Source organism: Amblyomma maculatum, chromosome 8 (genome assembly GCF_055883805.1).
Source record: "Amblyomma maculatum isolate TAMU_Amacu chromosome 8, ASM5588380v1, whole genome shotgun sequence".
NCBI lineage: Eukaryota > Metazoa > Arthropoda > Arachnida > Ixodida > Ixodidae > Amblyomma > Amblyomma maculatum.
This window is the reverse complement of record NC_139351.1, coordinates 22,105,653-22,166,600: the sequence shown is the minus strand read 5'-3', so window position 1 is coordinate 22,166,600 and position 60,948 is coordinate 22,105,653. Positions and strand designations below refer to the sequence as shown.

Here is a 60,948-nt window from a genome sequence, read left to right as displayed (position 1 = left end):
TCCTGCGTCTGCCAGCGTGGATTATTCTTTACCACTCTACCCTGTGTGGATCACAAGCTTCATGGCGGTTCTGACGGTACCTCTTTCCGATACTCGCCTCTAATTTTGTGGTCCTGAATGCTCGTGAAATCTACAGGCAAAACTTCTACCTTGCCTTAACACATTCCTTGTAAGTGTTCTACGTTACCAATAGCAATAATGATAAATTTGCGAACTTCTGTGTGCGCTATGTGAACCCTCATCAACATCATCAGCGGCGCGTGGAGCTCATTGCGCTCACATGGCTATGTTGTGAACACTCTTTCAATGGTCGGCCATTTTGGGACCTTTCCTCCACACTCTATTTCGTGTGCCCGCTCCTTCGCTTAACCAGGCAATAACTGTGAAGAGCTGAATGACGCGAACCAGCTTTCACGAAGGCAGCATAGTGTCTTGCGTTGAGTTACTTAAACTAATCAGTTTTCAGGCACGCAGAATCTGTCTGTCCTGCGCACAAGCATTATAAACAGCGAATTCGCTCACTTGGCTTCGGAAGACTGCCTGCTGATTCAGTTGAGTGTTTGCTTGCATGCAATGACACATGTTCGCTTGTTACGTTATGACCACATACGGGTGGTGCATATATCATTGAGCATACTAAGCAAAAACGCTGGAGAGATATTCTGCGGAACAAAGAAGAATTTCATGCAGTGATGAATATGTTCGCTTTTTTGATGCTTTTAGAACATACTGTTACATTGTGAAGACATGCGGGAGACACAAAGAGCCATGAGCATGCATGAGCATAAGAGAGGTTCTGTGGAAGAAAGAAATGCAACCTAGTGCTATATTTACTGGCATCAATATATATCTGCTTGCTCACGAGCACTGTGCTCAAATCGCTGTGCTCTGCAGCTGCTGTTGAATACTTTTGGATTTTGCTTGCTCCGAACATTACCGCACTCGTCCCCAAGGCTACAGTGCTGCTGATAGCTCCATTACAGTCGTGAATGACTCAAACGCGCCATCAAACCGTTTAGCATTGAATGTTTCTTAAGCACAATTTCGGGCGTTATACTTACATCACGCCTAACAATCAAGTTGAGATACTTTGAGTGTGCTTCTTCTGTAAATATAAAAAATTCTAATATTACTATAAAAATGCATTACTACGAAAATTTGTCACAACAGGCGCATGATCAAAAGCGAACAAAACTGCTATTGTGAGAACAGAAAATTTTCAGTAGACCTTTTTCAGTGTGATAGGATTTGTGCACAATGTCGTGTGACTTCGAAGAAATGCTGTGCCTTTCTTTTTTCTAGTGCAGCTAAATAGACTGATTATGCCGAATACGCAGATGCTTAGTGTCATCTATTCCCGAGATGCGTTCGCGACTCAGACTACATAATAGAAACATTCGAATGAATAATACTTTTTCTTAACCTAATGAATTCCCAGAAATCGGATCCGTCATTTGGTAAGACCGATATGTCATTAGATACAAAACTATGAATAACTGATACGGACCATCTAAGGATTTGGAATACTTTACAAAGGTCACAATAAGAGATCAAGTGCATATATAATCCCGCCTCTTTTCAAAGCGCGTCAGATTTTACAATGAGCACCATGAAGTTAGTAGCGTTCGCTCTGATGCTTTTCGCCCCACTCAGCGAAGGAAACCCTGATATACCGGTGGTAGACGATAGCGACAAGCTTGACATTCAGAAGGTGCGGTAACAGTTTCTTTTGCGATTTCAATGCTAACGCCATTAGCTATGAATTGTTATTGCAGGAGATCTTCTATGTGACCACTACTTTAACCTGCTCAAGATGTATCATAGAACTTCCCTCCGATCAGTGCCAACTTTTTTTTTATTTCATCGAGTGAAGTATTTATTATGAGTGTCTAACATGGTGTCATATAATTTGCCGACAGCACTCAAGGATAACTATGTGGCTTCTGTAGTAACTACGTTCTACTGCAAAGTTGGCGAGTTGTTTCGTTTTGATTCATTTTCAGAGAGAGAAACTTCCCCATAGTCAAATTATGACTGCTTCTTTCCAGGGACAACATTGTAGCAAATTACTTTTTTTTTTTCATTTCAGCCAAATACGGCTTGCCATTGTTTAATCGAACAGTGCCATGACACAATGCTAATGTGCTTTCCTAAGTTGTTTAGCAGCAATATCTGAGCAATTCGCTTTGAAATGATGTTTTGTGGCTTTACGGAAACAGAAAAGTTCAAAGTTTGTTATGAGCGTAAATTATATTGCTGTCCACCTTTATATAAAATCTTTACATACGCGTTGAGCAATTTTAGACTAGCAAGTACTAAAACATTCTGCACGTAATTTGTCAACCATAGGCATATATAACCTACATTTGGTTTAGCGATGTGAGCCATTATATTTTGCTCATGCTTCCTCACATTATGTTTGCTCTTAAGTGTGCACTTCACACTCGTTTATAGCAGCCACACTTCGAAAAATACTTTAGCAACACCGAAGAAAAGTATAAAGAGCATACAAAAGCACTGCCAGCAAGTAAAAGTCTGTAACAGGCATGTGCCGAAAGCTGCGCATCTCAGTCACCTTTCCATATTCGGCAATGAAGAAAATTATTTGGAAATTGTGCTTTTTACAATTTCTCACATTTAACTGTAGTACCGGATGTTTACAGTTGGTCGGAAAACTGTATATGCAGGCAGAACAAGGGGACAACACAGGCGCTACTCGTGTCACTTATAGTATAATAATGATCATCAAATACCAACATGATCCCATCTATAAATTTGAAGCCTGACATTTTTCGCAACAGGGCCTAAAATATGAAGTGAAGTATGTCGTACTGCAAAAATCAATATAAAACCGCGCATCGTTGGTTTACATGCTAGTTTTATAGTATCAGCGCAAGTGTCGACATGTCGAGGTTGAAACCAAATTTATTTTCAATCGGTTCCTTCAGCGTTTTTTGTCCTTATTGAAAGAAACTAACCTCGGTAGTGGCGTCGCGGACATGGACTCAACGACTAGCATCTGGCGATTAACATTCATCATACTTAGGCTCTTAATCATCACCTAATTACAATCTATTTTTATCACTACTCAAATTTCAGACATGCCTGCAGGTTGGCAAACCTGTGTTTTTTTTATCCCAGTGTTTGTTTCATCTAGGTAAACGTGCTCTAGTTTTGTTCTGCACTGGTCAGGTGTCTTGACATGTTAATTACCTACGTTTATCATTTCCTGCTGTATAGGTGGAGACTTACATAACTGGCTGCGGACTCATTGAGTTCCATGCTAGCAGCATTTTGTTTCATTACCTCCCAATCATAGAATACGTGGAGAAAATAAAGATTTGGTGCAATGTTGACGCAACAGCTTGAAAGGCCCCAAAAGACAAGACTTTGTGAGCGCCAATACCGAGGGGGATGCACAAGGAATCAGCATTTAAGAACAAAACGCGGCATTGTTGACGGGTTCTATCCGCTGACCTGAGACTGAGACAATCACTAATGCCTAACTTCTTGTCTGTAGTATCAGACGCACATAGTCAACATGCAGTCGAAAGCTACCACTTTGTGTGAAAGATCCCTAGACGCAGACATAACGCCCTGCTCCCCCAAACAGTGCAAAGTTGTCTGCATGGCCCAGGGATAGCATGCTTAACACGGAATCCAGAGACCCCGAATTCTCCTCACTCTTCCGTCCTAAAGAGCAAGAAAAAGTTACCAACTCAACTCCTGTGAAATCGACCACCTCATGTTGAGCGGGACATCGCACACTCCAAAACACCAATCAGAGACCCGCCACATTGGCTGCCATTGCCACGTCCATGAGCCGTAGTCGTGATTTTTCTCTCACAACGCCTTAAACGCCTACGCCGACTTTCTGGCGGAAGCTGCTTGCAATCCTATGACTCTAATATTGCGGCCGTATGCCTGGGAAAGATAGTATTTCGCAGACATCTCGTGGCTACGGTTGTTCTCACATTAGTAAACGTCATGAGATTATATAACATGGCCGACTGGAAAAGAAATGCAAACTCAGGTAAGTCGTTTGAGATGGGAAGGAGTCACTGAATCGAACCCACCGTTACCCTTGGATCCCGAGACATATTTGCTACCTCTGGGAAATGCAGGCATCCTAGTAGTGCTTGGTGAAAGCGCACCTTTCTTTCGTTACTGGTGGTCATTCACATAATGTTGTATCCTATGGTTATGCTAATGAGCATGTAGGAGACCATCAAGGCACAATTATCAGTTTTGTGTTTAAGCGAGGAACAAAGTACATGCATGTTATACTAAAGGCAGAGCTTGAGTTTCTATCAATTTCTTTTCCGGATTCTCGAGATGGCAGGGGGCAGACTAGCGAGCCTACATCCATACTACCTAGGGGGAATCGCTGCAAAATACTCCTTATAAATGGTGGACTAATTTCAGTTAGTCTTTATTTTGGCACCTTTTTTTAACTCCCGCGATATTCACTGTCGCTCAAAAAGCTAATTTTAAAAACACTTTTTGCAAGTTGTCTTATGTCGTCTTTAAAACACCTTGTGCATCGACGCCGCGTATGTTTTGATAATAGTTTTAGCTTCACGGTTAAACACAATTGCAGGCATGCCGGAACACACTCTTGCAAACTCCTCCCGAAACAAACTCATTTCGTTTTCCGCAACCATGCATACACTTTTTCTGCCATGCTGCAGTTCTTTCAAACAGGCGAATTTGCATTCTTCGTATCAACCCCATAAAGTGATGGCGTTTTGAAGTGTCCCTTGTGTTATACCATGACATCAGCATTTATCCCCTATGCGTCCTGAGTAAACGTTTCGCTGATGTTTTTGTCTGGTTGTGTGAATGGCTCTTCATAAATGCTTTTTAGCATACGACAAACTTCTGAGCCTGTGTGCACGACAGTGCACTCGCATGGGAGTCCTTTAAATGCTCATTTTCACTCTACAGCCCCTGTTTCCGCTTGATACGCATAATATGAAGTTTGCGTGGTGAGCTTTTGTTCAAACATCGTGGCTAGACTACGTGCTGCGTCTGTGTGCCCGTGCAAAGGAATGGGTGTCTCTTCGATGATTACAGAATGCGGAAAGCTTTAATTTCTCCTGGTGTGTCCAATACAAAGTTGTACATACTGAAGTTGTAAAATATTGATTGGATTCCTAGATGCAGTTTATCGAGCACTTTTACTTGCATTGCACACCTTTCACACATGTGCACGCTCTGCGCACTCTAAATTTTGCGCTTGGATGCCCGCCTCTATTGAGAACAGTCCGTTCCGCGTATCGATAACAAAAGCTGTTTCATATCGTCGAGCTGTCCCCTTTTTTTGCCTGTTACATATTTCATTTTTTTATTTTATTTTGACTAGCTTCGAGTTAGAATTGCTCAATCCCATCTTCTATGCAGAGCTTCTTCAACTGTCGGACTCCTAGCTCTTTTTCTAGAACAATTTTAGCGCTCTTAAATGTCTTGAGTTTGTAGCTAAAAAACACTTTAGTCTGTTCACCACTGAAACCTGCTACGCGGCGGTTTCTCAACACATCACTTCGGGTGTTTCAATCAGAAATCTCAAGCGCTGTTTCGGAGCACTCTTGAAATCCGCAGAAAATGTTAGATGTCCAAGGACACTGGCGTTCATAGAGTCGCAATTCTTCACATACGTCTCTATTGTAAATATTTCTCTCTTTTTTTTCAATCCAGTTGTTTCATGCTGGTATACAATACGGAGTACATTTTCAAAACGTCTATATTGACGAGACTAAACTCGCCGATAAATGCCTTCTTGCTCAACGTCAGAGACCTAGTAAGACAAACAAGATAAAATTCAGTTTCTGGAATGGCCAAGAGGGGTGAGTACACATACCAGCACACTGACACTGGTAGTCAAGCATTTCGTATGAAATAATTATTATACTATTAGATGGTTACACGACTCAATTTCTGTTCCCCATGGCGCCATTCATCGCGCTGAGTCGAATAAGTCCATGTGTTGACATCGCAGATGCACACACGTATAATAAAAAGCTAGTTACCACACAGACAACTCATTTTAAATTTAGTTATAGGAAATGAAACTTCAGATAGGTTTTTAAACTTAATTGCTAGACAGCACTTCTCTAGCTCTCTTACTTCCTCTGGCAATTATTTATCACCGCTTGCACTCATATCAAATCTTCCCTGATCGAAAATGATTTATTCACGAATGTTCACAATTCAATATTTTATGTGACGTTTTAAAAGCAAAAACTTATAGTTCGCCTTGAAACCGATCATTACAGTAAGAATTTAGCTCCCTCGCCACAGCGATCGTCTGCGGTAAAGGCCTCCCAGGCACTGCTCCGCGTAGTGAAAAGCACAGGCCTAATCGAAACACAATGAGTTTGCTGTTATGTTAAGTGATATGACTGTGACGTCATGTGATGTGACATGTCTGTGAAGTGACTGTACTAACTTCAATCATCCCACTCTCAAACTTTTATATCCACTCACCCCATTCCCCCAGTGCAGGGTAGCAAACCGGTTGCTTTTACGAGTTAACCTCCCTGCATTTCCTCCTCATCTTCTTCCTCCTCCTCCTCACTCTTGCAATTGTTTTGAAACCAAAAATACCATTGTTAAAGTCGTTTCCAAGTGAAAATACCAATTTTATAATCTGTATATTATTACAGAAGAGGAAGAAGCGCTCAGGGGTATAAGCAGGAGTTTATGACTGTTCGGCTTGCTCTTTAAAAAATTGTGATCGGAACGAAAGTTCTCCGACTTTTCTGCACGGGTTTCGTTCGCAGGGCTCTATATATCTGACTCTGCGCACTCGCGACCTGGTGCCTGATGTGGTGTGGCCCACTGATATTCAGAAGCGCAGAAGTGGTCATCCCATAGTGGTAAATCGTCCTAGCTTGAGACATCAGGGTGCCCGTCGTAAATCCAAACTCGCCGATTGGGAAGCTTTTTGTCAAAACATAACTCGTCTTTTTGGACGTTAGTATGGACGTCAGCGCTATGTAAGCACGGTGGTCGAAATTACTCCTCAGCCCTCCACCCCTATGCACCTCTTTCTCGCTTTTCACTTTCCCTCCCACCTTCCTTCCGGTCCTTACCCTGAGCCCTGAACCGCGCCTGAACCGCGCCGGTTCAGGTGTCCACAGAAACAAGTGTGGCGAATACTATGAATTGCTATGAATCAACTATTATTGGTTTGGTTTGGTTTGTGGGGTTTAACGTCCCAAAGCGACTGAGGCTATGAGAGACGCCGTAGTGGAGGACGCCGGAAATTTCGACCACCTAGGTATCTTTAACGTGCGCTGACATCGGACAGCACACGGACGCCTCTTCGTTTCGTCTCCATCGAAACCCAGCCGCCGAGGTCGGGTTCAAACTCGGGTATTCAGGACAGTAGAATCAACTATTATTATTATTATTACTATTAGTAGTAGTAGTAGTAGTAGTAGTAGTAGTAGTAGTAGTAGTAGCAGCAGTAGTAGTAGTAGTAGTAGTAGTAGTAGTAGTAGTAGTAGTAGTAGTAGTAGTAGTAGTAGTAGTAGTAGTAGTAGTAGTAGGAGTAGTAGTAGTAGTAGTAGTAGTACTATGAACGATTTCAATTCACAATTGCAAGGTAGCCTGTGTCGGTGTACGAATAAAGTCCCATACCTGATGAGTTCACAAGCATTGAGGGAGAGTATAAGCAACTGAAGGCATTTCAAAGAAAAGCGTAATGGGTTACCGTCGAGACGGGCCTTTAGAATCGTACCGTGGGGCTAATAAAATAAATTCATCAATGCGTAAAAGTCTGCAGCAATTAGAAAATCTGGCGTGACTTCTGCAGCACCTATACCCAACACACTCCAGTACTGAGGATATGGAAGACGGTTCATTCCTAATGCAGGCCCGTTACTGAAAATAACCATTTCAGAGCTCTTGCAAAGGCACGCATAACTGTAAAAACCATCCTGGCTGGTGAGCTTTACAGCTTATTTCTCGTCCTGGCATGTCATTAATCTGCGATCGATTTAAGAACTCAGCTACATGAGCACAGAAAGAAAAATGTATTTCGTGCTTCAATGTGCAACATGCCTATATGAATTCTGTATTCACAATCGGTAACTTAAATGTTCTGTCGTGTCGGGCAGTCTAAAGTCTGCTTCTAGACCTGATGCCATTTCTTATAGAATCCTTGAAAACTGTGGGAACAAGGGCACCGCAGTACATTTGAGGATATTTAACCATGCGTTGATTGAGGAGTTCGTCCCCCCGTCATTGATGAATGCGCTTGTTTTTACTGTTTTAAATCCCTATTATAGGGATTTAAAATCCCCTTTGCTTCACGACTCCTTTCGTTTTGCTAGCCTAAGGAGCTACGTTGGCAAAAAGATGAAGATGTATAATGCCAGACTTCCGCAGTGCTGCGATATAACACGAGAATTTTCTGAGTTCATTAATGAATTTCTAAGACGTGGGTGTCCTATAGGTGCAATTATGAACCTTGTAACATGTGTAGAACATGAGCATAGCAAAAAGAATAAATACCATCGCAATATTTTTGGACATCAAGCGTCAGTTTGACAGTGTAAGTCATATTGGTGTCCTCTCAAGTTAGAACTCGGTGTGAGTGGAAGATCGCTACATTGAATTTCTCACTTTTAAATGGCAGGAAAATATTCATGTAGACGAGAGCAAAAAGAAGTGCGGAACGTTTCTTCATGCAAGGTGGGGGCTGCAGGACAGCGCGCTTAGCTATTCTTTTTAACGGCATGATGGCGGATTTGCCATTAACACTCTTTTCTCTGTAAACCTTCTGGTTTACAGTGTTCACTACATGTCGATGATGTCTGCATTCGGGTTTATGGCAAAACGACAGATTTCATCCAATCTACTTTGCAAGGTCTAGATGCCATTGACTGTTTTTGAAAAGTGAGAGGCATGATGCCCGTTCTTCCCTTTATTGGAAATAATCTAAAGTATTTTCGACTGCGCTTCAATGGTCATAATTTAACATAGGTTAGGCAACACCGTTCTTGTGGTGTAGCAACTTTCTGGGCTGTCTAAAATCAGTCAAAACCCAACTGAACACAGTTTTGAACATGCTTGACTAGCTTGTAGGTACGTCTAGCAGCGGTACTTCGTCATCGCTGCTCACAGTTGACAACGCACTAATGTATGAAAAATTGCGTACCCACTCTTCACCGATTCTTCACTGTCTGAAATGAACCCTAGAGACACGCCTCCAAAGATTGTTAGCTAGGGGTCGCTGTGTGTGTTTGAGAGTTCCTCCAGCAACTTCCTGAACTTTGGTAATTACTCGGGCAAGTCAGCCTCCATTCGCATTATTTGTTACGAATAACAGAGACCAGCAGGCATATTTTATGCCTGATCACCCAACAAGAAAGGCACCCATTAGTCTCCGCAGTTTATGAATGAGGTGGAATTCAAATACATCAATAATTAAAAAAATGCTTCTTCCAAGATATTAGTTTTGGTAAAAAGCGATATAAATTCTCCCATGGCTTTCAGTTACCACTACAGTAGTTGTCTGCACAAGGGATAGGAACGAAGCATGGAATGACGGTATTTGCTGCTCAGCTGTTAACACTTTACCAGATAAACATGCGTTATCCCAGTAATATTCATGTGCATACTGACAGTTCCAGTCCTTAAAATTCATCAGCGTCAGCATCTGTGATTCCGCATTTGAATGAGGGTTGGTCATGCAATCTAGCTCACACGACACAGTCAACGACTGCTGGTATTTACGCTATTTATTTGGCTTTCCACTTTATCATATCGGGGCGTGACCCACGTATGTGGGCAATCTTTAGGAACTCTCAGTCGGCACTGAAATCTGTTGACAGCTTTAGTTACGTACCATGGAAGGCTAAACTGGATTACAAATTTCCAAAAGAATTTTCCAAGGCTGCCTAAAAACAACATATTATAGTTTTTCAATGGATACCCTGACATTCAGTCAGTTCAGTCGTTCAGTCGTGTCCGACTCTTCGTGACCCTATGGACCATGTCACGCCACCCTTTCCGGTCTCTCACTATCTTCCTAACATCACATAACTTCATCTGCAGTGCCTTGCCGCCGCACCCACCTCTGTGGGTGCGGCGGCAAGGTTGCACGAATCACTGTCTTCATATAAATGACCGTGCAGGCACTTCACGGTGTGTATATGGTCATGAACTTGAGGATGTGGTTCATCTTTTAACGCACTTCCGGTTGATTGTAAACCTCAGGTCACGAATGAAGAGAGGGTTCAGCGCTCTTCACTTTTAAGTATACAAAGGCATTAGGCATTTGGTCGACGTATGCACTGCAGAAATGAGCACTTGTGACGTATATAACATTTCTTGGGTTATGTGGCATTCTTGGAAACTACTGATTTAGTGAATCTGGCCGAGTCATTGTTAGAGCTCCTATTCTTGCGTCGTTTGCTTTACCTTTCTGTATATAGAGCACGTGAGCTTATTTTTGTTTTGCGGTCCTTGTTTTATTCATATCTCTAATTTAGATTGTATCTTGTACTGCTCTGTACATAGTTACACATTTACACTCGACTACAGACATTTACAGAGTTTATATTGCTCATAAATGTCACTTTTCCGGACGCGTGTAGTTTCTTTTATACCTTGTGTACTGTTCTGTGTAGTGCAATATAGTAGTTTACCTGTTATGTTACGTTCAACTGCACATTGTCAGACCGTTTAATTCCTAAAACTTGGTGAAAAGAAATAACCAGAGCTGCTGTGAGGCACCAATCTCTCCTTTATTATTAATTTGAATAAAACATTGAATGAAGAGAGCAGCACTGTTTTGTAGCCTAACACGTATTCCTTCAAGTAATATTTATAAAGATCGCAGAATAATGAAGCATGCTTGATGACTCCAGCTGATTCGCGACTTATATGGTAGAAGCTTGAAATGCTAACCTCGCTAAGCCCTATGACATCCCATTTCATACCCTCTAGTTCCTCTAACAGCACTGCTAAGCTAGCCTGATTAGCTAGGGTTCTAGCATTAAACATTGCCAGGGTCAATTTCCAATGGCTGCCTGTCCAGACTGCAATCAAACAGCGGATCAAGCAGGGTTTCGGAAACGCTACTCTACTATCGATCATATCCATACCATCAATCAGGTGATAGAAAAATGCTCGGAATTTAACCAGCCCTTATACATAGCATTCATTGATTACGAAAAAGCATTTGACTCAGTTGAAACCTCGGCGGTGATGCAGGCATTGTGAAATCAGGGGGTAGACGAGCCGTACGTGAAAGTGCTGGAAGAGATATATATAGTGGCTGCACAGCAACCATTGTTCTGCATAAAGAAAGTAACAAAATTCCCATAAAGAAAGGTTTAGGTAAGGAGACACAATCTCCCCAGTACTATTCAAAGATTGCTTAGAGGAAGTATTCAGAGACTTGGAATGGGAGCAGTTAGGGATAAGGGTAGATAGAGAATACCTCAGTAATCTGCGATTTGCTGATGACATTGCCTTGCTAAGCAACTTGGGGGATGAACTGCAAATAATGATTGATGAACTAGACAGGAAAAGTAGAAAGGTAGGCTTGAAAATCAATATGCAGAAGACTAAGGTAATGTTCAACCGCCTCGGGAAGGAACAGCAGTTTACATTAGGTAGCGAAGTACTGCAAGTAGTAGGCGAATATGTCTACTTAGGACAGGTTGTATCCGCAGATCCGGACCATGAAAAGGAAATAACAAGAAGAATAAGATTGGGATGAAGCGCATTTGCAAGCACTCGCAGATTAATACTAGCAGCTTACCGGTATCGCTAAAAAGGAAAGTATACAACAGTTGCATCTTGCCTGTACTCACCTATGGGGCTGAAACGTGGAGGCTAACCAAGAGAGTTCTACTTAAGTTGAGGACAACCCAGAGGGCTATGGAACGAAAAATGGTAGGGGTAACATTAAGAGATAGGAAGCGTGCACAGTGGGTCAGAGAAATAACTCAAGTTACCGACATTCTAGTGGAAATTAAGAAGAAATGGACATGGGCAGGACATGTAGTGCGAAGAGAGGATAACCGATGGTCGCTGAGGGTAACAAACTGGATTGCAAGGAAAGGAAAGCGTAGCAGGGGCAGCAGAAAGTTAGGTGGGCGGGTGAGATTAAGTTTGCAGGGGTCAAGTGGATGCAACAAGCACAGAACCGGGTTAAGTGGAGAAATATGGGAGAGGCCTTCGCCCTGCAGTGGGTATAATCAGGCTGATGATGATGATGATGATGATGATGATGATGATGATGATGAAATGCTTCAGCGCGATAGTGGCGTGGGAGATTCAGTGCTTAACAAAACTATCTCGAGCATTACCGTCCTGAGCGCAACGAGAAAGGACGAGAACGTTTGGGGATATTCTTCAAGACCGAAACGGGGAATGTCATGAAGGCGATCATATCTCAGTGTGGACCTGCATCTGTCACAAAGGTGGCACCGAAGAACTCCTGTGTTTCTATTTTGAACCCAGCAAGGTTCTCCGCCGGTTTAGTGCAGTGGACTACGAAGTCATTCCTGGAATGTCCTCTCTTCGCATCTGTATTCCGCCCTCTCTTATAATTCCCAATAAAAGAATGAGACCGCATCACTCAGGTCAAATGCACTCTTCAGCCATTTACGCTTTCTGCTCTCTACAGCCTTTCTTTTTAGTTTTTTCTGTTCTTCCGTCCAACTATTTTGTTCTTGCTTGGGTTGACAATCGCGAGAATATTTCTGACGAAGTAATAATCTCAAATTCTCAATGGAATTGTGTCAGTTGCAAAGGAGACTATCTTTGAAGCTTCTGCGTCTTCAAGTAGACTATTCTCAAAACCACTTCTTTGTGCGCCCAGATTTCACCCGCAACAATATACGCTGCGGCACAATCTGACAGTATGCGAAAAAAAATTGAGTTGATAAGTAAAAATTATGCGCATCAAGAATACAGGTTATCACTGCTATTGCAGTGCACTGAGCCCTTCGTAAACGCGTAAACGAAACGATTTTGCTCACATTGCGTCATCTGCTTTTCGACCGGTTAATTTATACAGGATAAAGCTTCTGGAATGAAACGAAAAAATGCAGCTGAAACTGCGAAACTGACGACTTGCAACGTGTGTGCGTTACCACGACGCGTTTCATTTCGCTTTCTGTTGGAAGCTAGAGTTTTAAGTATAGACTTCTAGTAAAGATTCGGGACATCGGTGATTTGCCACTTACGTGTAAGAAATGTTTCGATATTTTCGAGGACCGCCATATGCAACTTGTTCTTAGTAGGTTATTTTGGTAAACCTAGCAAGATTTCCTTTGTAACCGAAATAATGCGAGGAAACAACAGATCATTTCAGCCATTGTGTGGAAATAGACTTATCGGAGTATAATCCGGACAACCTATTCCGGCGTTTACAGCAGGAGACTCATCCTCACCCAACATGCAATTGCCCTTACGGTTTGTGTTTCTCTGAGAACACTGCGCATGTTCTGCATTTTACCCTATCTTCACCGCGTTCTTGCAAACATAATGCATTCGTCTATTAAAGTCTACCTCAGGTACGCTGATGTATGGTACATGCGGGAAGTCGGTTGTGCTTGTATGCTTGAAGATATCTATCTGCAAGCTTTTCCCTGCATTACTTCAAACATCAAAAGTCAAGGATTGAGTGCGGTCGGCGCAGTCATTATAGACTAGTACTAATACGCAATGCTTTTCAAAAGACGCCAAGGCAAACAAACAAACACCCACTGAAATACCTAAAAAGTGATTGTCCAAGCCGGGTTAAAATAATCTACTTCAAACTGTATACCATTGGGTTGCCAATGAAAACTTGCCTCTAAAAAAAGGTGTTAACGGCGTATATGATGTAGTTTATCTTTGCCTGCATACGATGTGGGAAGACACATGACGGTAAATAACTGCGACATGAAATCCCACCCTTTCTGCACTTATTTAGCTCTTAATCCACATACGCTGCGTGATGAAATCAGCAATCAACACGTTTCAAACCAACTTTTTGTGTATGAACCGAGCCGGCCGATATCATTGCTGCACTTTCCCTAACAGCCAAAAAAAGAAAAAAATGCGGCGACAGCATTTATTCTCTTGTTCTGTGGTCAGCAAAGCTTAACGTTTCGTGGGCCGCGATTTCGAAACCCAGGCCTGTGGAATTTTAGCCATGTTTGTTTAATTCGTTCAAAACGCCTATCTTCCTGGAGCCACAAACACAGAAAGAAGTGCCCGTAGTCGGAGTGAAAGCAGTCGTGCTAAAACACTAAACTTGGATGAAGGCCTGCATTTAAATAGCGTAGAGTTCTCGTAGTTCAATCTATATGCGTACATTCACACGCTCTGTATTAGCGTCCTAATGCCTTACCTAGTGCGCCATTTAGGTTAAAAAGCACGTGGCCAAATTTTAAGGCATCCCAACTAAACTGTAACGCATCCTTTTAACAGGATTACCACACTGGCTAATGTGGCATTTTCTTCGAGCACTGCCACAGAGATAAATGACCAGATGCTCGTACAGGGTGTGGAAGATAAGAGACTTTCTTGGCTGCAAGCAGTGGGTAAGTATGCAATGATAAAAAGCAACACTTATTTTGAAACTGTAATAACCCAGACAGTTACTGCGTGTTTGAGCAAATCTGTGACTGTGACTGATAGGGCATCGAAAAAAGTTTGAATTTATTTTCACCAGCTCGCGCAATCGTTTTGAGTAGCAGACCGCCTTAGCTATAATCCCTAAACAAACACTAAATATGTCACAATTTAGCTATAAATATTGTCTTTGTTCACTGCTCAGTACACTCTTAGCCGAGACATTTAAAAAAAAAGCAGTGTTGTGCGTGCAGGAACCAAAGTGTAAGCAGATATGTTGTTGTCATGGGCTGCCTGCCACGGCGGAGAACGCAAAGGTAATTTTCGCCCACGAGTAGATGCGCCAACCTCAGCGCCACGAAGGCATTGCGGTGCAGAGAACAAATATTTTGCACAGCGGCTTTCTCATTTCAATGGCACCTTTTCCCTTCCCTTACAGCGCCGGTCAATTTACATTTTTAAGGCGGGTAAGTTTGGTGTCCGACTTTCAGTGCCCTTTTAAGCTGCGTTCGTATTCTGGCCTTCCAGCTTGCACCCCAGAGAAATGCAATTAGGATATTGGTTTCTAATTAGTGGTGGGCACTGTGGAGGAACTCCTTTGAGTAAAAGTTAGTATTTGCGTCACCATTTATTTGCGGTCACGGTGATCGTTGCTCAGCTGCTATAAAAACACAGGATGAGCCCGGAGACGCTTGTCGCAACTACACTCGACGCTGTAGTCGCAACCTACTAGTTGTGGATGTGATGTTTGTTGTTCCTGTCTACTTGCGAATTGCAGCCATGTGCGAAAGCAGGCATGACACTAGCATTGGTATGAAAAGATTAAGCTGTTTGAACATAACTGTAGTCCCCGGTTCAGCATTGCGCGGATCAAGTTCCGTTTTTATAACTCCGTCAGCGCATGTTCTCCCCCCACAAATTTTATCGCCGGGCAATCCCCAGAGCTGATAAGGTATTGCACATGGGCTACTATATCTGTGATGTATTTGTTATTTCGTGATTTGTTAATGCATGCTTTTGAGAGCTTAGGCATTTTTGGAAAAGTCGGAAGACGTAGTGGTTGACACACCCGCTCCTAAGGTATGGGCCGCAGGTTAAAAATAGTAGGCTCCTAAAAGGCGAATAAATATGGCTAGCGCTAACCTTGTGAATACACAAAATCGCACCTCCAAGAAACGCAACTTGCAATGATAAATTTTCTTGTAATACAAAATGCGTAATAAGGCTGCCCTGATATACTAAACGTTAACTATGCGTAGTTACGTGGTGAAGTGCCACGTTTATTATGAGGGACGCCGCAATTGCGAGCTCGCCAATCTTAGATTACAAGCTTCGATTACAATATCTTAGATTACAAGCTACTGCTCGTTAAGCGCTTACATTTGAAAAGACACGGACGATTTTGCATTTCACCTCCAGTCGAAATGTTGCCGCCGCATTAAGAATGCTTGCCTCATGCTCTGGCTCAGAATCCAGGTACCCTAAACCAACACAGACATTTTTCGGTTGAAAAGGCGCATAGTAACGAAATTAGTGACTGCAAATGCGAGAGACTGAAGACGATAGGGGTCGTTTTCTTGCCATGCAGGTAATTTCGCAATCTTCTATAATCTGAGTAGTCACACTATATGCACCAATAGCGCAGGAATTGATTGTGGTCGACGAACCCTTGGCCTCCATTAGTCCCTGACGTTGCCTTTCTCCACGCCACATAACCAATCCTACTGTTCAAGTCTTTAAGCTCTGAACAATATGAACAGTCACTGTGGGACACATAAACAGTGGACGCATAAGCACACATAAGCAGCAGGCGCCCCAGGAAGCAAACATCCTGTGGTACCTGCAATATATGCCCTTGTTATGTGCCTACCGTCTCTCTGCATGAAAAATCGTGTGTACCGTCTTACCGTCTTTATCACTGCGTCTATGCGAAAGCAGCACATGTGGCGCCATTTTCTGCGCTTCATTGCTATTGATTGCATACGAGATTTATACCGCTCTCGCTTAAACTACGCATGATGTTACCGATGAGGGGCGTTTGCACTGGACAACAAAGCCGTAGACTGCGTTCGTTATTGTGGCCACAAAGGCGACATTTCGATTTAGACGAACAGCGAAAAATCGTCGCTTGCTTTGAATAATACAGCGTGCTTTGAATAAACCCACCCAGGAGGCGTTACCACGAGATGGTTTGGTTTGGTTAGTTGGGTTTAACGTCCCAAAGCAACTCAGGCTATGAGAGACGCCGTAGTGGAGGACTCCGGAAATTTCGACCACCTGGGGTTCTTTAACGTGCACTGACATCGCACAGCACACGGGCGCCTTGCTTTTGGCCTCCATAGAAAAGCTGCCGCCGAGGCCGGGATTCGACGTTACCACGAGATGTCTACATGACGAGAACAAGAGCAAAAATAGTGAAATAATTGTTTTTCAGTAGAAGATGACCATGGTATATCAAAGGTTCAACTACTGCCTAACCAAAAAACATACACAAGAAGACAACAGGGTCTGGGCCCTGCCCAAGATAGTTCCACCTTTGACATGAACCACTTAGCTCATTTCCAGATCGTCCTGGTATTTACTGTATTATATGCTGAAGCTATTAATTTTATATAGCATGTCGTAGCACTCAAGTGTCTTTTCGCCTGCCACTCTTCATATAAAGGATATGAAGATGAGCATGGCGGAGTAAAGAAGCGGAGTAAACGATATTAATGTGATATGACTGGATCTTTTGTTCAGCAAATAGCAGGTATTCTGTATATTTAATATTTTGTTTGTATTCATTTGCTCGCTTTACTTTATGAGATTTATTGTGCAAAAAAGGCTACGGAAATTTCCTAGTGGAGGGCTCCGGAATATTTCGACAGGCCGGGGTTATTTCACGTGCACTAAAATCGCATAGTACAATGGTGCTTTGTGCTTCCCCCCATCGAAACATGACCGCCGCAACTGGAAACGAATTCAGGTAGCCAAGATTTCTAATCCCAAAGTTTCTGAGGCGTGGCCCAGTAATCTGTACGTGTATATATCAGTGTATATAGACAAATTGACAAACATTACCGAGTCATTGATGGTAAAAGAGTTGACCGTAGACCAAGTTTATTGACGCGCTGGTCCAGTGCTCGAACTCTCAGGAAATTCTGCGTATTGGTCAGTATTAAGTATGTCACGTCAGAGTGTTTACATCTGAGTGTAGTTCGCCAGCGCAAAATATGCTTGATAAAGTAGGGTTTCATGTCCAAGGAGTTAAAAGCATAATGTTTCAAGTGGAAATGATGTTCCTCAAGGACAAGATGTCTTGCCTCACAGATGGTGTAGACCCGCTTTTCGTGTCTCAGTAGGCCAGCAGCTTGACCGCTGAAGCAACTAGGCAGAGCAGTAAAAGTAACATGACAAAATCTCCTTTACATCTCACTAGTTTGTCATAGTAGTCTTAATCTTAGTAGTAGACAAAAAAGCATACTTTTTAAGTACATATATGCCCTTTGTGATATCTAATCAGAACATAGAGGTGCAAACCTGTCGCGGCTATGAAAGCTAAAAGCTCCCGGTGGTGTGTTCCATGTGTCGAGTTGCTTGTGTCGGGTGGTTGGCTTTGGTGGTAATCCTGACTACCAAAGTGCGAATTACCTGCCGCCCGTAGTCCAGGGCAAGTTACTAAAAAATGATTTGCCGCCGCTCCCAGAGCGAGAGAGGGGCAGAAAGGACAGATCATGATTGGGGTCTGCGCCGTCCACCAGGATTTGACTACAGGAGTAAGTGCAGCAATCTCCTCAACGCCACCTCCTTATGGCAGATGGCCGAGTACCACGTTTTCTGAAAAATTCCGCGAGATAGACGTAGCGTACTGGCAACCTCGTCTAGCAAATATTAAATCTATGGCACTGCAGATCAAGGACTGTCCTGTTCGACACCTGGGAGTCGCATTGTTCAATGCAGTAGTGAACAGACGCCCGTTCAACGAGTGCTGTTGCGCGTATTTGCAAACATCGGCATCAATATCAGTGGTTTGTGATATACCACGAAGTTGATTTTTTTTTTTCGGCTGACAGCGCTAGCTAGTCCTTATGCATAACTAAAAGGTCTTGCCCAGAGCAGTCTGAAGGCGTTATTCTTGGTGGGTAGTGACAATATTGTTACACCAGCACGCATCAGACAAAATACGCGCGGATCGTGGTATTCAGTTGTCACGCTAAACATATCAGCGCCATGTTGAATAATATTGCGAGCGCCATGGATGCTTGAAATGCGCCACTTTTACAGTGAAGTGGCGAGCCCGTCCTTCGATCCACGAGCATATGGAGTAAGAAAGATCTTTCAGGAACGAACCAAGTTGCATTATTGGGGTGGGATATGAAGCCGGGTAATTACCTCGATCACTCAGTGTCTCGCATTGTCACAGGCATAGTCAACTTAACTCTACAAATAAAATTCTTATTCCCATAACTGCACCTGCATACTAATTTGAGTCCCTTCACGGTGGTGCAGTCGTAAGACGACCGACTACTGTGCCGAAGTACCCGGCACAGTAGACATACCATGCTAAATCATGGGTTCGATCCCGACGGCCGGCGGCTGCGTTTCGATGAAGGTGAAACGAAGTGACGTCCGTGCGCTGTGCGATGTCAGTGCATGTTGAAGATCCTCAGGTAGTCAAAATTACAATACGGCACCCCTTCCTCTCTTTGCGCTTTCACTCCAACTTGCTGCCTTCCCTTACGGCGCAGTCAGGTGTCCACAGAACAAGCGTGACAGATACTGCGCGTTTCTTTTCCTGTGAAGCAATTAATATTGCGCTGAAATGCACAAGATATATGTAACCATATTGTCATTTTTCCTAACGCTCTTCTTCTACACAGGCGATCCCTATAAACTACTTTTTGCCAATGGTTTTGTATGCATGGTAATACAAGTTCCACGCAACCTAATGCCTGAAGATACCATAAAAATCAAAGAACCTGATGGCATGCCAGGTAGGTGAACATACTATCGAGTTCTACTCTTGTCGCTAGATGGCCGATTTTCAAATACGCAGCTGCTTCCGCTTGATATCCACTTCAGTTATACCCGCTATGGCAGGTGCTCGAGCACTAGTCAGGCATCGATATTAGGCAAACCTGAGCAAGAATCGACCAGCACAACTGCGCTGCAGCAAGAAGTAACTACTTTAGAGGTAACAACGGGAGTACCCCTGTACATACCAGAGAAAAAAAGTACATACTGAACCACACTGAACCATGGGATAGCTCTATGCTTTACGACGAATAGTTCTCAGACAGATGCCTTACCGACAAAAACCAATAATTAGAGGGACACTTGAATTCCGCCGTTGGACATGACGCAATAGCGAGCGGTCACGGGCGATGCTTTATCACATTTTCGGCAATTCACCAAATAATTACAATAAATTCATTATTCGCTATCGTCTATTATACCCGAATCAATTGTCCATCCCTAGAAACACAAATTTCCGTTATACAATCTTTTTACGCAGCCCCGAAGTATTTCCGACACGCAGTGCCGATTGCTCTTACTACTCGACTCCGACTGCGGTTCAGCCAAACAAGATGTATAAGCTATCGCTTAAACGTAATTTCTAATACCATGGCAATCAAACTGCCATGGCCTAAAGAAATCTACTACCTCTGTAATGAATCTCAGCAGAAACCAGAGAGATCGAATGTACAAGCAAGATGCGATGCGGTCGCAAACATACATTTGATTCACACTAAGCAAACACTATCCACCGACCCAACAGAGATGGCTCAAGCAACCAATAAAGCCTTATACCATTGCTCTTTAGGTATTGCACATTACACATAACTAAACAACCTAATCCAAGAAAAAGCAACAGACAATCAAAAAGTTCAGCAAAGTGGTTATTTGAGTGCGTTGGTGAGACATGATATAGACTTAAAGCGCACAACAAGACGAGAACGGTGAAAGGGACAAGAGACAAACGAACGCCAACTTTAAACATTTTATTGTGCACCGCGAAGCAGCATGTAAAGGCAAACGTGGCCTCTCATCACACATGCGCAGTCCGCAATCATTCAATGACGACGCAAGTACTGCAATTCCTTGCGGGGTAAAGCAATGGAGGGCTTGGACGCACATTTTCCCCGTAAACTATCTAATATAGTTTCACGCTTTAGAATTGGCAAGGACTGCTGGTGACAAAGGTGAAATCTTTGTAGAAGGGCATGCAGCTAGATTTCGAACAAGGTGCGCACTCTAGCCAGAACTGAGTACTTCACTGGGGTCAACACTTTCCTCACACCTTTTACAGTGCGCACTATTCCCTTACATTTCTGCAATGTTCATGGAGGCGGTTGCTGGCACGCCTCCCACTTTGTCCTAAATATGTCTTGCCACACGAAATTGGTAGGTTATACACGATCGATTTCACACATTTGACGAACTTGTCCCTGTGCTGACACTTGCACCCAGGCTTGTGAAAGTCAGCTAGGTTAGTCATTTAGAATATTTTTTGAAAGTGGGACAAGCCGTATATGTACGAAATCACCGCGGTCTTATAGCTCTTATAGTTGAAATATATAAAGCTTTATTTATTTAATGTTGACCGATAGTTCCTACCAAAGTCTACTTTACTTTATTTTAATCGACATTGTATACTCTTCAATTCACGGTAAACACTATTCATTTCCCATTTACTCTAACCTGCACCAGCTCCATAAGGTAACCATTTGCATAGCGATACGTGCAAGGGCTCGTGCACTTTCTGAACACTTTGGGTGAAAGAGGATACCAGCTCCAGCAATTACCCCTGACGCGACATTTCCACAAATGCCGGTGGCTATTTTAGCGACCAGAGGGGCAAATGTTGCTCGCACGCTATAGTCATTGAGGACGTTAAACATTTACAGCTTACTTATGCTGCTCGGCTAGGACGAGGAGTGTTCTTATGCATGCCGACTGTGCTGTTGGGTGATATGAGATGGCACTAATGCCGGCACACTCCAGTATTTGTATTGACAGTTTATCTGCTATGGAACATGATGAGATGGTGAATATGCTCAAAAGTATCCAGCAAAATTGTGATAAATACAATACTAGTGTTACTAGAGAAGTGAGCAGCAAGACAAAAATGAAGTGGCAGCTGTCACGTAATTTGCAAGCAATATCTCCAACAGGTTATGTAAAAAACAGCGAAACTGACGTAATAAAAGTAAACATGCAATAGTAAATATTTCAGAGAGGTAATGCATATTATGTTTAAGTGCTGTCCAGTTAACTGCATTACACACGAGATACGGACAAGAAATCACGATGAAAAACTACCTGCACGGAGCAAGCCTTTAATTGTAGCTGTGTTGAGCTCAGAACTGCATGTATCATACTGTATCGAAAAGATGGTGAGGCATAAAGTGACTGCAAACTGGTGCTAGAGAGGACTAAACAGAAATCTACAATTAGACATCTAATTTTTCGAAAGCGCTAAAACAACATGAATGGAGAAGAAACAGACAGAGACAAGCGCTACTTCCAACTGTTTGTTTCGTGAAACCTCAAGTGCTGTATTCAGTCTACAATGGCTTCAAGCACGTGGAAAAAATCAGCGCGTGCGCGATAGCAAAGTATTGCTGCCGAGACTGACGTAAACAAGGAAGACATGTACAAGATTACGTCGATACAGTAAGGAATGCAAGTTCTTTTTTCGCCAATAAAATAGAAAGTGCGCTAGCACAGGTGCTTCCCAGTGATGCTATTTTCTGGGCTTCTATAATCTCTCGGGTGAGTTGATCCCGACTACGCCGATGATGTGGCACTGATGATAACCACAGTTACGACACTTACTGCAGTGAATGGCTAGGTTAATTCCGAAAGAATTCTTAACATTATTGTTGTGCTGACGTAACTGGTGATCGAGACAACGACCAGTTTGTCCAACATATTTTTTTGCCGCAAGATAGAGGGATCCACGCTGTTCGATGTTTAATGCCCCATATTTGTTTGAATGAAGGGCAGGGCTATGTCAGCTTGCAAAGTTTGTTTAGATTATGAGGGGCCGTAAAGACAACTGCCACGTCTGCTTTCTGCGCTATCTTTTTTTTAGGTTGTGGGAAACACTGTGCATGTAAGGGAGCACGGCCACCTTTTACCTTTCTCTGGATTTCCTTTCTCTATAAACGAGCGCTAATGTTCCTAAGTATGTATTTTGGCTACCCAGACCTGAATTGAAACTGGGTAGCCCGCGGCCAATAATCGGTTCGCTTGTTTCTCGAAACTAATGGGAATTCTGTGGTGGGAAGATTTTCTCAGTGTTTCCCACAACTTAAAAATGATAGCGCAGAAAGCAGACGCACGGCCGCTCGATGGAAGCGCACTAGGTGCGGCCTGCTACGTCGCCCGAAACCGGCGGGAGGCGCCTAGTTCCCGTCGCCACCGCCGCGGCGCCACCGTTCGGGGATAGCAGCGCGCGGAGAGGTGCGCTTGGCTGCGCATTCAGGGAGGCGTCGGCGTGGTAGAAGCCTTTTATTTTAAAGATATAACAGCTCCACTTCACACAATTTGGCAACACAAATTGGTATATACTGTCATGTCTAGTGGGACCATGTCAACATTTAGCGCTTGCTCGGCAACGATGTATACTGGAGTGTACCCCGAAAGACCTAATGTGACGGTGGATCAAGGCCACTCGATTGAAGACCTCGCATTACCGTGATGTTGAATTCGGATGAAGTTGTTTGTCACATGAAAATGTCACCTGGCTGCTATAAACAATTCGATCCTGTTCAGGTGCCATGGTAGCCAAATGCATAACCACTTAATTAACTATGTCGCTAATTTCGTGTGTCATTTTCATACCATTTACACCTTCCTGCATACAGCTTTTATACACAAATTGATTTCAACCTGTTCCAAGCTGCCAGCGCTGTCCAGTAAAAAAAAATGTACTATGAGCAACCTCTGTGAAATTGCGACATGTAACCAATCTTTCTATCTCATTCTGACAAATGTTACGGTGGCAATATGAAGATAATTATAAGATTAAGTCTAGATGATAACATGAGATCTTCCACTCAGTTGGAGACCTTAAACTTTGTACACCGGAACGCTATCCGTCATGGATTCCCGCATTTTGCATGACCGGACAAACTAAGCGCGCTTCATAGAGCCGGTCTGCCTCAAGGTGCGACGTATATTCGCCGAAATTTTTATTACTATATTTATGGGCTGCTCGTAAACCCGTACAATTTTGCTGGCTTGCAATTTTCATTGGAAGAATGCGCATCGAGTGTTCCTGTTATGAAACTCTAAGCTGCAATCACAAGAATGTTCACGCTTCAGAGCGCAACTGCAGCCGAGATTCAGCGAGCAGCCGAGGACGCTAATTAAATGGCCACACAAAAAAGTAAGAAAATTACCAATCGCAGACGGAAAACCTTTCTTGAAAGAGGTTTATGCCATAGCAATAAACATCGCTCCACTGTTGAGTTGACATTTCCAGCCGAGCTCACTATCAGTGGGTGCACCAACTTAACGATATCTTGCATATTGCCTCAGCATGGGCATGATCATTGTTTTCAGAAATTAGCTGCAGGTACTGTGTACAGTGAGAAAACAATGACGAAATCAAAAGATTACACAACTTGCTACTTCGCCGGACCTCTGCAGACTTCATCATCCTGTTAATGAAGGTGCTCGTAAGCTGAAAAAGCTTGATTACTTCCTTTGCGGGGTAAATCAAGCCTCCCTTGTCCTTGGTTTTCATTAACCTGTAACTGGTCCAGTTGACGCATATTTACTGCATTAGGCTGTTGCACAACTGACATGTCGCCTCAAAATCATTTCAAAAATCGCATAACTTAAGCAACAACCTGGTAGTGATAAACAAAACTTGGGTTTTTTCAGTCTCCTTGCAGACCCTCGTTAGAGTACCCGCACTTTGCTACCTGCTTATTCACCGTATCCCGTAATTGCTGCCTCTGTCGCATATCACTAGAATGCAGCCTTAGGCGGCCGCATTATATACAATAGCACCCTACACATAACTATATAAAGCCCCTCTTTACCGAAACTGTACGAACGGGCCCTATTGGAGTATATTGTGCCTGAATTGGGATCTAAGGGTCCCACTTTCAATAATTCCAATTTCACCCTTACATTTTATTGACTCTCTTTGGTTTGGCAGCTCCTGCCACATTGAACATGTCATGTGTTCTTATTGCGCCAAAGGTGTCTGGCCATATCACCAACTAAAGAGCCTCTTACCATAGATATTTTTCCGACTTTCCGCCGACAGAGCGGGCGCCGGATTTTCTGTGGAACGTGGCTTTTCAGTTTATCGCATCGGCTCAAACAGTCTCAAGAGTATAAACAAATGTTGTATGCACAGGCTCCTTTGCTTGTAAGGCTGCTCAGACTAGCGCGGCAGAATTTAGAACAAATTGTATACTTATACATAAAAAAAAAACAACCTTCGTACCTTTTTCTGGTATGTCCTCGCTACATAACCTGCGAGAAGGTGCCACCTCATCGTGTCCATCAGCTTCACAACACATTGTTAAAAATCCTAGTTATTGGTCAGCTCCCTGGTAACTACATAGGTTAAACAACGTGACGGAATCACAGGAAAAGAGGACGACACAACTAGTGCGGTTGTACCGTCTTCTCCTGTGTTCCCGTCACGTTGTTTGCACTGCGAACCTATAATTAGTCACCAACAAGTCCAATCTGCTGTCCCTTGAGGTAAATTCAATGGCAGCTGATAGGGCATTATGCTTCAGCATCGGGACTTTTTAACCTCAGCGCCGCTTTCATTTCAGAGGAAGCAAGTGCATTTCCACTCCTCGCTGCTGCCTTTGCCTGAAGCGTGCTCAGCTGATAAAATTTGAGAGTCTCTTAGATGTCTCTTAAGTGGAGGGCGGCGAAAGCCTTCCCTTCTCCTATCATTTGCCTCATCGTTTGCCAAAGTTCGTCATTTCAAGTCGTCGTTTGATTATTGGTCGTTTCCCAGTCATGATGAGTCTGCCTGAGTAGTCATTGTAGCCCTTACAACTCATAACTAAGCAGGGTACTCATTTAGAATCAGCAGTGGTCATTACATGTCGTCGTTTCACATATTGGTCATTTCGTAGTCATTAGCAGTAATGATGAGTCATGCCTAGCATTTATAGTCATTACCACACATCGCTAAGAACTTTTACTCATTTCTAATCAATTGCGGTCATTACATGTTGTAGTTTGATATACTGGTCATTACAAATCATTTTAGTCATTATTGACCATTATTAGTCAACAGCATTATTCATTACCGCTATCAATGGATATTTATAACTTTTATTGATTACCTATCACCATTAATCATTTTCATTCTTAATCTCCCTCCTTGCACGTCCGCTTTTGCGACTGACACACCCGTGCACAGACGCGACGCACAGACTACGGCACAAACGCAAACTGTTTTGTGCGCGTGTGCAAACACGTTAACGATGAGACGGGATGCTTTTGTTTTTTAAGGCGAAAGCCGTTCTAGCCTCATTGAGCGAAAATCTGTGCGCAGAAGCAAACGCATCCCGTCTCCTCGACTCCTCGTTAACGTGCTTGCACACGCGCACAAAAAAGTTTGCGTTTACCACGCAGACGCGAGACGAACGCGTCCAGAAAGGAAGCAAACCGCGCGCTCAGAGCCGGCGACCCCGGCAGCGACGTGTCCCCGAACAGTGGCGCCCTCAGCAGCAATAGCGGGCGCAACTGTAAACTCCCCAAGGACGCGCTTGCCCATTGACGGCGGCGGGACGCAGCAGGCCGCACCCAGTGCGCTTCCATCGAGCGGCCGTGGCAGACGTGACAGTCGTGTTTATGGCCCCTCATAAGTTAAAGAAGCTGTATAAGCTGACATAGCCCTAGCCTTCATTCAAACGAATATCTCGCATTAAACATCAAACTCCGTACATGGACTCTGTAGATTGCGATGTCTATTGGATCAGTCTACATTGTGGCAAAGCGTATGTTGAACAAACTGGTCGTTGTCTCAACGACCAGCTATGCCAGCACAACAATAATGTTAGGAATTCTTTCTGACGCAACCTAGTCATTCACTGCAGTAAGTGTCGTAACTGTACTCTATTGTTAAATCAGTGCCATATCATCGGGCGTAGTCTGGATCAACTCACCCGAGAGAATATAGAAGCCCAGAAAATAGCATCAACTGGGAAGCACCTTTGTTAGCGCACCTTCTATTCCATTGCCGAAAAACGAACTTGCATTCCTGACTGTATCGACGTAATCTTGCTCATGTCTTCCTTGTATCCGTCAGTCTCAGCAGCTATACTTTGTTATCGCGCACGTGTTGACTTTTTGCATGTCCTTGAAGCGATTGTAGTCTGTATACAGCACTTGAGGTTTCACGAATTACACAGAAGTTGGTTGGTTTGGGGGGTTTAACGTCCCAAAGCAACTCAGGCTATGAGAGACGCCGCAGTGGAGGACTCCGGAAATTTCGACCACCTGGGGTTCTTTAACGTGCAATTACACAGAAGTAGCGCTCGCCCCTGTATGTTTCTTCTCGGTCCATGTTGTCCATGTTGTTTAGGAAAAATCTCACACCTGCACCAACTAGCACGATCCGCCACGCTAACTGAACATCTCATTCAAATTCACCGAAATGGTTTTAGAAAAAGGAACTAGTATTTCCCAATTGCAAAGGTCTCAATTATCTCAATAGACCTTCCAAACCTTTTTTCACAAGCTTAAAAACGGGCCGTAATTACGTGGCTATGTTATTTGTTTATATTTATTTATTTTATTTGCATCTCTGTCATTTAACCCCTCTTTAAACTATGTGACAAAATGTGTTTTGACTTCGAGTTTGTTATCATTTTGACCTTGCAGCAAAATGTCAATGTCGTAAGAACAGAGACGGATTTAATTTATTAATTTCTCTTTGTTGGTCTAGCTTTGTTATCAAGTCGAACAACTCCACATATGCATATGCGCACAATGATTTCAAATATTTCCTTAATTCGCTGCTTAGTTTCTTTAGCAAGGGCCGCGCAAATATTTTCAGAAAAATCATTTCTCTACATAGCCGAGAAGACCTGTATTCCAGCAGAACACCAATAAGCATGAAATCAAAGTCACTACAGCGCGCACAATTTTCGCCGCCATGTTTGTGTACTTAGTGCTTATTTTGTTTTTGCGTGTTCTTTCCTGGTTGCTTACACATAATTTCTGATTTCAACCACGGAAGTCAAATACTGCGTAGTCCTGGTGGCGAGTGACAGCCTTCAAGAAGGAAATAACAGCGAAAACTGTACATCCTTCTTCACAGCAAATTGCGGCATGCGAGGATCCAGCCCGCGTATTAAAAGCGAGCAATGTTTCAAAACATTTTTACCGACTGAAGCATCAACGTAAATGTACATATTTACGCAAAGCAAATGTTTGTTGAAATAAATATAACAAACGACTGGCCAAGTTTCTTCTGCTTGCTAAACATAGCGCTGATAATATTAACAAGCTGTGAGCAATTTCGGAGCGGGGATAATGTAAGGGCACTAGAGCGGTAATGGCACCCGTCTCACTTGCAGGTCAGCTTTAGCGTGGTACATGCACTTCTCTACGCGCGGCGTCATTATTGCTGCAGACCATACATGACATGAGCGAGGCCGGAGGGGCATCCGTGACAAAACCGTCACTGCACACATAAGAGGTACATGGCTGTGCACCCAAATTGCACGCAAGTCAAGAATTAGTAACGAGCAAAGCGCAATCATCATACGAATCGACGCTCCTGTTCTTTTCAAATGTCGCTGGCTGCAAAAATGCGCAAGGAAACGGATATTACTCAGTTTTGGGAACAAAAACTTGTAATGTTGTTTGCTCTTGCAAATATTGAATCCAAGGAGTGAGTGAGTGAGTGAGTGAGTGAGTGAGTGAGTGAGTGAGTGAGTGAGTGAGTGAGTGAGTGAGTGTCAATTATTTCTTGTACAATATGCCTTATGCAATCCGGTAGGTTTAACTTCACCTGTCCTGGGAGGCAGTTATGCACAAAGGCTAGGCGACAAAATGTTTGGACAACATTCCGTAGAATATATGTCATGGAGCCGCATAACTATTTAAAGAAAATCTTGCCTTTTATATTTAGGCAGTATATAGAGTCAAGAATTCCTACGGAATCGCTCGAGCTGCAGTTTATTAATTTCACTGTTCGCAGGACCACTCAACAGCCCCATTGTAAGCGAGCTGTACAGAGTTACTCAAATGTGTAGGCCAAAGGTGTTTCTTTCGATTCCCATAACGGTGTTTATGTAGGCAGTCTTGGAATACCTAATCTCGAGAATGGTGAAGCCGTCGTCCCGTGCCAGATGGAGATGCGAAGTGAGCCCCTTACATATACTTACACAGACTGTATAAACAGCCTTTGTGAAAAGTTTAGAGCTCAGAGGGTTTGCTTTTAAGCCGTATATTATGACTTCGTTATCAATCGTAGAAGTCCTAGCCATTGGAGAGAGCAGGATGAAAAAAGCTTGCCTTCAGCAAGTTTTGAAACCTGGGAATGCGTTACGAGCCGCATAGTATGGCTCAGAAGTAGACCTCCTGTGCTCTAAACTTTTGACAAAGGTTGTACTTGCCCCCAGGGCCTGTAGGCGTAACGTGTCTCACTTGCTAACAAAGGACAGAAAGATAGTGGCGAGCAAGGTCGCTTGGCCCTGACGTCTTATATGCGGCTATATTCCCTCCTCCCCCCCTCCACTCTACTTTCCCACTACACTACCTGCCTGCACTTCCTACCCGGGTGCCACTCGTTTTAGTCGCAATAAGCCAAAATCTGTCATGTGCCCCACTTAATCTTAGTCAGCCCTTACTTCAGGCCATCAAATTATTTTGACCTCATTCCAGCGTAACCCATGCTCGGCTATATTTTGCAAGGATGCGGGATCCAATCTTGGCCGCAGCCGCCCTCTGTCCAATGGAGGCGAAACGCCAGGCGCCCGTGTATTGTGCGATGGCAGTGCTAGTTAACAAGCTCCATTAGCTCCACTTCCCCTCAAATTATTTCGACAGGACAGATGACACCTTCATCAGAGCAGCGATGTTTCTAAGCCAGCCGATATTCTTACACAAGCTGCACAGCCGCAGTCCGCACTACGCGCCGACGCATTCCGAAGGCCAAAACTGACGGCCGTACTAGTGGCGCCACCTGTTAAGGAGCGTGGAACTACTCTCTGTAAACGGTCTATAGTGTTTGTGGGGGTGTAACTCCCCAGAGAAACCAACTGTTGCTTCCGAACGGAATGAGAAAGCTATAGGAGATGCTTTTCCTTAGCGACAGGCCGTGAAAACGGAAAAGTGTTAAAATAACCCCCTAGACGGAGCAGTACCTTCGTATTGCGCCCACGACGTAGAAGGTTGGCACATGAGTAATGGTGCGGGGTAAAAATTTATCTCATGGAAACTTGTAAACACATGGAGGGAGTAATACTGCCATGAGATTATTCCCCGCAGGGGGCATCTGTTAAAGCAGACGTTTCCATGCACTCTGCAACACAATTGGACCTCGAGCACCCATGCTTAACCGTGCGTGGCATTGCCATGACTGTGGAAAAGGGGATCCTGGTGGTTGAGTCGATGCCGAGAGTTAGGACCATTAAAGAAGGCCCCTCGGCTGAGGCAACGTACTACTTTGTCCTATGCTTTTCATCGACGGCAACTCTGGAGTGACCCACCAGGGAGAAATTGGTAGTCGCCTGTTCCTATCCTCTCCTCCATCTAACTTTCATATCCCGTCCAAACGTTGGGCTCCATGATGCGTGGCAGGTACCCCGGCCGAACATATACAATTTTTATGGCTTTACACATTCTTCGCTCCGATCTCCCTTAAAGATAGGGCACACCGAAGCAGCACTGCATTTCTTCAGAAACATCCCACAATTAAGCATTAAAAGATTCCACATCGTCCACAGCGAACACTTTGAGAATACAGCCCATCTTCTCTCCCCATTTTTAGTTACCAGGACTTTAATAAATGTCGTAGGAGAAAGCTGTGAGACGAAAGCACTACAAATTGACCCCCTTTTTGGAAGTTCTATATAACCACCAACAACAGAAGCTGTCAAAAGAGAAAGAGTGTGGACAAATCCCAGCCTCAAAAATCCCACAGCTTTCTTTGAACACCATCCGTGGTTCCGTCTCTGACAATGATCTAAAATATATAAATGAAGAACATATGGAAGGCCTGAAATATCAGAATGTTCCAATGTTTACAGAATAAAGATGACACGCGATGTCAACGAGATACCCACCAAGCACGTTGCCCTGATTTTTGCCTCGAGCATAAGGCCGGAATCCATACAGGTAGGCTACACAAAGCTCAAAGTCACGCAATATATATCAAACCAACGATGCTGCTTCAAAGGCCAGCGGTACGGTCACACCTATCAGAGATGTCTGGGTCAGCTGAAAGACGCTAAATTATTCTCCCAGAAACATGAGTCAGAAAAATGTGAAGCTGAAACGCGCTCAAAGACTCATTTGTGAAAAATACGATGGAAAACATCTATGTATTCACGTTCATGCTCTGCATGTAGACAAGAAAAAAAATTTACAAAGTAAAAGAAAACATTAAATTCAATTAATCACGACAGCAGGTTTAATCTAAGACACCTTGCTACTCTTTTGTGGCGCAAGAGGGCATGGCGCCATAACAGCCTCTGGCACCTGCCCAGGTCACACAGAGTTCACATGCAGAAGGACCATGTATGCCCATGGTGGCCGCGACTAGAGCCTTGCCACCACCAGGAAAACAGGCCGCGCGGACCTCCATACCTTCTGGCTGTTAGGACTCTTTCCACACTTCGAGATTAAACACAAGCACTCGCACGTGTTTTACGTGAACGGCCAGCGCATGTGAAAATAGAATGGACACAAGTCAAAGCAGTCCTGCACGATCAGCAACAGCCCGACTGCCGTGCTCCTTAGATCGACAAAAAAGAAGCCGCGAATCAAGGGGTCTAAGAATAAAATCTAGCCTTAATCTACTCGCCATAAATAACACACAATGGGTTTCATCACTGAAATTTCAGTGGTCGTTTACATAACTTAGGTTACATAAAAAAAATACTAGCCACGTACTCAACTGCAGTGTTTTGTTTACAGGAAACGAACCTGGGATCGCAAAAAAGGAATATACTTAAAAACTATACAGTCTTCTGCCGCGAACAAGGCAAACAGACTATCCGTTGGCATTGCTATAATTGTAGAAAATGTAGCAGGAGCATGAGAATTTCAATTTTATGATAAGCTAGAAGCTGTAGCGGCCATCATGCACGGGTTCAAAACCATTACATTCTTCTGAACCTATCTAGAGACGCATCATAATGCAACAATCCATGCAATAGAAAATCTATTAGACAGGCTGCCAGAGCTATAAAGGTCTAGGTGATTTCAGTGCAAACTGCAGTTTTTAGAGTAGTGAGAGAACTGATGCTACAGGTCACGTTATTGGGGATTTTACATTATGTAATAACATATGTCTATTAAACACCGGAAAACCCACCCATTATTAGCGTAGCTGTGGAAATGTATAGATTTCACTTTAGTTCACCCTCTGTTTTTATGGATTTTAAATAGGATGTCCTAGACAACGCATTCGGAAGCGACCATTTCCCGATACTAATAAGCTTAACATATTTACCTGAATTCATCTTAACAAAGCTGCGACAATGGAAACAAACCTAGCCCACTGGGCACTGTTCCAAGAAAAAATCAGCCTTGAGAAGATAGCCTCCGACGAGCTCCGCATAGGTAAACCTACTGAAGTTTTCACAAACTACATTATTACCGCAGTGCACCTAACCTTTCAATCTCTGGACTGTTAAAACAAAATCACAAAGTTTGGTTCCCAACAGAAGTTAAAGCAGCAACAAAGAGAACACAGGTCATAAGGAGTTTTTTCTAGATACCCTACACAAGATATATGATGCACTTTAAAAAAGGAAATACAAAGGTCGATATATTCGTCGCAATGCCGAAAACGCTTCTTCGCACAAATACATATCCTCCATCAATAGCTCCACTCCATTAACGGAAATGGAGCAGAAGTTTCACATTTTTCACTATTTAGTGTTCCCCTACTTACAGCTCCCGCTGTCAGACAACTATAAAAGAATAAGCAAACGTCTTGAGTGAATCTTATCCTAGTTCGTTTAACTACATAAAATCCTTCCGAAAATACAAAAACGGCAGATAAAGAAAGGCTACAGAAAAAATATCTGCACAAATGAGGCCTACAACAAACTATTTACACTTGAAGTTTGAAGAGCTCCGTGTAGTACGTTCAGCTGGTAAGCATACTGTGCTTGTCCTGTACAAAGGCAACTATAAAATGCTAGCCCATCTTTCCGAATCAACCACAAAGCACAATTTCATTTCTTTAACAATATCTAGGCATCAGGTTTATTGTCAGAGGCCTGAAAGGAAGCCATAGTATTTTTGAAATCCAGAAAACCACCCTCCTCCTCTTTTGGTAGCTACAGACACATAGCCCTCAATAGCTCTCTTGCGCAATCCTTTGAAAGTGTGGTGAACATTAAAATAACATGCATCCTAGAAGCCCGTTATCCTCTAGAAGTTCTCCATGGTGGTTTTAAAAAGGCCTGCACAAAAACCAATTACTTAATCTGTCCTGAGAATGCCGTGAGAGAAGCTTTTGTACACAACATTCTCTTGCTGTGTTTTTCGATTTAGAAAAGCGTACGACAAAATCAGGAGATTCGAAAAGTTTCAAGACCTAGCTCAGCTTGGCATCTGCAGCAGGATTTAAAACTGCGTGAAAGATAGTGGAGGGGAACGTTGAGCTAGTTGGTCGAGGATCTTTCAAAAAGGCAGCAGAGCAGGCAACAAGGGTGCTTCTTCTGTCTTGTTGCCTGCTCTGCCGCCTTTTTGCAAGATGCATGAAAGACTTCCTGTCAAACTGTTCTTTTCGTGTGTGCCTGGGCTCAACTCTTTCCAATAGCTTGGTTCAGAAAAATTGTGCAACTGAAGGATGTATATTAGGCACAACTATCTTTGTTGCAGAAATGAATTATATTAAGAAAATTATCACACAATCACTTGTGTATGCAGTCTATGTTGACGATGTCTTCAAACTTATCAACCTGTGAATGACAGTTAACAATAAACAAACTGTCCACAGGGTCAGTAAAAATGGCTTAAAGTTCTCTCAAAAAACAGTGGCCGTTCTCTTTTCATTCAAACGATGCTTACAAGCAGCCTAACGCAACTCAATTACTTGCAAAATATCAACATAAATTTCTGGGCTTAACATTCGGCAAAAAGCTCACTTTCCGTCCTTATATAATTTTTTCTGAAAACGAAACTTACAAGGTCTCTAAATATACTCGAAGTCATTTAACGCAAACAGTGAGGTTTCTTAAGAGCATGCTTTCTTCATATTCAACGTTTAGTTACACGCTGATCCTTGTACTACTGTGGCATTATATATGGATTACCAAATACTCATATTTAACACAACTAGGCCTAGTACACAAATTAAGCATCTGTGTTTGAACGGCTACATATAGATAATCACCCATAAACAGTATATATGTAAAAACAGTTGGACCACCCTTGCAGACAGCAGAACTATGTTCACATGCGCATGCGCATACATTCTCAGAATCCATTCACTGTCGTTGCATACTTGTTACCCAATAGTTACGAAGTTCCCATCTTGAATACTGTTTACCAACGAGTTCTGAGAACTTTTATTCTTTTCTCTGAGCGCCGCCTTTGCCTTGTGGAATGATAAGCCTCATCTTCAAAAAGAAGGGACTTGTATCGCCTCCTGCATTGCTCCCATATTTAAGTGACCTCTTTTTAGCCAAACTTCACACGTCAGTTATGGGCACATTAGACAACATGCAGGTGGACAACGTTTTTAGATATTTTGACGGTTTTGTTTTATGTTTATTGACAGTGACCGCGATTTCATTGCATCCCAAGCTTTTAACACACTATGCCCAAACAATGTTTTAAACCGCTTGTTTTAATTTTTGAACTGCCTTCTAATGACAAACTGAGATTTCTTAACACTACCATTCCCTTTAACCCAGGTCATACCTTCTGGGCATACGAACCTCGCATTAATAAACCTCTCCTGACATTCAATTCTGCCCACTCTAATCTGGTCAAAAGTGCGCTAGAGAACCTTTGTCTTCAAAATTCCCTTCGAAAATCCTGTCCGCACTTGATGGATCTAAGTCTGAAACAAGAGTGCAGAAGGCTATCGCATGCTGGCTATCCTAGTCACGTTCTGATCCCCGTTGCGGAATGTTTGCTCAAAAAGCTGAACACTGAGCTGGATGCTCGTACGCGGGCGCCCTTGAATCACAATAAACATATTTCAGTGGTTGGTTTGATTGGTTTGGGGGTTAAACGTCCCGAGGCGACTCAGGCTATGAGAGACGCCGTAGTGGAGGACTCCGGAAATTTCGAACACCTGGGGTTCTTTAATGTGCACTGACATCGCACAGCACACGAGCGCCTTGCTTTCGCCTCCATCGAAAAGCAGCCGCTGAGGCCGGAATTCGATCCCGCACCCTTGGGAACAGTAGTCGAGCGCCGTAACCACTGCGCCACACCGGCGGGGCGATGTGTCCGTAATTTCATATTCGCATACCATTCTCAGTCTAAAGCGCATTGCAAAGGGATGGATGTGTCAGTGATTTTTTCTGCCCCATAAACTTTTAACATCCTATGCAAGTGTGAACAAGCCTGCTCGTCCTATCTCCAATCAATGTACTAAAACATATTAAACTCAGTTTGTTGATTGCAATGTAGATGTGGTGTAAAAAAGTTCGCTCTCTTATATGCGCGTCAGCACATAGGACAAACAGGTCTCTGCCCTAATGACCACCTCCGTAAGCATAATCGCAATGTCAGTAATAAAACCGAACAAGATGTTGAACTTCTGAAACTTTGCAACACATGTTCAAACTGTTCGACAAGTGTTTTTAGTTCGTAAAACTAACGACCATCGCACCCGTGAAACTATTGAAGCGGAGAAGATAGCCAGATTAGGAAGTGTTTGTGTAAGCACTCCGTTCGTGAGACTAAAAAAAAGAGATTCCCTACCTATAGTTCCCGTTGATTATCGCATGCTTCTGGATGGTACGGCATTGTTGCTTGTATAAATTGTTTTGTTTGCAATAAAGTTGTTGGACGTTAGCGCTGTGTGTGCCTACTCAATTTTGCTCTCTAATCTATTTGCGCTATTTCTCCGAAGTATGAAGCAACAAGCCCAAATTTCAGCGTTGCTCAAGTATATTTCTAGTTTGATGGGCCCTTTTTAATGTGCTTCCCTGGATCCTTCTATGACTATCACGCTCATTGCTGTGGCGACATACCGTGCCAGGACACTCATTCTGCATTTGAAACCACATCTTGCCTCAAGACGTCGTGAAGTTATTCGGTGGATTTCTTCCTTCAGCGGTCACATTGCAAGAGTGTGCGCGATCATGAAAGCTGAGTACAACAGACATGTCAGGCTCTACAGACAACTCTTGGCTGCTCCTCTGTTCGACCTTTGTGCCACTTCGGATGCTTCACGCCGTCTTCAGCAATTCCCCCGCATCGCTGCTCACACCATCGAGTTCATCTGGACCACACAGTTGCACCGGCTTCGGAATGGTGTCACGCTGAAGTCGCAGTCAGCAAAGAACCAAGTTCGTGCCCTGGAACCACTGGACCTATCGCCAGTTGTCTCTCATCTCCTCTCCCTAGGGCCAAAATTCTCAGTTCAGACCAAGCGCTCGCCACCGGAACTGCTCTCGTTAGTGCACAGCCTATCGCGGCAAGCACCCTCCAGTGAGCATGATCGCTGCATCTCGAAAGGCGTGGACAGTCTTTTCCGCTCCAAGTCCGCCCCATACAGACAACCAGTCAAGCGGATAAGGATTTTCCTCGAGGAGAGCAGCCGAACTGTGATTCCTGCCGATAAAGAAGGCGGTTTTGCGATTTTATCCTCTGAACTCTGCAAGTCAAAATCTGATAGCGTTGTGTCTTCCGTGTTTGCTTGCCATGAAGGCATTAAGGTAGTTACAGTTAAGAGGCGAACAATAAAACTATGTAACAAGTTCAACCTGTGTAGTGTCTTTAAGATCGTTTCGGACGCTAGACAAGACTTCCTTTATGTATTTATCAATGCAAAAACTCATAAGCCGGAAAGCCTTTTAGACCTAAATTTGTCTGAGCAGGATTTGTGTCAAAGACAGGTGTCACGGTTCTTGAAATGTAAGTTCACCCTGCTCAAAACAGAAGACCCGTTTTAGTAAGAAATTCTAGTTAAGTCCTTGATTTTATGCAGTAGGAAAAATGTGATAGCCTTCGCGCTTTTTCTGCCAATATCAAACACTTGTATTTTTCACTGCATCATGATAAGCGACATAGCTTTGTTGAAGACTGCCTTGACCAGTTTGGAAACGTGGCTTTTTAAAACTCAGCACGCATTAATGCTAGCAGGTGTTTAGAACTTTTATCATTTTATCTAAGCTCCGCCTTTGACTTGTGGAATGATAAGCCTCATCTTCAAAAAGAAGGGATTTGTATCGGCTCCTGCATTGCTCCCATCTTAAGTGACCTCTTTTTAGCCAAATTTCACAGGTCAGTTATGGAAAGATTAGACAACATGCAGGTGGACAGTTTTTAGATATGTTGACGGTTTCTTTATTTTTATTTACAGTGACCGCGATTTCATTGAATCCCAGGCTTTTAACACACTAACTATGCTCAAACAATTTTTTAAACCGCTTGTTCTACTTTTTGAACTGCCCCCTAATGACAAGCTGAGATTTCTTAACATTACCGTCTCCTTTAACCTTCTGGGCATACGAACCTCGCAATAATAAACCTCTCCTGACATTCAGCTCTGCCCACTCTAAACTGGTCAAAAGAGCACTAGAGAACCTTGGTCTTCAAAATTCCCTTCGAAAATCTCGTCCGCACTTGGTTTATCAAAATCTGGAACAACAGTGCAGTATGCTGTCGCATGCTGGCTATCCTGATGACCTTCTGATTTCAGTTGAGGAAAGTTTGCTCAAAAAGCTGAACAGTGAGCTGCATTCTCGTGCGCGGGTACCTTAAAACAAAAGGGAAATCTGTCTGTAATTCCATATTTGCCTATCATTTTTCAAAGTTATAGCGCATTGAAAAACGGATTAGTGATTTTTTCTGTCCTGAAAAGTTAAGCAGCCTATGCGAGATAAACAATCAATGTACAAAAAAACATCAAACACCATTTTTTGATTGCACGGTAGGTGTGGTGCACCAGATTCCGCTCTCATGTGGACGTCAGTATTTAAGGCAAACCGGTCACTTTTTTAAAGGCCGCCTCCGTGAGCATAATCGCAATGTCAGTAATAAAACGAAAAAGACGGCGAACTTGTCAAACATTGCAACACATGTAAAAACTTCATGTCATTACTCGACAACTGTTTTTAGTTGGTAAATGTAAGGAGTGAAACTATTGAAGCGGGAAAGATAGCCAGATTAGGACGTGTTGATGTAAGCAATCCTTCCGTCAGACTCTACAAATAGAGATTGCCTAACTACGTTCCCGTTGATCATCGCACGTTTTCAGATGACATGGCAATGTTGCTTGCATAAATTGTTGTGCATTTGTATCCAATAAAGTGGTTGGAATTTAGCGCTGTGTATGTCTACCACCTCTTGGCCTCTTGTCTTGTTTGCACTATTGCTCCGAAGTATGAACCAACAGCCCAAATTTGATCATTACTTTCACAACCTTTAACTCTCTTGCCAAAGAAGATGCCGCCGTCGCAGGGGCTGTAGCCTATACTCGATGCCACTACCACTGCTAGCGACTGTATGCGTGCTATATACAGCTATATGAAAGGAAGAATCTGTAGTTGTTACTCGCGAATCACGCCTCAACGGTGAACCAAATGAACTACTAAGTGGAATTGTTCTAATTTGGTGGCCAGCAAACCCGGCGAACCCTGGCAGCGAGGTGGCCCACACATCTACTCGAGTAGAAACCGGCCGAGCTGTTCACGCAACGTTACACCTGGAACCTTTCACAGAGCCCCGCACCTTATGCCACGATTACACCACACTATACAGATTCGGAAGAATATACCTGCCGCCACAGAACAAACCGCCCAGAGAGTAACAATTAATACAGTAGTACTATAATAATTTCTTTGGGAAAACGAGTAACAGGTTAAGTGCGGGTTTGGTAGGGTCCTCCGTCTGGACCTCTGTTGGATGAAGCCGATTCCAGAGCTCTTGCATGCAAGGTTTTTTTTTGCTGCAAAGTTGGAGCTGTAAGGGGCCACCTCCCAATTCTGCCGAAACAGGCTTGAATAGGTTATCGCACCACATCGTCTCAAAACTGGAGACCCATATTAAAGTCGCAAATTTTCGGTGAGAGCTTTGGCTGTAGTGCCTCGCACAATGAAGTACCTCTACAATAATACATTATTGTTACCAGCAACAGGTTGCAGGACTGCGCTCACCAAAAATTGATAGGTGGTGCACAACAAAAATCTGAGCAAAGCTTTGAAGTACTTGGAAACAATCTTTCTAATAACGCACAATAACCTTGAATGCATGAAGGGGAACTTCTAGGCATTTAGGGGGGACATGAGAAAATTTAATTCCAGCATAATGCGTCGGCATTGATCCCCATGAACTGAACCACAAACCCGAAATTTTAGATCTATTAATATCAGTGCTAGATAGAATCCCAAACCTTTGTGTCAATACTGCGTTTATCAAAGCAGAAAAACCTGGAAATCATCGGCATACGCGAGCATTAAAATGTCATTGCTCAAAACGATATAACTACGGATATGGCTTCGCAGTGCACTGAAGCAAAGTGGCTGTAGGTAGAGGACAAAGGGCAGCGGTGACATAGGGTAGCCCTTTATCACGGATTATCGAATTGGCACAGGCTCTAAGAGGTGAACATTAACAATCAAGGGAGTAAATAAAACAGTTCTCGTAACAAAGCTGCAGTCCTTAAAGTACGGTTGCTCCAGCATTGGCACGTTCAAAAAGGGAAAACAGGAATGAATAACAGACACGCAGAAATGCCTTCGTAAGGTCAACATGTAGTAGAGCAAGCAGCCCATGTATGCGGGAGCAAGATTCGAGATTTGTTCGTGCAATATGCATGTTACTTTGTAGACAGTGACCCCTCAATTACACTGATCATAAGCGCAAAGGTCAACCGTAATCACATGCTGTAAAAGATTTTATAGGAATTTAGCGAAATTTTCTAGTCCACATTTGCCAACGTGGACCTGCAGCACTGTGCGCAATTTTTTTTATCCGTTGCTTTTTAAATTCAAAATGTACGATTTCTAGCAAACAACTGAGAGAATACCTCAACTTCTAAAGTGAAAGCGAAATTTTGCAGTAGCACAAAGTTGAGCAAAGATTTAAAAGCTTTCTAAAACTCGCATGAGATTCCATCAGGAACAGGTGTTTTGGCGAAAGGTAATTGTTCAATTGCTTGTTCTGCTCTTCCAATATGATAGGGTCAGAGATAACAGCACACTCATCGTCTATTTTGTGTTGAAAGAGCTCTGAAGTTTGCTAGTACTTTCGAATTAACAGTAGCAGGAGCGTCACTGAACAGTGCCATGTAATAGCTCAATGACAGAAAGGTATGGTTGGTTTTGTTTGGGTTCCTTTCAGGGTTTTTAACGTCCCAAAGCGACTCAGGCTATCCGAAATGCCGTAGTGGAGGACTCCGAAAATTTCAACCACAAGGAATTCTTTAACGGTCACTGACATCGCATGGCACATTGGAGCCTATCTTCTCGCCTCTATCAAAAGGGGGCCGCCATGGTCAAGATTCGATCCCGCGTCCTTGTGAACAGTAGCCGAGCGCTTTAATCACTGAACCCCCAGATCGGGCTTCAAAAACACAAAGATCACATCACACGTTTTGGTTATAATGGTGGCATCGGACATCATTTGCGGTATCCGCTTGGCTGTAGCGTGCCAATGTTCATCAAGTAGACCTGCTCGCGTAGCATTTTCACAGTGCAAAGCAGAATTCGCACGAGATCAAACTAGGGCGCCCCTGTATTTTTGAGCGTGTGTTTTTGTAGGTCACACTTTTCACTATTTCGTCTAAATATAATGCAGATCTCTCACATTCTAATTCATAGACCTTATACCGACTCATATGCAGTGTCTTCTTCTCAAACGTCCTTTGAAGACGCAAAAGACCTAGTTTCAATAGCTATTCCTCGTATCTTCTGTTTAAACAAATTTCAAGCAGCACGCAATGGCATGGTATCTCTCAACCATAATTCCAGTTGTGAGCTTATTCGAACGGTAAACTCCTAGTCATTTACTAGTGTAGAATTTACCGTCAAAAGTTCCCATTGCTGCCTAACTTTTGAAGAATAGTTTTGCTCGAGCCTAGCGACCCTCATATGATCTGAAGATGAAACCCGTATTGTTTCACACATCAGACCGAGCAAGACACATAAATCCAGTCTAACTACGTGTTGGGCCTCCCCTGGATATGGTTGAATAGTCTAGTTGCATGACATGAGGGCCCCGTATCAATGAGTCATGCGCTATCTGCAACATGCAACAACAGTTCACCACTTCTGTGCCTGTGAGCATTATGCACGGCTCGATCATTGAGGTTCGATAAACAATTAAAGTCTATCATTAGCACAACATTCCTATCACAATCAAGAAGGGTAGCCATGCCTCCAAACATATCGACACGCACCGATGCACTGTTGGACTAATAGATCTTGATGAGTCTTTATAGCTTTCTATGGAGCAAAGAATTTTTTTATAAGCCACCCTTCAGAGTCAGTATAGTAAGATAACGCAAACTAAGGAGCAGCCTTTCGCAAGAACAAGAAGCAATATGCAGAAACAAAAACAGCATGCTTCAAGAGAACATTTTAATCAGACAAAAAGGGCTCTGGTGCCTCTCCTTCTCCCGCTCACTTTTAATCTTTTTTCCAGGACGGCGACAAAATTAAGCCGCCGACTACTGAAAGGTCTACGAGGTTGTACCTGCTTCTAACGAGGCCTACGGCCACGACGATTCAGCGGTTCGAACACCACCTCTTCAGAGGCTGTCGTGTTGATCACATAGGTGTAAATTAGACTTGCATTTGTCTGTCCGGAGGAAGTGATGTCGCCTCCAGACCTCCGTCACGACTGCGGGACCATGGACGTTGGTACTTCCCCCTGTGGTTCGGTGCACGCCGATGGCGACGATTCTTCACTCTTCCCGGATCGCTATCGTCTCTTGAGTCAAATGCGCAATGCGCCCGGTGCTTCTGAAATGGCTCAACAGGCGGGACGGCCGCAGTTGCATAAAAAGAGGCCTGATCGTCACACTGTTCCTTACCCTTGACCTTTCCTCAGCATTGACCTTGACGGAGCAGCACTTTTGCGAGAATTTAGAGCAGGTGGCAGGCTCTACATCGGGCACCGGAGTCCATGTCTCACATCGAAGCTTTCGCTTTCTCCTCACTTTCCTTGGGACATTCTCAGGAAGAGCCAATGTGCTAGTTCTGGAAAGGTCGTCCAAAATAACGACTGAATGGTCGCCAGCTCAGCGGCGTCAAATCCTTCCTTGGCGACCATTTTATGCTCTTGTAGAGCGTCGGGGGGGTTTCGCATATGATTCAGCAACTTATCCGCATAAGTCACAACGGTAAGGTAGAAAGTTTGGTGAGTTGGTATACAGACATGGTTGAAAAATTGCACTGCGCTAAAACAAGACGACGACTAAACACTTAAAAAACTGGACAAGCGTAGACTCACAACTAAGTTTATTTGAACAAAGAGACGGTATATAAATACAGAGCAACAAACATGCACCTGCGTGCAACCGCAGATAGTAAAACAAAACACATTAAGTTTCCAGTTTCATCAAGGTATAAACATTCACACTCCGCAAGGGAGATAGAAGGCTGGCTGGAAAATCTATTATCTTTTTTCTTTATACAGTAGGTCTCATTATCTTCTCGCGTTAGTCTATCTCGATAATGGAAAAGAATTCTAGTTTGTGAGAACAGCGGATAGCAGCGAGCACTAACACCTTCCTCACCGTCCACCTATGGGATCCGCTATCACCAAGGGGAATTTCCTTCGGAAATGCAGATCTACCAGGACAGCTGTTCTAATCACCGACATCACTGCTTGGACTACACAATTACAGAAGAATGTCCAGGCAGTGACACGAAACCTTTCTATTGACTGCACCAGTGAAACTGTTGATGCTCGCCTCCTCCATCTCTGGGAAGCTAAAGCCAGTCTTGAAAGACGTTGGCAATGTCAGAGATGGAACAGGATCTTCCGCCGCAGGCTAGGCTGATTAAACAAAGACATAGAAACACACGAAGCTACGCTTTCGAGGCAAAACTTGGAATCCCTTGCAACCGTCTTGATGGCAACATGAGCCTGCCTCAAACATGGAACCTCTTCCGGCATCTTATAGACCCATCTCAATCTATGACACATCAGAGACATAGCCTCACAAAACTAATCACATTTCCCCCACACCATCATCGAACTACTTGTGGACCTCAAGGATACATACTTTAAACATTACCTACTAATGTCCCATCCGGAATATAAAGGGCTCCCTAATGACCAAGTCTGACTATCACTGAAATAGAAGTAATAGCAGACCTTCACAACCTAAATACCTCCTCAGCTCCCGGGTTAGACGGTATAACCAATAAAACTCTGCGCAACTAAGACACCCCCTCCATAACCGCTTTAACCAATTACTTTAATGAATGCTGGCAACAAGGCACTTTGCCGGCCCAGTGGAAGCAGGCAAAAGTAGTATTTATACCAAAACCAGGCAAACCGCCAGTCCCCACCAATCTTCTACCTATTTGCCGCACTCCTTGTACCGAAAAATTAATGAAGCATGCCATTAATACATAACTAAGCAACGTTCTGAAGGAGCGGGAGCTCCTGCAGGACTACTGTTTAGTTTCCGTCTGGGTCCCGTCTGGGTCTGGCCAATCAAGATGTTTTTGTATAGCTAAATCATCATATCCTTAATTCAAAAACTCGCGATACAGGAGCCATTTTTAGAGTCGACCTCACCAAAGCATTTGATAATATAACACATTGTGCTATTCTTAATAAGCTACAAACGCTACAGGTAGGCAGCCACATGTATAACTACATAAGGGCCTTCCTAAGCAACCGAAAAGCAGCTCTCACGCAGGACCCTCATAAGCTTCTAAACATCAAGCTCGGTGCTCGGGGAACACCTCAAGGAGCAGTCCTTATGCCGACGCTCTTTAACATTGCCCTTATTCTTCTCCGAAAACAACCTTCTGAGATTTTAAGACATACATTTCGCCCTCTATGCGGATGTCATCACTCTCTGGGCATGTCGAGGCAGTGATGCCACCATAAAGACTCTCCTCCAGAAAGCCCTCAACCCTATTTACACCTATGTGAAGAAGACAGGCCTATCATGCTCACCGTCTAAATCTCAACCCTTTCTTTACAGACCCAAATCCACTCATCTTGATAGCCCACCTTTCACTCTGACTCTCGGTACACAGCATATTCCCGCAGTAACTCAAATCAGAGTACTAGGAATGACTCTACTCCCACTGAGCACATGCAGATGTACTCAAAGCAGTCCAGACTCATGCTCATTAAATTACTCTGCTCATCCGTCGTTTAGCACCTCGGAAAACAGGCCTTCATGAAAGAAATACACCTCGCCTTACATAAGCATACGTTACCAGCAGAGTCGCATACGCTCTTCCATACTTACCCCTCACTAGCAAGGAACATTATCGAGTGAACGCTTTACTCCGCTGTTGTGCAAAACCAGCCCGGCGCCTTCCTCCCAGCACCTCAACACTTCGCTTACTCTAACATGGGGCCCATAACACGTATGACGATCTCCGTGAAGCCATGCTGACAGCCCACATGGCCCGCCTTTCGCGTATACCAGCCGGTCCCGCAGTGCTCTCTTCTCTAGACATATCCCCAATAAGACTCCCATATAAAGGCACCCCATTACGTCCTGCAATTCGCTCCAAACGTTTGGTACCCCCTTTCCTAAAAACATGAACCCAGAACGGGACGGGAACGTAGGACATCCAGGCCACAAGCCTTACACAGACAATATGGAGAAGACCCCAGTGTAGCATATGTATATGCGGCCACTTATGTACTCATCGTAAGGTACTAACAGTTACTAGCAATCATACAAAACTTCTCTCTGCTTGCTCAATTCTCATTACATCCACACACGCAGCAAAAATAATTTCGGATTCTAAAACAGCTATCCTATACTTTGCCACCGGTTTAGTGTCCCCCAAAACCCACCGCTTTTTTCGTTTTTGGCAACCCCGACAATCTGTCACCCGTATGTGGACACCCGCGCATGGTGGCCTTCCCGGTAATGAGGAGGCTCACTCCCTGGCCCGAGGTCTCACTCTCCAGGCTGAGGAACAACAGTCTTCTTCAGATGCCGGGGAGTGCCTGCTGTCCTTTCGTAGCATCCTTACCTACCACCGCGACAATAGGACTTAGTCACCCCCTGCCACAAATCTCACAATAACACAAGCTGCCCATTGGTGCAAGCTCCAAACGCGAACAGCCCCATACCCCATTCTTCTGCACGCCCGCTTTCCTGACCAGTTTTCTTCTTCCTGCAAGCTCTGTGGCAAACCTGGTGACTTTCTACACACACTACTCACCTGCCCCTCATTCCCTCATCCTCCTTCACCAGAGGTGGCCCTATATTATAGGAAGAAGCTACTCACCAGTGCCTCCTACAAGGACCAGCAAAAGATTATTACAAGCGTTTTCGCTCGGATAGCCCTGCAAGGGCTTTCCTTTGCTTTATAAGAGGGCCCTTAGTACATGGAGGGGACTCTCAAATGCCATGTAGGGGCAACGCACCCCCCCCCCCCTATGTAATACTGGCAGTAAATGTTTCTACCACCACCACCAGCGGGTAGCAGCTTTATCTACCTTTATTACCATTCCTAATTTTTCCTTCGTTGCATTTCCTGCACTGCACAGCCACGTGCGAGTATGTGTCGGATAATATGGCTCCCAAATGCTCCTTCAGTCGTACATTTATACATCGGCCTATCTGCCCAACACACACCTTACCGCAAGATAAAGAGAATTAAGCACAGATCCCGGTATGTCCCCGGCATATGCGCGATTGTGTATGAGTTCGCTTTATCTTGCGCTAAACAGTATGTTGGCCAGACTGGCCAATGTATAAATGCATGACTGAAGGAGCATTTGGGAGCCATGTCATACGACACTTATTCACATGTGGCTGTGCACTGCTGGAAATGCAACAAAGGAAAAAAATAAGAAGAGAAATAGAGATAGACAAAGCTGCGACCCGCTGATCTCACAAACTAGAATAATTTTACATCATCGAGATAGGCGAACGCGAGAAGTCAAGGAGGCCTACTGTATTAACTAAAAAGGTGATAGGTGCATTAGCCAGCCTTCTGTCTCCCCTGTAGAGTGTGAATTTTATACATTGATAAAACTTGAAACTTAATGTGTTTTTACTATTTGGTGGTTCCGCGCAGGTCCATCTCTTTGTTTCTCTGTATTTATATCTCGTCTGTTTGTTCAAATACACTTAGTTGCGAGTCTGCGCCTGTCCAGCTCTTTAAGTGTTTAGTCGTCGTCTTTCTTAGCGCAGTGCATTTTTTCAACCAAGTCACGACGCACTCCTCACCGTTGTGATCGAAGCGCCGGCAGTTTCCACAGAGCGGTGTAAGTAAGGGCCTACAAATGTTGCCAAAACTGTTGCATCAGAGGCACAACGGTGGTCTGCCTGGTATTAAAGCAAGGCTCTGCATCTCTCAAGCAGTCAGTAGGTGCTGAAAGTCACTTACGACGAATTCATCAGAGCGAGCCGACAACATCCCTAATAAGCGCTCTCAACTCTTGTATTTCCGCTACTTTCCCTTTTTTTCGCGGAAACTGAATTTAACCTTCTCGTACGCATATAGTGTCCCACGTATGAAGGCGTCTTACAAGAGCTTGGGAAGCCCCAAAAGGTTCAGTTTCACCACTTGTGTTTCTGGGTCCGAGAAGACACAGCGACGGCTCTTAACTACGTGATCACCGCATGCAACTAGCTTCTGTTTCGATTGCGCTAATTTGCAGGTGACCACCCACACATGGCACATTTAAAGTGGACCAACAGAACTAATTTCCATGAGGTCCAAAGCATTTCAAATGGACCTCTGAAATCTTGTACCCTGTACGGGTGCCCAGACATCATCACACAAGAAAATGGACTTGGCGACCAGCTTTTTAGTTAGAAGACGGGGCAAAGCAACACGCTAGTCATTACTGAGTGCAGTAGCCTGAGCAGCACCTCGGCCAGCGGCCGATTGAAGCCTTGGAGCAGATATCATCGAAGAATGCAATGGCTTCTAACAGCGTCGTCGTTTTTATCCTTTTTCTTTATTGTACTCAAATTTATATTTGAGAGCAATATTTACATACAAAACCTCAGCCGTATTTAACAATGTCAACATGATTAATATTAATTCAGAGTCTCCAATGTTTCAATGTTCTGAATCCAGAAGTTTGATAATTTCACAAAAATTTGCAATGACTTCCTTAAAGATTCTCTCAGTAAACGTGCGTAAAGAACGGCGTGATGAACCTCCATCCTACTTCTCCATATACTTTGCAAGCAGACAGCTATTACAAGATCATTAGGAAAGCTTTGCTCGCATTCAAAAGGAAAATACCTGATAAGGTGTGGGATAAGCAAAAATATTTAAGAGTTCTTTGGAAGACGGCCCAGAAGAAGAACGCTGCGTGCTAGTAGTTCCAGAAAACATCATCGACAATTCCTTTTTGTATAGTAGGCAGTGAACTGCCCGGGATCAAACATTCATTTCCCTTTAAACCACGCTGTGACAGGTAAAGTCTCGCTATGTATTCTAATGCTTTGGCTCCATGAGTAATGCCCATTTTTTAAACTCGTTTTAGAACATCTCCACATGGGCCTGCCCTTTACATGGTCGAATGCAATGGTGACAGAACAATGAATCACACATATCGCTAAGTTCCTTCCGTTGCACACGACTAAGGTGATCCTATGTAAAACGTCTATGAAGGAAACGGCAACCTTGTACCACTACTCTCAGATGCCCAAGAAAAGCTCCTTGAATGCAGTAAGTTGTAAAACATATTCAGGTAAACTGTGGCCACTCTCAACTGAATCACATACCATGGTCGTCGCTAGCACCCTTAAAGGAAAGACGGAATTTAAAAAATTGCATTAAAATAGGTGGCGTAAACCAAGACCACCCGCGCGTGCACTACGAAACACGATGGTTCGACTTGCCGTTTCCCAAGTTTAACTCCACAAAAACACTGCAAACTCCTTATCTACCTTTTGCACATTTAGACGGGAACAGCGTAGCACATGCATGACGCACCACAGACTGCTGACCCTGGTTGTGATGGTTATATTTTTCCTTATGTAGTGAACTTTGTTTTCTCGTACCTTGTATATTTTTCTCGGGTGCAGATGTTTTGGCCATATTTAACTGATTGCCCTTTAAACACGCTGAATCATGTCGTTTTTCGATGGCGGAACAGATCACTGTCCCATCGGCGCTACTGTTTGGGCTATGACCCCTTTCCTAAACATTTCACCTCATAAGACCCGGCAACCAGGCCGGGGGAAAGCTTGTACCCATTGAAAACCGGTGAGTACCAAGCGGAACCAGGGATCGAACCTAGCACCTCCCGAATGCGATGCGGATGCTCTACCACACGGCAAGGCTTGGGTGGTCTTGTACACAAACGCATGTAATTTTTTTCAGGTGCAGCGATATCCGATGCGATAATACTTGTCATTTTGCATGTTTTAGCTTCACGTGCCGCCACCGCAGCGTCGACGTCAATGAATACTCGTTCGAATAACCATATGTCACATGTAGCTGTTCCAGGAAGCGTAAGCCCGATATGCAGCTTTCTGTTCTTATTCCTATGGTAAGCGATGCGTTTAACTTATTTTCAAGCTTATTTTTGTCATTACTAGCAAATCGCTACGTTCATCCTTACCCTTCCGCGTTGAAGGCAGGAGATCTTCAGTCGCAGATATTAAGATGCAGCGCAAGATCGGACGGTTTCCAGGGAGGCTTGGCGCGAGATAGACGAGGACAACAGAGGGACACAGGACGAGCGCCACAGGGGTAGCGCTGTCCTGTGTCCTTCTCTTGTGCTCGCTTGTCTCGCGCTATGCTTCCTTGATAATCATAACCCTGCACCCCGCACAGAATTCCACTCTGCTCAAGACCGGACGAGCTGCAGCGACTGTTGCACATGCAGAAGCGATGTGATGCGCTTATGTAGCTTGCTAGCGCCCATTTCAATGGCTTCATACGTACTCCACATATACAGAAACGTTTCAACATATGGTATGTGTTTCATGCTTTTTCAGGCGCTGGCATGCTCCGGTGTTGTCCTTCGGGTTTACCTTCATCGATCGAGCCGGCTTTGGTTCGGAGGCAAAATATTCTGTTAATAATAATATCAATTCCATCAATGACGGGCTGTAGTTAAACCGGATATGGTCAGTCCGGTTAATGACCTCCATACCGTTCCAGTCCATCTAGTTTCAGATCGATACACTTCATAATTCTGTTACAGTTTCACTGCCTCCTGTTGCTTGCGAAAGTACGGCGCTTCTGGCATGCTCTGCGGCATTCATTCTATAGTCGCTGCAATGCAGCCAGCGCAGTAATACTTGCACAATTGTGTGCTGCCTGCTACAAAGCCCTATGTGTTCGCTCTGCCGAGGCCCGATAGCCAAAGCCTGTAAAGCATGCGGGCACAACTTTTTGCACCTTATCCGGGCCTATAGACAGTCGCTGCTAGAGACTGCCTCCAGAAAATAAGATGTGGCAATCTACCCGACACAATGCGGCGCAAAGCATTTTCACCGCAATAGTTCGAAGACGTCGCTTTCGCCACAAATATTGTTCATGAAAGCCTGTCTTCCACGCACGTGCCTATGGCTCCATTTGCTCACAATCTACTTGCTCCCCTCCTCCCTCCCCGATCACTCATACGCCATGTGTGTTCTGTTGAAAAAAGTTCAATACCTGTTTTACAGCCTTCACTGGAGGATGGATTGTCATCGATACCACCAATAGATGCTGAAAAGGAACCACAATGTCCCATCATATCATTGCGCGAAAGCGCTGCCACAAATAAGCCCTGAGACAATACGGCCAAGCATTCGTGGTGCTTAGCACACTGATGAACCCCAATCTCAACCTCCTAGTGACTCTATAATCTCTATTGCGTAAGAATATAGTAGTTGTGCCGAACTCGGTCGTCCTCTCGGACCATTTGATAAAATCAACACAACCCATGAACCTAGATAAGTACTAAATGATATGTCATGAAAGGTCAGCAAATTAAGCTATCAGCAGTTGCGGATCTTTACTGGCCTCTTCTTTCCTGATCCGTCATTTCTTCTCTTGCACCACTGTCGTTAAGCTTTCGATGGTAACGCTCCCAGAACTGCTTCAACATCATTTGTGAACTATAGCTTCCCAGCTTCCCACTTTTCTTGAGGATATGACAAGCGTCGATCCTCACGAAACACTTCAGGGCTGAAGTATTTAATCTTAGGTACTGTATACATGCTCACAGCAACCAGTCCCCGGTACCAGTCTTCTACGCACGTTTCGCAATCAAGCTGCCTTAGCACACATTTCGTTCCGCCCTCAAAAGGCCACTGACCAATATATGCAATTCTAAGCAAACAAGCCCAAACCTTCGATCTGGTTTCAGGAGTAGTCTCTGCAAAACACCACAGGAATGTGCGCGTCGAGATGCAGTAAAAATACAAATCAAACCTCTCTCATGCTACACTTCGAAAGCCAGTTTCATTGCTTTCTACTCTTGCCGCCGATCCTAGAGTGTGAAGTAATCTCTGCAAATCCGTAATCATAGCCTGATTGGCGCCTATATTAAGTAGGCGCTGTAAGCAGAACCACAGCTGGTGATCACCCGCGATCGTATTTCTGCTGCGTATTGCTTGCCGCGCCTATATTGAGGCATTGAAAATGTTTTAAAGCTGTGCTGCGGTAATTAACCTAAAACTTGCGAGCGAGCGCTGAGCCGAGCAGTTCACGGTAAAGCAAATGCCGCGTTAGCAGGCAGCACTTATAGACTTCACATCGCGATTGGCTCACACCCCCGGCTTGTTCGTGTAATCGCCTGACCTGAACACGGGTTTAACAGTAGCTGGCTTCATTCTGCAGCACGCTGAGCACTAGCAGGTGTGGTATTATAATAAACGGATTTATGCACAACTAAGCGTCGAGACAAGCCGAAGAACGCGCCGCAAAACATATCGATCGGCCTGCTTACTGCTGTATGTGGCATTCATGCGCTGGTCCACAGGAAGCACCCTGCGTTTCATCCCACCCGGGGCACTTCACAGATAAAATAATTTTATGTTTCATACACTGAGTTTTTATTGTGGATTTGGCGAAAACAGCTCTACCATTATACCCGCATCGTTGCACTATTTAGGAAGTGAAAATGCTATGCGACTCAGTGTAGCTGTAACTTTTCCGACTTTGCTCCAATGACACAGTTCAGAAATCCGACGGGCTTAAAGCGCATTGCAGCACTGTACAGCGGACTTTATGACAAGAATGCAATTGTTTTCCCCAACTCACCCGCCGCTGTCATCGGCGGTGTACATGAACAAAATAAAATGCTAACGCTCCATACAGAATGAACAATGCATTCACATTGTCACGTATATGGTGACACTAGTTCAGAAATGAAGAAAACAGCCAGTCGTTTACAAAGGAAATACTTTATCGGGCTCTCTTACGCCCCCCCCCCCCCCCCATTCCGCGAAAGAAACAAAGCGTGCATTCAGCGGCACGGACAGCAAAAAATATTTTGGTGGTCGTTAAGCAGCCAAGTATCTGCCACTCTCAGCCACGCTCAGTTTAAAACTGACACAGCACAATTGAGCCTAAAGGCAACATTCTGAAACAATGTAGAAGCAGTAAAGCATGGATTCCATCTGTGTAAACAACTCTGAAATCTGATCGCATCTCGCACCCCAATGTAAAGAAGCCTCGTGCTAGTGGATCTTGAGCGGGAATAAACAGTGCAACTCCCTGACAATATATTATGAAAGACACAAAAGCAATTTACAAAATATAAGCAGTCTAGGTGTTGCCTCCGCTGGCTGGAAGTTTTGTATGCACAGTCGCTCTCAAGTCCTTGATTTTTACGCGTGAAAAAACTGTAGGCGACATTTCAAAAAGAACAAAATATGGCGTCACATTAGAGACGGCCAAGTACGGTGTTTTGTCACAGCTAAATACTGTATCAGCCCTTGCAGTATTTAAGGAATAGCTACTGACTTCAGTTTGGGCATGTTTTAGAAGGATAGCATTTTCATTAGCTACGAACTTGTACAAGTCCGATATTGATGCTTCCGAAGTTTTTCACACATATACGTAGTTTGGGGAGTCATATCAGCCGATATCAACTGCTTTTGACCAATGGCACGTCTCTAGTTCTTTTCAATTTTGGCAGCTAACTAGAAAAAATAAAGCGACGCGATTTCATCGTTGCTCCAATTACAGTAGCGGCAGCCCATCACCCAAAACGTTTAGAGCATCGTTCACAGAACACAATGGCCTACGAACGGCAGCCCATTCGCATACGTGCAGAGTGAGCCAGTAGAAACGCCATGGAACAAAATCGCTCGCTACAACGGCACCTCGCAATGCATTGCTTTTCACAGAGATACACAACTGCCCCCTTTTAATCACCTCGAAAACCTACCCCTCGATAGACGCCAGCGCCAATGTACGGACGCTCTGGGTAGCCTACCAAGCTCTTCTATAGAATGATGAATTTTTGCGACCGTAACGCGGTATCCAAGAACTGATTATATGATGAAGCTGCAAGCACTGCGATAGGTAATAACCAAATAAATTTCAATCCCGGACCATGCCGACATAAAGAAGGCCGGTAGTAAGAGAGAACAGAACGAATCACAACAGTGAAAGCAACCTGAGACCCTTGCAATCGTACCTTTAAATACTTCATTAGCACGCAGAACTCATTGGCATGCCCAGCAAAGCTTCCAAGTTATTGATGTGGATGCGTGCGCAGTCGTTGGGCCACATATGCTTGACAGTCTGCTGATGACAGACTATATTCCGAGAAATTTATAATTGTAAGCAAACATTTTTTATTGCCTTTAACCAACATTCTCCTCCGGTCGGTATTTATTGCGAGTGGATTTGTGTGTGTGTTGTGTTGGGTTTTATGGCGCATAAGCAACTAAGGCTATCATGCGCCAAGAGCGAGGTTAATGTATGTTCTGGTTGCAAAAGAGGAAATGGATATGTTTAATCTATAGTTTATTTAAAAAGCTTCCTTCTTCTAGGAAACTGAGAACAGATGCTAGGTTTACAAGTGCTCTTTCTCCTAAAAGCAAGGTGGGATGGAATGGGATGGTATGATTGTAAAATATAGCAAAATGTTTTCTCCGTAGTGCCTCAAGTTTTGAGCATGTAATTAGAATGTGGTTTACAGTGAGTATCTCGTCGCATTCTTCACAGGTCGGTTTATTATGTTTCATTAGCAGAAAGTTATGTGTTAGATGTGTATGTCCAATACGAAGACGGCATACTATCACTTCCATAAAACGTTGTTGATGTGTGCTCGATTGCCATTCTCCTAGTACAGGCTTTATGAGACGCAACTTATTATTTTCTTGGTTGTTCCATCTGGACTGCCATTTATTCATCTGTTTATGTTTTATTAATTTCAAGCAATCACTATGTGGTATGTTTACTTTCTGAATCAATTTGTTGTGGGCAAGTGCAGCACATTTGTCTGCTCTTTCATTGCCGTCAATGCCTACGTGACTAGGGACCCAACAGAACACTATGTTATGTCCTTGTGTCGTGATCATTTTTACATTATGTATTATGTCACCGATTAGAGGCATGGCAGCATTTCTGTGATTTAAAGCCATCAGTACACTCAACGAATCGGTGTAGATGACACTGTTCCCAATGCCTTCATTCACTATTTTTTCTACAGCTGTCAGGATAGCATAGGATTCAGCTGTAAAGATTGATGCACACTGAGGAAGCCTAATTATTTGTTCCCAGTTCTCTTCAACTACGGCACAGCCAACATAAGTAGAAGTTTTTGATCCATCTGTATAAAACTCTGTATAATTACTGTACTTTTCTTTTATTGTGCGAAATTCTTGTATTATATGCTCTTTAGGAGTTTGGCTTTTGTTGAAGTGTGTTAGAGTGAGATCGCAGACATTTGGAAGTTTGTACCATGGGGGTAGGGGGCTGTTTTTTGGTGCAGTGTCGGGCAAGGTGTCCAGAATTTCTAACTCACTGCAAATGTTTTCGAAACGCATTATCAGTGGCCTCGTCGCTTGTGGTTTATTTGTGAAAATTACTCGTGAGCGGCATGTTGAGACTATTGGATAGCAGAGGTGTTTTTTCTGTGACCTTATTCTAAGGACATAAGCACATGTAAGTGAAGCCCTTCTATCTTTCAGCGGAGGCTCGTTCGTCTCTGCATATAGACTATCAACAGGGGATGTTCTGTAAGCGCCACAAGAAAGGCGTAAACCTAAGTTATGTACCGGGTCCAATTTCCTTAGGTATGATGGTCTAGCTGACCCGTAGACTATGGACCCGTAGTCCAAGCTAGACCGCACAACAGATCGATATATATGTAGAAGACACGCCCTATCAGACCCCCAGTGTTTCCGAGAGAGAACCTTCAGTATGTTTAGAGATTTTATGGCTTTCCTCTTTAGGATGTTTATGTGAGGCAGGAATGTTAGTTTTCTGTCGAACGTTACACCCAAAAATTTATGTTCGCTCTTTACTGGCAACTCAATCCCATTTAAGTGTAACTTGGGATTGATCTGTATACCTCGTTTCAGCGAGAACATTACTGCCACGGTTTTCTGTGGGGAAAATTTGAACCCATTTTTAAAAGCCCATGAGTCTAGTTTATTTAGTGTTAATTGTACTTGTCTTTCACAAATTGATATGTTTGAGGATGTGCAGGCTATTTGAAGGTCGTCGACATACAGCGAGAACATAATGGATTTTGGGATTACCTTGCTGATAGAATTCATTTTTACAATAAACAAAGTTGTACTTAAAATGCACCCCTGAGGTACCCCATTCTCTTGAATAAAGTTCCTCGAGAAGGTGGTACCGAGACGTACTTGAAATGAACGACCTGATAGAAAGTCCTTCAGAACATTTAGCATCCGGCCTCGGATGCCCAAATCTGCTATATCGCGTAGGATCCCGAACCTCCAAGTCGTATCGTATGCCTTTTCCATGTCAAAGAAAACGGCGAGGCAATTTTGTTTATGTATGAACGCTTCCCTGACAGTATTTTCAAGACGCACTAAGTGGTCGGTCGTTGCACACCCTTTTTTAAAACCACACTGATGAACATTAAGAAGTTTATGAGATTCTAAGATGAAAGTTAGTCGGATGTTTAAAACACTTTCAAAACATTTTGCTAAACAGCTGGTCAGAGCTATGGGTCTGTAACTGCCCGTTGAGGTCGGCGGCTTTCCTGGTTTCAGAAACGGAACAATAACGGCTTGTTTCCAAGCCTCCGGGAATTTACCCACAGTCCAAATTTTGTTAAAGAATTTCACAAGTGCCTCTACAGAGGATTCGGATAAATGAGCCAGCATTTCGTAATGAATTTCGTCAGGACCAGGCGCAGTCTGTTTTCCAGCAGCAAGGACGTTCTTTACTTCTTGGAGTGTAATAAAACTATTATATGATTCATTTCTGCCCCCACTTGTTGTGAGTTTTTGTTTCTCAGCTATGTTTTTGTATTTTAGGAATGTTTCTGTGTAGTGTGACGAACTTGAAACGTGTGCGAAATGTTCGCCTAGTATATTGGCCTGTTCTTCTATGCTAGTCTGAACACCAGGGGCTGTGAGGATGGGAATTGTAAACGGGGAAAAGTTTCCACTGAGTTTACGAACTTGTTCCCACATTTTTTTAGACGTCATTGAGCTATTTATTGACGTGACATACTTCTGCCAGGATTCTTTTTCAGAGTTGCGACGGATGTATCGAGCTTTAGCTTTGGCCTTTTTAAAAGCTGTAAGATTTTCGTGTGTAGGGTACCTTCGGAAAACACCCCATGCTTTATTTTGTCGCTTTTTGGCCTCCTTACATTCCCGAGACCACCACGTCTTGTGTTTTTGTCGCACCACACCTAAGGACTGTGGAATGGCGAGGTGAGCGGCAGTGATAATGCAAGTCGTGAACAACTCATTTATTCTGTCGACACTAAGGGCATCTGTAAAAACTGCTCCTAGATTCGCCTCTACTTTAAAAAGCTCCCAATCTGCTAAGTGAAGTTTCCACCGTTTCGGTTTGGTCGGCATGAGTGATGGTGAGGATGATAAGCTGATTATTGCTGGCAGGTGGTCGCTACTATACGGGTTGTTCAGAACATCCCATTTAAAATCATTAAAAAGGGAAGGTGAACTAAAAGCCAAATCTAAAAAACTCATTTTTCCTGTCCTTGGTGAACAGTACGTGGGCTCACAGGAGTTCAATAAGCAAATGTCTGAACTAAGAATAAAATCCTCGATAAGCTGTCCACGTGTATCACTTTTTTCACTTCCCCACAAAGGAGAGTGTGCATTAAAATCTCCTACTACTAGGTAGGGCTCTGGTAGCTGGCAAAAAAGGTTTTCTAGATCATGGAGTGTTATTTTAAGATTTGGTTGAATATAGACAGAACACACCGTAAGAGTTTTAAAGGCAATTATTCTGGCTGCTACAGCTTCTAAGGGAGTGTTTAATTTCAGTTCTTGAGCTGGAACTCCACTTTGCAATATGATGGCCGCACCACCCGAAAGCCTGCTTGCTTGCTCTCGATCTCGACGGAAGACTTGATATTTTTTCAGTATATTCGAGTGCATGCAACCTAAATTTGTTTCCTGTACGCACAGTGCAACTGGCGAGACTGTATCTAGAATGTCTTTTATGTCATTAATATTCTTTAGAAGTCCTCTACAGTTCCACTGTACCAGGAATGCCATCTTTTTTTGTTGAAAGCTTGGAGATTAAGTTAAGTTTTTTCCAGGGCCCGTGATTCGGGCCTTGTCTGTTTTTGTTCGTTCCAAGGAGCTCCGCCGTCTCTGTGACGAAGACGGCAAAGAGCTGTCCTGGCCTATGTCCATTACCTCGTCTGAGGTGCTGGACGAACGTGCCAGAGGCACGTGTTCCTTATTTTTAGACCTTGCCTCGTGGGCAGAGGTCTTGTGGCCCGCCGACCCTGAGGGACGCGTAGCCTGTTTTGGGGGTGGTGGAGGAGCGGGAGCTGCTTCCACCAGGGCAGGGGATGGCACTACCTCAGCCTCGTTTGAGGTCTGGATAGGTGCCGAAGGCCGTTGTGGTGCCCCGCCCTGTCGCACCACATCGGCGAGATTTGGTTTCGCTGTGAACTGAAAAGTGTTCTTGGTTTTGTTGTACTGGGTACGTGCCTCTTTGTATGTGATGTTCTTTGTTGTTTTTAGTGTTATGATCTGCTTTTCTTCTTTCCATTTTTGGCAGGATCGAGAGTATGCGGGGTGATCCCCCTCACAGTTTGCACAGCGTGGGTCTGCGGTGCAGTTATCAGAGTTGTGGTCGTTCGCAGCACATTTCGCACAAGTTCTGCGGCCACGGCAACTTTGCGAACCATGGCCGTATTTCTGGCAGTTGAAGCATCTCCTCGGATTTGGGATGTACGGTCGGACGTTTATTTTGATGTATCCAACTTCAATTGACTCTGGGAGGGTGCAGCTATTGAAAGTCAGAACCAGATGTTTTGTAGGGATCTCCTTGTTATCCTTTCGGATTTTTATTCTGTGAACCGCTATGACGTTTTGGTCTGCTAGTCCTTCTGCCATTTCATCTTCAGTGAGAGCAATGAAGTCTATCTCAGATATTACTCCTTTTACAATGTTCAAGGATCGGTGGGGAGTGATGACGACGGGGATGTCCCCAAGCGACACAATGTTTTTCAGGTTGGAGGACTGGCACTTAGTTTGTACTTCTAGCAAGAGGTCACCATTTGCAAGTTTTGATACTTTGTATCCAGGGCCCAGGTCTTTAGTGAGACACTTTGACACTATGAAAGGGGATATTTTTCGAGCGGGTTTTTCTAGCTCTTCGCTATGTATGACATGGAACTTTGGGAAAGTCTCTTTTGTTTTCACAAAGAAATGGCTTGTAGCATCGGTCCGCCCTCGTTTGCTTGGAGGGCGATCATTTGTTTGGGAGAAAGAATCCATGAAAGGGTTTGTGTTTTCGGTAGTTGTGCCTGCCACCCACCATGGAGCCCAACGAGGGGACGGGACAGGAACTTGAAAGAAGTCCTGCCCACGCCAGCAGTACACCGCCACTATAACCAAATATGGGCAACTCAGGGTAGCTACTCCACACAAGGTTAACCCTCGCCGCCAAGAAAAAAGGAAAAACAAGAAATGAGGAGGAGACAGGACAGTGCTGAGAAAAGAGATAGGAAAGTGAAAGATGAAGTGGAGGACAGGAAAAGGCAACTGCCGATTTCCCCCGGGTGGGTCAGCCCGGAGGTGCCGTCTGTGGGAAGCGTGGGCCAAAGTGGTGTGTTGCCTCCGCCGAGGGGCCTTAAAGGTCCAAACACTCGGCATCGGCTCAACCACCAGGATCCCCTTTTCCCCAGACACGGCGATGCCACGCACGGCTAAGCGTGGGTGCTCGGGGTCCGTGGTGTCGCACAAAACACACAAACACCTGCTTTAACAGGTGCCCCCTGCGGGGGCGAGTGGATTTAAACTTCGAGAACGCAGCTTCGAAAATTTCTTCTTCCGTAACACGGAAAGTAAGGTTCTCCCGCGACTCGATCTCTGTTTTGCCCCCAGGGTGGTTCAGGGTTAGGAGCGCTCGCCTGCTGAGCCCAAGGATCGGAATCAAGCCTCACCGCCACGCCTTTCTCCTGGCGTGCATAGCATGACGTAAATCTAAAATTGTTTAAATTTTCGCTCCAGTTCTCAGCGCAGTTGGCCGTGCTCTTTTACTTTCCAAAGCACATTAATAGAATATGTACGCACTTCGTACAAGCAATAAATTGCGCATTTTGGTACCCGTGTATGTTGATAACATATCCTTCGCTGGTTTGATAACAGACGTTGTTTTTGTTCGTAAAGTGTGTTTATTTGTGTTTTTCTCAAACTTTAATTTTCAGTTTTTCTTTATCGGCATGCCGCATTAACATTGATCAGTCACATTTCTTTCTTTCGTCAATGTTTGGTTTGTTGGACAACCTGCGCTGTCTCAATATCGTTTACGAGCGCGTATGTGTTAGAAACCTTTGCAGGCAAAAAACACTGCGCGTCTTCACCACCTGAACCTGCTGCAAGGTGGTTTCTCTAAATATCATTTAGGACTGATTAGTTACAAATTTATTTCAGGTATCCCAATCGTTCTTCGTGCGTGCAATGAAGATATATGTGTCTGGAGAAAAAACACGATACGGTGAGGCCGACACAAAACCAGGTATCTGAATCCAGATTGCCCATCGAACAAGCTCTTCGGTTCCTTGAAGCACAAAAAAATAAAAAACCTCGCTTGTATCCCCGATTGTAACTTATCATCATATAGAAGATGGCCTCTGTGAACATGTTTGATAGTTTCGCCTTCTTGCTGGAATCTATATTTCACTTGCAACGTTCAATTATTGGGAAATATTTTAAATCTAGGATGGTGCCTAATTAACGGTCTCACTTGTTCTTGTATGTGGTATTCTCGGGACCCAGACTTTTTTTACGTCTCTAGCTTTGGGCTCATTTCCTCCCAAGTATTTCATTATTACCGCGAAACTTTCAAGAAATTCGAAGACAGGTTTTATTTTTGTCGCAGTGGGATTAAATTCCTTCATGACTGTAAAACAGCGCAGCCATTCTGAAGAGAGAATTCACTTACCTTTTCCAAGATTTTCGTCTTCGCCCCTTTTCTGCTGGTAGACTGGTAACCTGTCTCATCTGGAGGGAATGTGGTAGCGTGTGTTCAGCAGAAGGAACAAGGAACCAAACTGGTCCCTGTCTTGCGCTTCTGAGACAATGCTTGGAAGTTGTTGTTTACCTCTGTGAAATTTCCCACAAGACGATCGGCAACATATGCGATCACGCAGGTAGTTTGTCTTTTAGTGTATTTTGTTATGCTACATTATATCTGTCGACCTGAAAATACAATTTCTTCTTCAAACGATAGAGTTTGCATTTTTGCTGATTCTAACCTTAACCTATGGTCAACTAACCTTTTTTTCTCATCCAATACAAATGACTTTTTTTTTTCAAGTTTCTTTGTACACCATCTTTAACTGGCAAGCTGTGTCTGTGTAGTTTGAGGATCTTGCCGCCTAACAAATTTTGGAAATTTCTTAGTGAAGTGCCTATAAAACTTCGCTGTAGTACCGCACATCTCATTGCCGCATTCACTGCAGGGAGGCGCGTCACTCAGAGTACATCAATTTTAACGTCCTCAAAATTAATTACCTTCAGAGATGATTCATCTTACAGCCTCGCAAATCACTCTGATCAACGTGTATTCCAATTCGACTGCACCCTGCTGCATGTGAAAGTGTGCCTCGCATGCTGTGCGGGCATTTATACGTTTAGTCACTTCACTGGTCCAGCGCATAAAAACGTGAGTGGCGAATGTTACCGTACCATAATGCGTTCTCTGTGTGCTTACCAGCGGGACCAGAGATCTGCAATGCACCAAAGCACATATGCTAAGAACTACTACGGTCCTCTGGACCGCCTCGCCTACACTCTGCCCATAGAAAATAATGAACCTGCTGCCTTAGGGAAATTGTCAGGAACAATTTAACGCAAGGCGAATCAGATTCATCGGGTCGAAGACAACGCTTCCGCCGCAAATGGTGTTCAAAAAAGCCTTCTGCCCCTGTCTGCCTTGCACATCCGTCTGTCGCACCGTCTGTCGCACCATGATCTTCCTGTGTAGCTGCGACCGCGCGTTGCCACAGTGTGCTCTTTTGAAATGAGCATTAAGGACACGTTCGTTGAGAATTCACTCAAGCATTATTGGTCAGTGCTACGGAAATTAGGTCCTATGAAATAACCATACTATATATTTACGTCATCGTGCACTAGTGCTCATCCTAATCGGTCCTCACAGGAATACTATCAAACATGCGTGATGCTCTAGCGCACTCATAGACTGCAGTCCTACCATGCTGAATTCACTACATTTGCTATCG

General features: G+C 43.9%; 1 protein-coding gene across 1 annotated transcript; it reads left to right on the top strand.

The window, feature by feature from the left end:
- The first annotated feature begins 1,563 nt into the window (after positions 1-1,563).
- Positions 1,564-28,014, top strand: LOC146180698 (uncharacterized). Its single transcript, XM_084576104.1, has 5 exons — positions 1,564-1,711; positions 5,698-5,846; positions 14,443-14,555; positions 19,449-19,562; positions 27,806-28,014. The coding sequence occupies exons 1-5, from the start codon at positions 1,601-1,603 to the stop codon at positions 27,970-27,972; spliced, it is 654 nt and encodes a 217-aa protein (XP_084432230.1). The 5' UTR covers positions 1,564-1,600; the 3' UTR covers positions 27,973-28,014.
- Positions 28,015-60,948: the final 32,934 nt, after the last annotated feature.

Bases quoted from the DNA above. Each gene is read 5' to 3' on its own strand.
- LOC146180698 (XM_084576104.1), top strand. From the start codon at position 1,601: ATGAGCACCATGAAGTTAGTAGCGTTCGCTCTGATGCTTTTCGCCCCA. The intron at 1,712-5,697 runs GTGCGGTAACAG...TTTTCAATCCAG, and splicing joins ACAAGCTTGACATTCAGAAG to TTGTTTCATGCTGGTATACA. The intron at 14,556-19,448 runs GTAAGTATGCAA...TCTTCTACACAG, and splicing joins TTCTTGGCTGCAAGCAGTGG to GCGATCCCTATAAACTACTT.